Source organism: Vigna unguiculata, chromosome 2, assembly GCF_037176805.1.
Source record: "Vigna unguiculata cultivar grain cowpea cultivar isolate G323 ecotype 2 chromosome 2, ASM3717680v1, whole genome shotgun sequence".
Taxonomy (NCBI): domain Eukaryota; kingdom Viridiplantae; phylum Streptophyta; class Magnoliopsida; order Fabales; family Fabaceae; genus Vigna; species Vigna unguiculata.
In genome coordinates, this window is record NC_140793.1 from 9,029,476 (window position 1) to 9,101,564 (window position 72,089).

A 72,089-nucleotide genomic window follows, 5' to 3' on the forward strand; every position below is an offset into this window, starting at 1 on the left:
GGTAGGTTCGTATGTTCCGTTCTCAGGCTTGAGAGATGCCACGTGCGGGGAGGTACGAGGCCGATGGATCACATGTGTTGAACTACGGGCGGGTAGGTCCGTAGAGCAGGACTACAAGCGGGGAGGTTCGTAGAGCAGGACTACGAGCGGGGAGGTTCGTAGAGGCAGGACCACGAGTAGGCAGGTTCGTGTGAGCATCATATTCCCGAGTCCAAGGCTAACCATTTATGTGATTTGAAGACTGAGAAGTCTTGGGGTTAAGTTCTTGGCCAAGAACTAAGTAGATTGAATAAGATGGGTGTATGACTTATCTTGCATATTTTATATATGTTACTTTTATTTTCTCAGCTCACCCTTTTTGTTTGTGTATGGCGATGATCATGTGATTCGTTACGCGAGAGCAGATGTTGATACAGGTGATGCTGAGGACGCTTAGGTGACGGAGTGAGGGATAGCTTGGGAATTAGAGCTAGGAGATTTTCATATATATTTTGTTATGTTTTCGTTTATGAATAAGAATTTTGGAACCTGTAACAGTTTTGTTATTTATGTTATAAGTTTTGGCGCGTGTTTTCCTATTTTAAATTTTCCCGCGTTTGGGAATAATAATATTGCGACTTTTGATATTCATTTTTTCTTTTTAATTATTTATTTAATTAATATTCCTTAGGAATGTTACACAAGGAAAATGTCTATAATATTTTACCCTATGTCTGCATCTTAACATAAAAATAGAAATGTTAGTCGTAATAGAAGAGGTAGCAACGCGTATAGGGTGGCTAGAAGGGACTACGTTTTTAGCAGGAGAAAACATAGCCAAAATTAGAGAAGAAAAGGGGGTTTACAAACACTGTTTGAGGACACAACAAGAGCAGAGAGGAGGGGGTGAGACATCACAATGAGTTCACAACACACAACAAAGAAAAAAATCATAAGAAAAAGGGGAAACGCATACAACAACATAACAAGAGAGAAGAGAGCCCCCAACAAAGCACAAGGAAAGGTGCTACAAGCTAAGAAGAGCTCCAAGGGGTAAGCCTCATGACTCTGAATATACAAGTAAGCATGATGAATCAACTATGCATTGTATTTCATCTCAAGTTCTTGAATAACATGTCGTGGTATCTTGTGAGACTTCTACATTATCTTGAAACATGATTCAAATATTCCAATATGTTGTATGTCTCGAATGCAAGGACTAGAACATTGCTTAATATCACCTTCATCTTTCATGCACCCACCAGGGAAGACACACACCATCATCCATATTTCTCAACTTTAACACCCCTCCGACGCCCCACACAATGACACTTAGGTTAGTGATTGGGAACTTGAGATGATGTAAGCTACTCGATGAGCGACACTTCGGTTAGTGGCTGCGAAATGGAAATGATGTGAAGTACTCAACCAACAGTTAGGTTAGTGGCTAGGAACTTGAGATGATGTAAACTACTCGACTAGCCCACTTAGGTTAGTGGTTGGGAACTTAAAATGATATACAATACTTGACAATAACACTTAGATTAGTGGTTATGAACTTAAGATGAAGTAAACTACTCGACCAACGACACTTAGGTTAGTGGTTGGGAACTTGAGATGATGTAAGCTACTCGACCAACGACATTAAGTTAGTGGCTGGGAACTTGAGATGATGTAAACTACTCAACCAACCCACTTAGGTTAGTAGTTGTTGACTTAGAATGATATAAAGTACTTGACCAGCGACACTTAGATTAGTGGCTGGGAACTTGAAATTATTTAAACTACTCGACCAGAAGCACTTAGGTTAGTGGCTGGAAACTTGAGATGATGTAAACTACTCGACCAACGACATTAGGTTAGTGGCTAGGAACTTGAGATGATGTAAGCTACTCAACCAGCGACACTTAAGTTAGTGGTGGGAACTTGAGATGATGTAAGCTACCTGACCATGGACACTTAGGTTAGTGGCTGCAAACTTGAGAGTATGTAAGCTACTCGACCAGCGACACTTGGGTTAGTGGTTGGGAACTTGAGATGATGTAAACTACTCGACCAACCCACTTAAGTTAATGGCTGGGAACTTAGAATGATATAAAGTACTTGACCAGTGACACTTAGATTAGTGGTTGGGAACTTAAGATGATGTAAACTACTCAACCAACGACACTTAGGTTAGTGGTTGGGAACTTGGAATGATGTAAAGTACTCGACCAACGACACTTAGGTTAGTGATTGGGAACTTAAGAAGAAGCAAGTTCGGCTAGTACTAGGCCAAGAAGTTGAGGCTGAGATATTAAGGTTGAGATGCTTTGGTCAAGAAGCTAAGGTTGATTTGTCGAGGCTGACAAGCTGAGAATGAGATGTTGAGGCCGAGATGTTTTGGCCAAGAAGTTGATGCCGAGATGTAGAGGCTGACAAGTTGAGGCCAAGATATTGAGGCTAAGATGTTGAGGCCGAGATGCTTTGGTCAAGAAGCTAAGGTTGAGATATCGAGGCTGACAAGTTGGGGCCAACATATTGAGGCGAAGATGTTGAGAATGAGATGTTGATGCCGAGATGTTTTCTTTGAGAAGCTAAGGTCAAGATGTCGTGGTTGAAAAGTTGAGGCCAACATATTGAGGCAAAGATGTTGAGGCCGAGATGTTTTGTTTGAAAAGCTAAGGTCGAGATATTAAGGCTGACAAGTTGAGGCCAACATAGTGAGGTGAAGATGTTGAGGCTGAGATGTTGAGGCCGAGATGTGGGCGCCAATTGTTCTTACAGGACCAAGTTGTATTCTGTCAAGTTCCCAAAACTCTTCTAGTACCCAATCTTTAGGAAAATCACCCTTTGACTCCAACAGATCTCATCCAAAATGTGGGGGGAAGATACCTGCAAAAGGCACTTTGATGCTTAAGTTAGCACTGATGATATCAGGGAATAGTCAATGCGTAATGAATGTATAGAATAATGTGCTATTTATACCTTTTTATTTGTGGGTCATACCTGGAATGAGCCTTTGGGCCCAAAACACCTTTTTAATTGTTCCTAGATCCAATAGAAATGTATGAAATTACTATAACGACTCTTGATAGTTGTTGGTAGGTGGTTGTGGGTTGGCCAGGCCGGGTACTACATACTTTAGCGAAGGTTTAAAGCATTCGGTGCCCGATACGTGGCTATGTAGGATTGAGAAGTTAGGTACTTCGTGTTGGGTGAACAATTAAGTGAATAGGACTGGCTAGTGTATTAGGGTTTCATAGTATGCGGTAGGCTGTTTAGAAAAATGTTGGTGACTGCATACCGCTTACTGTGTACTAAGGGGTTCCTTAGTTCAAAGTAAGCGATCCAACAGGTGCTAGTAGTCATTTACCACTACTGTGAACTAAGGTGTATTAGGGGTTTCCTTAGTATATGATAGGCAACTTAGTAGGGGCTAGTGATCGTATATCACTTACTGTGTTCTGAGAGATTTGGTAGTACGTAGTTCATGGTGTGGTTGGGGCAAACAATTCATACATTATTGTGACCTAAAAACATTCACGGCCCAATTTAAATAGTACACTAAAGACATACCAACTTAATACATCAATTATACACTTAGACCATAATGTAATCGGAGAAAAACGTCCACTACCGTGAAATACCAATAATCATTTTTACATACCATAGAAATGATCTCATAAACATCCACAAACACCCATACATGAATACCATTGTCATCATGCCGCTTCAAAGAGAAAGATAGAGCAGAGAAATCACAAGAAAAAAAAAAATGTTAAGAGCTTTAATTTAAACAGTGATTCATGAAAAAGTTCTAATTAATTACAAAATGATAATCACACTTTTTTTTTTTGTCATGTTTCTCTAAGTCAACGTAAATATATACTTCCTTTTCAGATTGAATAGGACACGTAATTGGTGCATTTAACAATATTTATTTACACCGTGCTACATCTTATGAATAAAAAATTATCAAAAAACCTAAAATTTAAATCTCACGGTACACGAAAAATGCTCCCTACTTAATATTTACTCAATATTATGTAAGCGAATATTTGGTCCGAGAACCTTTCTGCATTTTGATATAGCTGTCTATAGATGTATCAATCAACTATTTTGACTTTTAATGTATCAATTTTATTAATCGTTAATTAAAGTAAAGATAACAATAAATATAAATATAATATTACTACTATATCCACTAAAGCTGTTCGGTCTGACCCGGCTCGACTCACCACGGGTTGATGATTTAGTGAACCAACCCAACTCGACTCACTTTTTAGCGAGCCAAAAAAATTCGAACCCAGTCTGATCCACCATGGGTTGGCAGGTTAAACGGGTTGGCTCACGGATTTACTTAATTAAAAAAAATATAATTTTTTTATTTTATTTTTAGTCAAAACTAAATTATAATTCTAATTAAAATCTAAATAAACTTTAATACAATCCAAATATAAACCAAAATAAAAAAAATACAAATTATTTATGTGTTGGATAAAAAAACAACCTAACATGACTCAAATGTAAAGTCCAACTTAATAAAAAAAATAAAAACACTTGTATGACCCTTTTATCTACGGGTCGGTGAGCCAATCGGCTCACCACGGGTTCAATCCGGATGAGCCGGGTTCTAAATGAACCAGATCAAAAATCAACCCATATTGAAATTTGTAAAAAAATTTCAACCCAACCCAGCTCAAACCCGTGGTGAGCCGAGTTGACTCGTGAGTTCCAACCCATCTCTAATATCCACCATAGTTTGAACGGTATTTTGAAGAAAGGTTTATGTTGTAAAAATTGAAGAGCAAGTAAGGATGCAATATCATATTAGAAGAAAACTAACATAACAAGATAACCGGAGTTGGTAAAATTATATAGTATTTTAATATGGCATGATAACATATTTATTATATAATAATTAATTTTGTATTACATGAGTTACAACGAAGAAAGAAAATAAACGACCAAAGAATATATATAATAATAATAAATTGAGTATTACATTATTTGACTATACATCAACCATCTAGATAGAGATGTACTCACCCTATATGTACCCAAACTTGAATGACAACATATCGATTAAAATGATACGTTGATACAAGATCATTAAAAATGATAAAAAGTAATTAATTAAAGGTAATATCTAAGGTATAATTATCATGTTACTTAGAGTTAATTAACTTAATTAATCACATGGACCAAAGTCCATCGAGGTGAGGTGAGGGTACACCTTCCCCCCCATTTGGTTTGGAAAGGACAAATACCTAGACATTTCAGCCCCTAATGAAGAGGAGAGAATACTTGAGGCGTATGTGAAGAGATAGTCTCACAAGAACATAAATCAAGATTAATATAAGATTAAAGGACTACACAATCAAACAAGATGAAATAAGAAAAATATTGCACAAGAATTTATACTAGTTAATACCATTTGATCCTATATTCGATATTAATTATTCGGCCTTAGAATATTATAACAATCAACATGCAATTGCAAACTCAACTATCCCAATCAACTCTTGATCACTTTCAAAAAATCTTAATAAGATATTGCTTTTATCGACTTTTGAACCCATAAGAATATATGCCTTATCAACTTTTAATCCAAAACCCCAAAAATAATACTGAAACATTTCAACAAAAATAAATAAAAAACCAAAAGATTCAACACATCAAAGCAATCGATATGATTTTGATCGCAACACAAACTTTTATTATGACATCTTGAAAGTATGAAAACAACTGAGGAAATGACAATTCATTTCGTTATTATTATTACAAATTAATGTTGAAGATTGAGAATCAATATCTAGTTCTAGAGTTTTCAAAACACTTATTTAAAAGGAAAATGATATTCTAACTCCCAAATTTTGACCCTTTCTCTTACTCCTTGACCTGGCAGCTGATGTGTATTTAATTTTTTAATTTGTGTTTTGTTTTGCAAAGACACTGTGGCAGCGGGTGAAAAGCGAAGGGAGAAAATGTTCGTCTATCCCGCAGACCACATCCAAACAATTAGGGTTTCTCTCTTCTGCAGAACACGAACAAAGGGTGGAGAAGACGAAATGTGACTTGAGAGGTTGAGGTCGACGTTGTGCACGGAGAACACGTACCTAGTTTGCGAGGGTGATCCCGTGAATGAAACTCTCCTCATAATCAGAGGTCACCTCGATTCTTACACCACCAATGAAGGCTGCACTGGTTTCTTCAACTCATGTCGAATCGGCATTGGTGATTTCTACAACAAGGAGCTGCTGACATAGGCTCTGGGCCCTAAATGAAAGACGAGATTTCCAAGTTTTGGTGTTATTCTTGAACCCTAAACGAAATCCCAGTTCGTTCCAAGATTTTTGTTGTCCTTGGAGTGGTGTTAGGATTTTTGTTGCTTTCCGTTAGTTTGATTCAGCTCGATGGTTGTGTGTGGTGGCAGGTTGAATTACTGGTGATCATTGACATATATGTAAACTTTGGATTGAATTATTGGTGACCACTGACATATTAACTAGTGACTTGCCCGATACTTTTTGCATAGTAGTATAATTACAACTCTCTTTTAAGGAAGTCCACATGTAAACCATTTTTAGTGTATTAGAAGACCTTAACAACATGTATGAAAGGTATATTTAATCCTAATAAAATTGCTCTAGGATAATTGGTCCATAACCCCACCTCACAAACATGATAATTGTGGATTCATTAACTGATGACCTTTATGTATTACATGGTGATCTGCCCATTACTTTTTGCACAACAATATGAATTGTGGTATGTCATTAGGACTGAACATGTAAACTAGTTACAAACATGACTCTCCTAACATGTGTGGAATGTATATTGAACATGATAAAAATTAGTGAGAGAATTGGTTCACAAAATTCAATTCACATATATGTAAACTCTAGATTGAAATACTAGTGACCAATGACATATTAACAGTGACATGCCCAATACTTTTTGAATAGTAGTATAACCACTGCTCTATTTTAAGAAAGTCCACATGTAAACCATTTATAGTAAATTAGAAGACCTTAACAACATGTATGAAAGGTATATTTAATCCTAATAAAAATTATTCTAGGATAATTAGTCCACAACACTCACCTCACAGACATGATAACTGTGGATTCATTAACTAGTGACCCCTGACGTATTACATGGTGACCTGCCCATTACGTTTTGCACAAAAATATTAACTGTGGATTCATTAACTAGTGACCCTGACGTATTACATGGTGACATGCCCATTAAGTTTTGATCAACAATATGAATTGTGGCATGTCATTAGGGATTGAACATGTAAACCAGTTATAGTGAATTACATGACCTTCCTAACATGTGTGGAAGGTATATTGAACATAATAAAAATTAGTGGATAGAATTGGTCCACAAAATTTTGTTCACATATATGTAAACTCGAGATTGAAATACTGGTGACCGCTGATATATTAACTGGTGACCTGCCCAATACTTTTTGAATAGTAGTATAACCACTGCTCTATTTTAAGAAAGTCCACATGTAAACCATGTATAGTGTATTAGAAGACCTTAACAACATGTATGAAAGGTATATTTAATCCTAATAAAATTTGTTCTAGGATAATTGGTCCACAACACTCACCTCACAGACATGATAACTGTGGATTCATTAACTACTGAGCACTGATGTATTACATGAAGACCTGCCCATTACGTTTTGCACAAAAATATGAATTGTGGCCTGTCGTTAGGGACTGAGCATGTAAACCAATTACAGTTACATGACCTTCCTAACATGTGTGGAAGGTATATTGAACATAAAAAAAATGGTGGGAGAGAATTGGTCCATAAAATTTAGTTCACATATATGTAAACTTTGGATTGAATTATTGGTGACAACTGACATATTAACTGGTGACCTGCCCATACTTTTTGAATAACAATATAACTATTGCTCTCTTTTAAGGAAGTTTAAATGTAAATCATTTTTAGTGTATTAAATGACCTTAGTAACATGTATGAAAGGTATATTGAACATAATAAAAATTGCTCTGACTTAAGTGGTCCACAATTCGCACTTCACAAATATCATATGAACTGGATTCATTAACTGCTCACCACTGACATATTAAATGGTGACCTATTTATTACATTTTGCACAACAATATGATCTATTGTAAGGGACTGATCCCCTAAACCAGTTTTACTGGATTGCTGACCACAAAAATATTCTGCAATGAATCTAATTAGTGACAAACAATTATAAAAAACAATTTCCTATATCCACCTCAATCTAGTTTCATAAACCAAAAACTATATCCCAAGAATAAAGAGAGAGTCAATAACAGTAACTACAATTGTCCGTAAATCAACGACAATTTCATAAGTTGTAATAAATAAAATTATTTTAAAACTAAGATATGTAGTGCACGAAGGTGATGGGCATGGAGTGGTCATTGATGACTTGGACACATTTGTCGGTCTTCATATCCCAAACCCTAATGCTCTCGTCCAATGACCCGGACACAATGTAGCTTGATTAGGGATTGAAATTCAAACAGAAGACCGCGACAGAGTGGTCGCAAAGGATCTTCATGAAATCGCCCCTGGTGGCGTCCCAGATGCAAATAGTGTAGTCTTCAGAGGCAGAACAAATATAGTGAGAGTCTGAGGACCAGGCCAATTCGGAGATGCCCTCAGAGTGGCCAACGAGGCGGTGGAGGAGGGAGAGCGTGGCAGATGACCAGATGATTAGGGTTTTTTTGAGGATAATAGTGTCCTGTTGTTCGAAAACTTCACACACGACACAACGTTTTCAAGGACGGTTAGGGTTTTCTAGTGACGGTACAATTTGTAGGTTTGGTTGTTGCCACTGCCGCCAGCACCACCGTCGATCGCAATCATCGCCATTGAGAAACTTGCTAAATTTTGAAAGCAATCTCGTACTTCAAAATCACTAACGAATACAACTCTTACCTAACATACCTTAATATCGAAAATGGAAGCACTTCAACTAAGTGATAGTGGGAAATGGGCATAATCAAATTTCGTCTTCTCCACCTTTGTTCCTGTTCTACAGAAGAGAGAACCCTAATTGCTTGTTTGGGTGTGGTCTGCAGGATAGAAGAACCCTTTCTCCCTTAGCTTTTCACATGTTGCCAAAGTGTTTTTATAAAACAAAACACAAATTAAAAAATTAAATACAAATCAGCTGCCATGTCAGGAAATAAGAGAAAGAGTCAAAAATTGGGAGTTAAAATATCATTTTCTTATTTAAAATTGATATCCACACGTTTTAATCTATTATTTTAAAATATTAAATGATTATTGTAACTTAATTTAAAAAATAATAATTACAATGTCTTATGCTACGTTCTAATTGATTGAATAATCTAAAGTTGAAAACATATTTTATTGATTATGAAAGATGGATTGATTATTTTTCTTAGAACTCTAGAAATACTTGAATTATTCTTTACTTTAATTGGTTAACAAAATCGATAATCGATTGTGCTGTTCTAAAATATCTTATGAACAATTTAATCAGTTACATGAAAATTTAAATGATTAATAAATCCATAAAACTTTTCACACATAATTAGCCCTATAAAAGCATTTCTTTTAATTGATTTTAGTATCTGATAAATTAAAAACTGTACTATATCTAGGCGGACCAAGGCAACCATACGACCAAGACCGCCTACACAAAACTCCACAAATAAAATTACTAAGTATATAACCAGTCAGCAGGACCACATAGCGGCCTAGGCCACCAGTCAAGTAGAAACACATAGCGGCCCAGGCCGCCTACTTCAAAGGATAATGCGTAATAGGTCAATAACACCAAACTTACAATATTGCAGACAAGGTCCTAAATACCAACAAACGCCAATACAGGGCCTGGGCCAATCCTAGGCCCATTCAGGGCCCTAATATCAGCCCAGCCCATAAGGGTGGCAAATATAATTAATAAACTCTATAAATGCAGGTGGACCCCAGCAATTAAGAGGTATGCTTTCATTAATTCCCTAATCCAATATTTGACTTTTTGGAGAGCCTTTTGTTGACTTGATCGTGAGAGTCCTCTCTGCAAATAATCTCTTAAGAGTCCAAGCCATGTACGCTAGCAGATGACATGTTCAAACCGAAAAGGAACCAGCTTGAGAGGTCAAGGACTGAGGTAAGACGTTATTTGTGTCTCTAATATCTCTTATTTGTTTTCACATAAAAAAAAAACCTTGTATGAAAGAGTTAAAAATATTCAAGAAAGTAAAAATACTTAAACACATCTTCGACATATTTTTTTCTTTAATCATGGTGATAATTTCGCTCTGACCCAATTGCCCTGCATCGTAATAACATATGCTTGATTCTATTATGTCACTAGTGCAAAATAAGCTTTTTATACCTACATTATTACACCTGTTCAAATCCATCAGGTATAAAACAAGAGACGAATGACAATTTTGTAAATAATGTGAGATCTTTTATGCCAATTATACTTTCAACTGGTATAAAAATTAACGCGATGACATTTTTAGCAATATTGAAAAATACTTTTTATATCGGTTATAGCTAAAATTGGTATAAATTATATATATATATATATATATATATTATTTTTTTAATTTTTAAAAAAGATATTATACTTGTTGACCTTTTGACCGGCATAGTATGTTTTTCATTTTCCATTTCTTTCGTTCATTTCCTTTCCTTAACATTTGTTTCAAACATAGTTCGTTGCTTCCCTTTCCTTATTCTTTGTTTCCAGCATACCTTAACACAATTCTTCGTTTCCAACATTTGTCGCTTCCACTTTCCAACAATCACCGTCACCGGTCGCCTACGAAGTAGCTTGCGAAGTCGCTTGCGAAGTGGACTGCGAAGTTGCCATCACCGTGCGGAGTCGCCTACGAAGTCGCCGTCACCATGTGAAGTCACCTCGTCACCCTCGCGTGTTGTTTATGTGCTCTTCGTTTGCTAGCATCATGTTGCTAACCGGTAATTACTATTAACTGATGGAACCCTAATTGTTCATCATGTTGCTAGCTTGAAGTAATATCACTAGCTTTAGTTAATTACTGCTAACTGATGGAACCCTAACTATTCATGTTGCTAGCCTGAATTAATATCAACTATATACTTAGTAAAGAAGAAACATAATGATGTTGATGATTGTCCACACAAGTTGTTGTTTCTATAGAATCTATGCTAAGATAATAGAATTCCCTTAATCAGTTTATTCAATATTTAATTTCTTCAATCACGCCATAGTTTTATCATGGTTCCTGAAGCAATATTGTTTTCTTCAATGCTTGATGGTTAGATGACAGTATATAAGAATGTATGTATTATTTTTTTAAAAGTCCAAATTCTCCTGATGGTTCCTGAAGCAATATTGTTTTCTTCAATGCTTGATGGTTAGATGACAGTATATAAGAATGTATGTATTATTTTTTTAAAAGTCCAAATTCTCCGAGTTTTTTTATTTTTTATTAATTGCTAACTTTTGTGGTTTTAGAAATTCAAGTCTTAAGGAGTGAAATCAATCAAGGAAGAAGCATTGAATAACTTGAAAGCCTTGGGGTCAGCTTCTGTAGGGGCTAAGCGTCCAATTTCACCTGTTCAGACATTGGTTGGGGGATATCTGCAGGAGTTGTGATGCCACTATCCTAGTGGTAGGTGTAAACTGGTAAAATTTTCATATAACTACTCTGTATATCTCTTGTCCCTGAATCTCTTTTCTTTTTTTTCTTCCTTTTGTGCAACAAGGTAGCTGAATATTTGAAATTAGATAAAAACTGGCTCATATTCACTAACATCAGCAACATAAAAAGTAGGAAGCATATACAAAATCTTGTCCCCTATGAGTCACTCTGCTTACATTATTAGTACTGTCACATTTATCCATTTGAATCTTCAGCAGTGATAGACCTTTCTGCAAATAAACATATCCTCTTATCACCTTCAATAATTCATGACCTTTCTGCAACTTTATAACTATAGTACATTCCTCTTCATAACATTTTATTCGCAGTCACCCTCACCCAGGTCTATTTGAAACCTGATAGAGCTATGTCTCTCTGTGATGAAATATACCAAGAATATAAAACTTAAAAATAACATGGGTAGCAAAACTTAAGAAATTAAAAATAAAGGACTAAACACCTAAAAGCAGAGAATAGTGGATGAGCCCTGAGGCATTCCCAAAAGCAAAATGCAGTCTCCCGCAACAGCCCTGAGGTTGAATAATACTAAGATACTCTGAATACAGTCTCTTCTTGCTCAACTTCACATCAATGGAGGAATACCAAGACTAGTTCAATTCTATTGGTTTAAACAATGAATAATAATAGAACATTTTATTAAAATTTATATATATGCATGCAAGTTGTTGTGAATGTGAATGTAGATGCAGTTTATATGAGAGAAGGAGAGAGGGGTGTGACTGTTTCAGTTTCATTGCATTGTCTGGGGAGAGTGATAGAAACAGTTTCGAAGTGGTAGCTACAGGGTACTTGTTGGAAGAGAGGCAAAAGGAAAAAAAAAGCTGAAAACGAACTAGTTAGTATATATGTATATGTGTATCCACTACTTTTCTGTATCGGATACAATGAGTATAGCTCACTCTCACGGGAATTGAGACTATAGAGACCAAGTCTTTTTAGAAGCAAAAGATTCATCATCCTACCTTTTTCTCGGTACATGATGAAAACTACAATTCAAAACAAAGTTGGGATAGATTGCAGCACAAACACAGATTCAGAGAAACACTGCTCGTTTTCCTGTTAGTTGAGTTCATCAAACAAACACCACCCCCAATAATACCCACTGTGCTTTCCAAAGAACCTGTATAGAGCCATGACAAGTTGTTGTGATTAACACTTGAGATTGAGACTTGAGGTAGCTTCCTATATGTATATATACTTTGAACTCAAGCGTAATATCTTGTTTCTCTGCCTCTGATTTTGTGACATTTTGCCAATAATCACTGTCACTGACATTTTACTTCTATGCCTTTATTTTAGTGAAACTAAAGCAAATTAAGTCTGGTACAGGAAATTTTTTACGGTTGAGGAAATTAATTAAATTAACTCAATGGGGTAAATAAGTAATTGAAAGAAGAAGAAAGTAAAAGGGTGGTCTAGCAGTAGTTATACATTACTATACACCACCCACTTATTTTAGGTCTTAATAAACAACACATGTTCATAATCATCACCTACATAGGAAAACACGCTACTATAATTTCTTACTGCAAATAAAATAAAAAGTTTCTAGAAATTTACTATTAGTAATGGTACAAAGTAATTGAAAAAATTAGAAAATATAAAAAATTCAATCTGTTTTTAAATTTATGGAAACCATCCGAGGGTGTGAGAAACTATAATGAAGTAAAACAATACTTATCATCAATAAAAAGAGTAAATAAATAATAAGTAAATTTCAACAATACTGAAGTGTTTAGCTGTTGCTTAAATATAGAAGTGTCAAATAAACTCACCTAACAATAACTTGCCAACTTGAGAGAGTTGGATGATTTTCAACTATACCTTAATATAAAAAATAGTTAAAAAAATTTGTATTAATCAACACCTTTAATTTAATTTTCTATTATTAATTATGAATTAATTTAATATGTAAAGACAATAATCTTTTTAATTTATCTTATTAAAAATATTAATTATAAATTGAAGTCTTATAATATATATATATATATATATATATATATATATATATATATATATATTAAGTAAAAAATAACAATTTTATTTTTTGAAATTTGGTTGCGAGTCAAAATTAAGTTCACATAATTGTAATAAGTCTATTTTCCCCATCTCACTTGTGATGGGTTAATAGTGAATTGAAAAGATCTGAAATGACATAATTTATCATCTTTAATTGAATTAATAAGAGAGTTACATTAAACAAAAATACTATACAGATCGAATCTAAATTTTTTGTAATACTCCCCTTTTATAAATATATTATTATATAGGTTTTATTATAACCATTATGATAAAAGATATATAGCAACAATAATAATAACAATTTTTGAAATTTATAATAATTCATATATCTTTTAAATAAAACAGAAAATAATTTAGATATTGATATATCATAGGAGTCAAATCAGTTACCTATAATTGGATTATTGACCCATAATTATGATGTCTACTATCAATAAAAATTGTAGTTGAACTGTTTGAGAGATTCTTTTGTTCTATCTTCATTAATGAGTTATATAACTTGTGCTCATAGAATTTTTGTTGCTTAGAATTCCTTTGTGTGAACTGTTCCAAAGTCAAATGAGTTGTTATGTTATATTAAATGGTGGTAGTGTTGAGTTCACAGATTGGACTACGTGTTTGGCTGTTTCTGAGCTCTAACCAAAAGCAGTGGTGTTAATTTATACACACAACAATGGATCGGAGTTGGATAAATTTTTTACGCACAACAAATGAATATGAGAACGGAGTGGAAGAATTTCTTGAATTTGCAAATATGAATGTTCTGGATAATAATGGAAAATTCTACTGCCCGTGTGTTAATTGTTTGAATGAGAGAAAACTACCAACTGACATTATTCGGGAGCATGTTCTTTGTGATGGTTTCTTAAAGAGCTACACAAAGTGGATATGGCATGGTGAATTAATAGACATGCCAAGTGTAGATGTGTCTGAAGCAGAAGAAGTTGATTTAGAGATGGATGATCGAATTGAGGAAATGATTCGTGATATTGGACATGATTCCTTTCAACGTGCGAATGTGTATGACAATTTGTGCAATGACGCAGAAAAACCTCTGTACGCAGAATGCACTAAGTATACTCGATTGTCAGCGGTATTAAAATTGTTCAATGTGAAGGCAAGAAATGGGTGGACTGATAAAAGCTTCACAGAATTACTTGAGTTGTTGAGTGACATGCTTCCTAAAGGTAACACGTTGCCAACACGCAATTATGATGCGAAGAAGATATTGTGTCCGATGGGTATGGAGTATCAAAAAATTCATGCATGCCCAAACGATTGTGTCTTGTACAGGAAGGAGTTAGCCATGTTACATCAATGTCCACGATGTGGGGTGTCAAGATACAAACAGAAACATAGTGAGTTTGAATCTGATAGTAAGGGTCCTCCAGCAAAAGTTTTGTGGTATCTTCCTGTAGTTCCACGGTTGAAACGTTTATTCAGCAATGCAAATGATGCAAAACTCATGAGATGGCATGCAGATGGACGTACAACAGATGGCCATTTGAGACATCCGGCAGATGGTTTGCAATGGAAGAAAATTGATTCCATGTTCCCAAATTTCTCCAATGATTCAAGGAACATTAGATTTGGACTTGCTACAGATGGAATGAATCCATATGGTAACTTGAGCAGTAAACATAGTTCATGGCCTGTTCTATTAGTGATTTATAATTTACCTCCTTGGTTGTGCATGAAACGCAAATATGTTATGTTATCCTTGATGATCTCGGGTCCAAGACAACCAGGAAACGACATTGATATTTATTTAACCCCATTAGTTGAAGATTTGAAGATGTTATGGGAGGAGGGTGTTGATATGTTTGATGGGTACACTAGTGATTCATTCAAGTTGCATGCCATGTTATTTTGTACAATCAACGACTTTCCAGCATATGGTAATTTAAGTGGATATAGCATTAAGGGTCACAAAGCATGCCCTATATGTGAAGAAGGCACATGTCACCATCAACTACAACATGGAAGGAAAACAGTATACCTTGGACATCGGAGATTTCTTAGTACAAACCATCCATATCGTAAATTGAAGAAAGCATTTAATGGGTGTCAAGAAAATGAATTAGCTCCAATGGTTTTAAGTGGGTCACAAGTGTATGAGCGTGTGAAAGACATTGGGGATGTGTTTGGAAAGATGAAAAATAAAGGCACTTCAAGCAACATATGGAAGAAAAGGTCAATTTTCTTTGATCTCCCATATTGGAGGGTGCTTGATGTCAGACATTGTATAGATGTTATGCATGTAGAGAAAAATGTGTGTGATAGTATTATCGGAACACTCCTCAATATTCAAGGCAAGACGAAAGATGGTCTAAATGCTCGTTTGGACTTAGTTGAAATGGGTATAAGAGAACAATTAGCTCCACAATCACATGGTAAGCGAACATACTTGCCTCCAGCATGTCACACATTGTCTAAACAAGAGAAGAGAAGTTTTTGTGAGATTTTACAAGGTGTGAAAGTTCCACTAGGTTACTCTTCCAATTTTAAAAGACTTGTATCCATGAAAGATCTAAAATTACTTGGGTTAAAATCTCATGATTGTCATGTATTGATGCAACAACTTCTACCAGTGGCTATTCGAGGCATATTGCCTAAGAATGTTAGATATACCTTAACAAGATTGTGCTTCTTTTTTAATGCAATATGTAGTAAGGTTATCGATATTGAGAAGTTGGATCAGTTAGAAAATGAGGCTGTACTCATATTGTGTCAGTTGGAGATGTACTTTCCTCCATCATTCTTTGATATTATGGTCCATCTGATTATTCATTTAGTCCGAGAAGTTAGAATTTGTGGTCCAGTATTCTTACGATGGATGTACCCTATTGAACGATACATGAAGATATTGAAAGGGTATGTAAAGAACCAATATCGTCCAGAAGCATCAATTGTTGAAAGATATATTGCAGAGGAAGCTATTGAGTTCTGTACAGACTACTTATCACAAGTTGAAGCTATAGGGGTACCGAAGTCTCGTTACCATGAAAGAGGTGCTGGTAAGGGTACTCGAAGTGCAAAAGTTAGAACTCTGAGTAGAGATGAAGTTCTCCAAGCACATTTATATATATTGAATAACACTAAAGAAGTCATCCCTTATTTAAGTGCTCATAAAGATATTGTGAAGAGAAATAATCCACGAATGTCTCAAAAGTGGGTCATTAATGAGCACAACAAAACTTTTTTGAAGTGGTTCAAACAACAGGTTCAAAATGACAACACAACTTCTGATACATTAAATTGGCTAGCAAGTGAGCCAAACTATGATGTCTTATGCTAGAGTGGGTATGATATAAACAATTATACATTTCATACAAAAGACGAAGATGAAAAAAGCACCACACAGAATAGTGGAGTAATGGTTGTAGCTGAATCAATGCATTTCTCAAGTTCAAAGGATAAATATCCGATTATGGCCTCAATGTGCTACTTTGGTGTAATTGAAGATATTTAGGTAATAGATTACACAAGTTTCAGAGTACCTATTTTTAAATGTAAGTGGGTTGATGGTAATACTGGCGTGAAGACTGATGATCTAGGTTTTACCTTGGTTGACCTAGAAAAGGAAGGTTATACTAAAGAGCCATTCATCATGGCATCTCAAGCAAAACAAGTGTTTTATGTCACTGATCCCGCTAACAAAAGATGGTCAGTGGTTCTCCAAGGCAGAACCCTACATTATACTGATTACAATGATGAATTGATACTTGATATTAGCAAAACTCCATCCTTCTCATCAAATATGCCGACCTTGAATGTCGATAATGAAGTAGATGATGTTCATGCCGTACGTGATGACCACAATGAAGGGTTATGGGAGAACATTCTAACTTGACCCATTTATTTATGTGCTCATAAACTTGTGTGTGGCTTTTCTTCACGCTCTTCATCTTTCTCAGTTCAAGTTAATTGGTACATTTTATCCCTTCTTGTTCATTGTTTTAAAAACTACGATTCATGTGGTTCACTTCATCTTTATTTCTTTCATATTCTTCATAGGTGGGTAGGTTCAAAGTTTTGATCTGAAGCCATTACAAACAAGATAACCTAATATCCATTGCTTTCAGGTAACTTTTATATTCTACTTTTTTTATATGATTACGTGAATATTCTTTAAAACCTTAAAGTTGCATATCAATTTTTTATGTGAATATATAGATAGCAGATAGATAAATAGGAAGGTAGGTAGGTAGATAATATGAGTTCAACTAAGATTATGTGGTTTAGCCTTAAGATATATATATATATATATATATATATATATATATATATATATATATATATATATATATATGCTCTAGCTAGTTGATGAAATCAGAGGTTTATAATTTCTGAGGAACACATATTCTGGGAGACAAATTTCCCAACACAGATAGTTTGGCAAAACATGGGATGTCATGTTTCTCATATTTTCTTTCATGGCTGATGATGATGCAATCATCTTTTTTTATTCACCAGTTAACTCTTTTCTTGTTTCCCAGCAGTTTTGTCTTTTATACATAAAAAATAAATTACAATCTGGTGATAATATTTTGTAAAAAAATTATAATATGATCAAAGATTTTTTGTAATATATAGAAACTGTTACATCTAAGTACGTGTACTACCTTTTAACATAAAATATGTATATTAATTTAATATACCTAAGTTGAATATAGAAACAAAGTTAAGTCCATTAGTTTCAGATTACATGCAACTATGAAAACATTAATTCATAATAATGTAATAGGAAATTTAAATCTGAAGAGAAAGAAGGAAGAGAGATAAGGTGATGATGGTGTCCGTGAGGCTTAACTTGTTGGGAATGGGAATGGGAGCCCACAACACAAAACCATTATGTGTGAGAGATAGAGTGATGAATCTGAATATGAATTTTTGTGTCTATGGCTTAAAAGTTGAAACATGGTGGGCTAGCCAACATGAGACAATGATAAAGGATAAAAGTTTTCAATTTTTAATGAGAAAATTATACTTTCACAACTTTATTTTATGATCTAAGTTATTATTTTTTAATATTTTTTAAGTAATTTTTCATTTTTTCTATATTCCAAACTTACTTTTAAAATATATCAATTCAGAAAATTATCAAAATTTAGGTATTATAATATTATTGTTCTTTTTGTTGTTACAACATGAAGTAAACTTTTAAAATTATAATAATAACGACAATAATAATTATCCACGCACTTCTTTATTTCTACAGCCTCTCTAAAATATCAATATTTCAATATACTAATCATGCCAGTTGCAGTGTTTTTAATTGCAAACATCATCATAAGGTGCTAAGACTGCAAAAAGTCACCGGCAAAGTTCTTTTAAAATTTGAACGAATGTCCTATGGCCTCATTCAGAATGGATTTTAGTTTTTCAGCACTGTTTTCAGTTGTAAGTCTCGAAACAAAGACAATATTAGTAGTAGAGATGATGATTGTTTTGGCAGAAATAGCGATAGTAGTAGTAGCAATAATGATGATAGTGTATGTGTTTCAAAATTAAGTGAAAAATTATTCCAGCTCCATTTTGGCTAAATGCATTTTGTTTTGAAAATTGCAGTTGAACTGAAAACTCACAATCACCCAAAACAGGGCTTAAGATGTTTCAATGTCTAGACTAAAATTTTCACCAGGTTGAGTACGGAAGAAGACCGAAGAGCACAATCATGCTCTAACTCACCATTACTGTTTTTACTAAGCTTCTCATGATTAAGTTTTGCCATGCATTTGTATCATTGTATGCATGCTTATCAAAATTGAGAGTACGAGTTAAAACAAAAATAAACACTCTCACACCCTCTAACATATCCTTATTTGTTTCTCTTATTCTCTTTTCGATTCTCTTGCAGATGGTTTTTCTTTTGCTGATAATTGAAATGTACTTTTATCTTCGTTTATTAAATTATTTTCATTGAAGTTTCCAGAATCCATCCAAATAAAGACTTCTCATCTCTTAAGCACATTAGATCCCAGTTGATAGTAAGTACACAACTCTAATCATTTTTCTTGTCTTGATTCCTCTGTTACATCCAATGTAAATTTTGAAATTGATATTATAAGTCTATTGTTCATTATGTATCCTTTTGTCATTCAATTTCATCTATTTATTTCTCAAAATAAAATTTTCAACGACATCATGATCTACACCTGTGCATGATGACAATTACCAATGTGTTTCTAGCCTTGGACTTGTGTACAAATCACTTCAATAGCAAAATTTTTATCCTTTGCTAACAGTTCAAAACCTGTTCATTTACTTATGCTTATATGTTCTAGTTTTAAACTTTTTTACTTGCCTTCCTACATCTTCCCCTAACAAAATGTTCTAGTAACATTTTTATAAATGTCTAAATTGATACGTAAAAATGTTAGCAGTACTTCTTTATAATTCATTTTGAAGAATCATCTGTCATGCTTATTTGTCACTTACTTTTTGACCTACATAGTCACAACTCTCCCCGATTACTGAATAGTTTTTTGCTAATGCAGCTACAATCTGGCACAGAGATTAAGTTTAGTTTGTGAAATTGAAAAGAAAAGTTATTGACTTGATTTATTATCAGTTTGAGGGAATACCCCGAGTTTCATTACTTTTGTTGATGATTCACTGTATTGAGTTTGTGGATGACTTAGCTGGAGACTAATTGATGCATGTAAATGTTAAATAGAAATTATTTATTAATTTTCACTAACAATTATTTATTTGAATAGGGAAATGTCCGGTGATACACCATTTGGTGACCTTCCACCTTCATAAGGTGGGGACAAGATTCATACATGTACCAAAAAAAATGGTAGGCGTGGAACTAGGTTGAGGGAGTTAACAGTCAGTCGTAGTGCGGATCAAAGATTGCCTATCCAATTTGATATGCAAACTGGTAAAGCTTTGGGAGATAATAGCACAAAATTCACCAGCTATGTGGCCTTGCTTGGTAGGAACAAGTCATCCATTCTTATAGATGATTGGGACCATGTTCCAGAGACAGTAAAGAATCAGATTTGGCTAAGTGTCCAAGTATGAAATCTTAACTTATATAATTTATTACGTACATATAACTGATATTTAACATATGTAATCCATTCTTATTATACAGGTCACATATGATGTCCCAAATAGTAATCTGTTGAGGACGAAATGGATTTCATTTGCTGGGGAACGATGGAAGGGTTTTAAGACGGACCTTATAAGTCGTTATATCTGTGGTCCCTTAAGTGATAAAAACCCTTGTGAGAAGTATCCGTTCCTTGATGAAGACACATGGCAGGCTTTTAAGGAAAGGCGATTAAATCCTGTCTTTCAGGTAAATTCATATTATATGTAGGTTTAACTATTTAATTGAACATATTGCTAAAATAAATCATTCTTTATACTTTGGTGCTCATAGGCTAAGAGGAAAGCTGCACAAGAGATAGCAAGAAAGAATGTCCACCCCCATAGATTGTCTCGTGGGGGTTATGATAAATTGGAGCAGAAGATGATGAAAGAGGCATCTGCCTCTAATTCCAGTGGGACTATTGTTACTCATCCTCCTCGCCATGATAAATGGAAAAGAGCTCGTCAAAAACCAACAGGGGATTACATATCTGCAGAAACAGAAAGCGTAGCTAGGCGTATTGTAAGTAACTCAAACTAATTTATTTTTAGATGTGTATTAATATATTTTTTTTAATCTTAACTTAAAGTTTTTGTGTTGTAGGATGAACTGGTCGAGCAAAGCACACAAGGATCATTCATTCCACAGGGGCGTGAGGACATATTGGCAGTTGCCATTGGTCGTCCAGAGCATCCTGGACGTGTTCGTGGTGTTGGAAAATTTGTAGGCATCCGTCAATTCTTTGGTCCTCCATCAGCTAATCATAATAAAGTAAATATCAATGAGGAAGTTATCATGTCCATCAAAGAAGAAATGAGAGAACAAATGAGGGAGGAAATTAGGGAGGAGATTAAGAAGGAGATGAAGAAAGAGTACTTTGATATGAAGGCACAATTGTTATCAGACATGAGAGCAGAGTTAGCCTCTCCCTCAGCCCAGCCTTGTAATCCTCATCAACAACCTTCTATTATTTGTGTAAGCACAAAGGGGAGTTGTGATGTTCCTCTTGAAGAGGCTTCTCTCATTGGTGATACAGATTACGAGTTGTTCATTGATGATCTCCTGCAGTCCTTGGTGGCTTTAGGTAATTTGTCTAATTATATTGTTTTGCATGTATTTGTTTTAGCCTAACTATATTGTCTTATTTATTTTACAAATATTATTTGGTTACCTTAGGTAAAATATATGCATTGGGGTCAACCATACACCATGCAACCATTGCAGATGATATGATGAGAGTAGTGGTTGTAGATGTTCGAGATGCTACTGCTCCAGTCCCAGTGCCCACTCAAGAGGTTAAGACAGTGGGGCAGGCCCCTGGAAATTTTATCCTTTGGCCAGTTAGATTAGCAAAAGTAATTGCAAAGGAGGTAATTGTCCTTACTTGTTTTAATTATGCATTTATTTACATCGGTGTATACTAATGTTATTTAATACTTTAAATATGTATAGCAGATTAGAGTACAAGAAAAGGAAGATGTGAATGAATCATTACCACAACAGACAATTCTAGAACGACTTGGTGCAATGGCAGCGACTATCGCCTTGCAACCTATACAATTAGAAATGTCTCCCCAAGCCACAAATAGGACCTTCAACACCCCTTTTTTTATATGTCAAAAGGATATTTTTGAAGTTCTCTCTGGCACTGATATGTTATGTATATCAGTAATACAACTTTGGTTGTTGTAAGTAAACTTTTATTACTTTTATGAAGTTTGAATATATTCAATATGTTATTCTTATATTATTTATTTTCAATGTTTAAGGTATTTACATCGTAGATGCACTGAGAAGAAGAATGATCACATATATGGATTTATTGATCCTATTGCCATTCAAGGTGTTGGGAATAAAAGTGAAGAGGTTCAAAAGTACCTATTAGAGGCATTTGATGTTGGGAAAAAAGAAGTGTACTTAGCGCCTTATTTGCAGCAGTAAGAATGTCTTTTATACATTAAATTATATTTATGTAGAACTTAATTGTATATAATGGTATTTGAATCTGTAGGGGTCATTGGCAGTTGTTGGTAATTCTTCCTCAGAAGTTTGTTGTGGTTCTTTTGTGTTCATTACACAAGAAGCCTAACACTCTGAAAATTAAAAGTACTTTACAAGCGTAAGTTTTTTTTATTAACTTATTTTTTGTGTTATATAACTCAATTTTACTAAGTTCCATATTAGGCAAAATTTCAATATACATTAAATTTTACAGAGCGGTTGAGGCTCATTCTAGGTTGCAGGGACAACAAATCACTTCTAGAAAGAAGTTGCAGTTCATTGCGCCAACTGTAAGTAGTTAATCTTCAAACTGTTGAAATACAATTATCAAATTTATGATATTATATGAATTTAACTTGTAGTGCTCACGTCAACCGGGAAGCTATGAGTGTGGATATTATACCATGAGGCACATGCATAGAATCATATCCGCAAACATTGTTGACTCATGTGGATATGGTAATATGTACAATTTATAAATCACATCTTAAGTATTTATCACTAAAAGATTGTTGACTCAACTATTCATTGTGTAGATTTTCAATGACACATCTCCAATGGATCAAGGAGTCTTGAAGGAAGTTCGTGAGCAGTGGGCTTCGTTTCTTTTAAGTGTTTATATAAGATGATGTTAGGTGTTTTATGACTTATATAGTAATTTGTTTTGGAGTAGTATTATATTTTATATAAACATTAAATTCTATTTCATGTAAATATTAGATTGAATGAGATTTGTTTTCTGGATGTTTTGGGTTATTACATACAGTATATAAGATGATGTTAGGTGTTTTATGACTTATATTCGTTTTGGAGTAGTATTATATTTCATATAAACATTAGATTCTATTTCAAGTAAATATTAGATTGAATGAGATTTGTTTTCTGGATGTTTTGGGTAATTATATACAGGTTTGGTATGTGGTAAGAAGCATAAACGAATTTTTCATAAAAAAATAATAAATCACTTTTTATACCGGTTGAGGTCATACTTGGTGTAAAATGTGTAATGTTTTATACCGGTTGGAACTATAATCGGTATAATAAGTCATTTTTTCTTACATGACTTTCCATTTCCAAGAGGACTTTCTATACCGGTTTTAGAAATGGTATAAAATATAATTTTTTATACCTGTCATGGAACCGATGTAGAAAAGATCAAACTTTCTATACCACCTGCATCTATACCTATGCTAGAACCGGTATAAAAAGCCTTTTTTAACTGGTATAAAAAGCCTATTTTACACTAGTGTGTATTCATTAAAACAATCTATGGTTGAGAATCAAAATTAAGGTACATATGTGTGTAAGTCTGATTTAATTGTCTTTCTGCATTATTAACTTCAAACAAAGATCATGATGTATAGCTTAGGATCGTTGTGGGTCTAAGTTTTACTTTATTTTACGTATTTGGTAATAGTTAAAATACTCTATTTAAATAAATAGAAAAATTAAAATTCATTAAATTTAAATTTCAGTATCTAAACAAAATATTTAAATAATTAAATAATTAAGAATAAAACTAATTAAAATTCAATATGTTAAATCTTTTCATTATAACTTTAATCATTTATCATGTCAAATTTCTTTATTTGTTTAGGTTTATTCCGTATAAAAGTCACGCGAGTGTGATCGAAATTTCTAATGGTTACCATCCAATTGTTGGCTCAGTCATGCCTAGGAGCTACATAGCCATGCATCTGCTACATCTTATATATACATAAATCTGCGGCTTAAAGTTAGGAAAAGAAAAACTAAAAATTTATAGCTCACGATACACGAAAAACATTTTCTAATCAAATTTTGCAGATTTCGATTTAGCTGTCTATAAATGTTTCAATCAGCTATTTTGACTTTTTATATATCAATTTTATTAATCGTTATGAGTTCCAAGATGTTGAGGAATTATAAGTAAGAATAATTTAATATTACAGATATATCTCCACCATAATTTAAAACTATTTTTATTTATCAATTTGTTCACGTAAAACAATAATAGTTATTAAAATTATTGTTGAGTATAGGAAGCACGCAAGCTAAAACCCGAGAGTTGAATCAATAATTGATTTTAGTCAAAAACAGAACATTCTATTTAAGCAAACTGCATTCCTTCCTTAAAAGTAAACTGAATCATTGTTTGTGTTTTTGTGTCTGGATTTTGTGAGAGTGAAGATGGGTCTAAGTGGGAAAGTAGAGGCTGAAGTAGAGATCAAAGCATCTGCAGAAAAGTTCTTCCATGTCTTTCGAAAGCAACTTCAGCATCTTCCTAATATCTCCTCCCAAAGGATACATTCAGCTGTTGTTCATGAAGGTGACTGGGAAAATGTTGATGCTGTAAAACACTGGGAGTTTACCGTAGGTAAGCTTCTTGTTACGTTTCATGTTCTGCTTCAAATAACTCAACCAATTAAAGTCAATTCAACTACTTTTGTTGAAAATTTTGTTTATCGGAACAGAAAAATAGAAAAATTTACTACTTCTGATAAATGGTTCATACATATAAGAAATCTATATAACTAAACTTTAAGACTAAATATTTATACGTTTTGTTTTTGTTATATATCATTTAAACTTTTTTTATCTTTATTGAATGTTGAAATTTCAATTCTTACTTGGATTCCTAGCTTTTTAAAATCTATTACAAGACATTAGTCATGTTTTCTACATCTAATATTCTTAGATAACATAGTTGATAATAAGGATAAGTTAAATATACTTTTCTCTTTTTAATCCTTAATAGTCGACGGCGATTACAATTTAAATATATCCTTCTTCTTTAACCCTTAATAATTAAGAATAAGGACAATTTTAATATGTGTTTTCTCATAACCATTTAAAATTTCTTATAAAGACAAAATGATGACTGATTTAAATGTAGATAGTTTTGAATTTGGTAGTTGACCTTAACAATACTATTACAATCAACTTTGGATCAAACTCATTTTTATATTTAAATATGTAAAAGAATAATCCAATTTTAGATTACGATGAGATATTTGTATGGATTTTTAAAAATCTAAACTTTATGTTGACTCTAAGATTTTGACAGAAAAATCTTTCTATTAGTTTTCGTGGGAGTATTAAGTTATCATTCACCTAAGCACACCTAAGAATATTTTGACTCAATTTTTTGTCAGTCCTAATTGAGACATGATATCTTGACTTGGTTAGAGAGTGTTCGACTTATTTGGTCTTTGTACATTTGAAGTTTATTATAACAATCTTAGTCTAGTTAATTAATGGAAAAACGAGTAATATATATACTTTGCACTACTATTTATATCGATGGCTTTTATGTACATGTATATAACTTCATGCCCATTTTTGGGAAAAATAAAATTCTGAAAACATATGTAGAAGGAAAGAAGACAAGTGCTAAGGAGAAAATAGAAGTTGTAGACGATGCTAACAAGACAATAATATTCAGCATCTTTGATGGGGAAATCGGTGAGAGCTACAAGAGTTTAAGGGCCACCCTGCAAACAATTGATAAGGAGAATGGGGGGATTGTGAAATGGACCTATGAATATGAAAAACTATCTGAGAATATTACTGCTCCATCTCCTCAATCATTCTTGGACTTTGTTATTTTGGTCACTAAAGATATTGATGATCATCTTGTCAAGCCATAAAAACAGAAAGAAGAAGCCACATGTGGTGATGAAGTGGATTTGGCTAATGCTTATGAACTATTACTAAGTTTGATATGTAATAATGCTATATATATATATATATATATATATATATATATATATATATATATATATATGCTTCTTAGTGTCCCATGCTTGTGTGATAATGGATGCTTGCACTATTTACTGCATGTCAACTTAACGATTGTATATGCATAGTTCATTTGTAGTAGTTTTAGGTTTTGGTGGGTGTGCTTGTAAAAGACATATTTTAAATATAAATATGAGAAGGAATTGAGTGAAGATATTGAACATGTTGTACTTATATTTTAATTTGAACCGAAGTAAAGATTATTTAAATAATATGATTCACACGGAGAGATATTATTTGAGTTAATCAACCTATACTAATATGACACTAAAATAAATATAAAAGTTTAAACTATTATAAAACAAATGCACTTTAACAATCAAGAAACTTGGTAACTAAAAAATAAATATCGGTCACAAACACTCTCAATGACCTAATTTGAGACCAAAATTATACAATAACGAAAAAATTCTAATTGTAAAACAATTAGAATTCAATTTCAAATTTAGTAACTAAATAATCATCAAATTTTCGATCACTGCAAATTTGACCACATTCATATTTAGGAGACCGATTTATCGCAAGAGTAAAACTATATAGAAACTCATTTTTCGATTGCTAATGAAGGCAAATTTGTATTATATTAAAAAAATTAGTTATTAATTTGATCACAATTTTCAGTCACTAATGAATTCATTTTTAACTTAATTAAATTAGTTTTCGATGCTAAATTGGTGGCAAAAATATATATATATTTAACTACCGATATCTTTTGGTGGTTAAATAAGCAATTTTATAATTTTTTATAAATACTCTAATATATAATATAATATATAATATAGTAAATAGTATAAAATTTAAAAATATCCATATTCCATCGTCATAAAATTAGAATGGAAATAGTTTCAAGATTGGAGCTCAAGGGAGATAGTGGAAATGTAAAATGCAGTCATATCATATCATATCTTTGGAGCCATAACCATAAGCACCAGTTGCAAGGCCTGATCCTGCCCAATAAGTTGTTGAGAAGTGCTCCGTAGCCTTAGCATCAACCACCAACAATTTTGCAGTTTCACCTATAAACAACTTCGCCTAGTGGTGAAAGTTGAAGGGAGGCTGAGAGAGGTTCTATGTCCAACTCTCAACTAACAATTAAATAGATAAAAATCAATTTAAATAAATGCCACATATATTAAATATTTAGAGAGTGCGGAAGGAAGGGGTATGGCGTACACAGTACCCCAACATATCCATAACAAAAGAGGGTGGCTCAACACTGCCTAAACCCCAAAATAACATGAAACACAACAAGTCAAGTACTAGTACAAAGAGATAAATCTAGACAATAACTTCTTCAGTTGAGGGCTCCATAGTGAGCCCAAACCCGCCCATGACCATCACGTTGTAGCATCTCCGTCGCTATTACCACTGCCTCGGTTTCTCACATCTGCTCACATCAATAGTATTGATTATCATTGCAAAGGGGGAGACCACACACATAACCATACAAACAAGTAAAAGGGTAAGCTAGTGTACAAGATTCATACATTACAATAATTATCATTCAATCATCGAATCGAGCATAAATGACGGGAACCCACACATCATATATCAAACCCCCTTTCAAAACTATAAGACATGACTATCCGAATCCATATCTGAGGCACCACCACATAGCAGTGGAATTATGCCCTACAAATGAGGCGTCACCGCGAGGCCTTCAGGAAATTAAACCCTTACAGGAGGCACCACCACGTGGCCTTCGTGGAATTACGCCCTGGCCCTGAGGCATCACCACGACCCCCGTGGAATTACGTCCGTTTACCGAGGCACAACCAGGGACTCCCTTAAGGGGGATCCATGAAATTACGTCCAACCGATGAGGCGCCACCAATATCTCTCATTATAAGAGACATGGAATTATGCCCTACCCACTCTTTAAACATGTTCCACCCACCAACCAATAATTTCTCATAACAATAATATCATGTAAAATTAACAGTTCATACAACCCGTGCTTTTCAATCCATACCAACTCAACTAACATGCCATTTCCATTTCAAGGGGAACAATATTAATCATGCCCTCATCACACAACCCATCTTGTAAAGCATATGGGATTAGATAATAAATCACACATCAGCGAAACACTCAACAACAACATCAAAACATGCCCGCTGCCTCGCCCAAGCTAGCAGGGCTCGCTCATGCGAGGGGGACCTTCTCGCTCAAGCGGATCCCATCTCGCCTAGGCGAGAGCGCGACAATGAACAAGGGGCTCTGCGGGGTCTCGCTCAGGCGAGCCCCTTCTCGCCTAGGCGAGAGCACCCCTCGCTCAAAAAGATCGCAAGTCGCCTAGGCGACAATTCGAGTGACAAGGAGCCTATGTGAGCCTCTAATAATCTCGCCTAGGCGAGACTAGCTCGCTTGGGCGAGAAAACCAGCACCCACCACTATTTTCGCATACAGTAGTCAAAACCTCAAACCAAAACATGCTTAAACTCGAACCAAAACGGACACAACACCTAACAATCCATACAGACACGAAAAGACGTCCAAAACAGCAGAAAAGCACAGATAACAGAAGGTCCTAGCTTCCCTTACCCGAAAAAGACTAGCACGAGACCTCGATCTTAAATAGTGGTGAACGGCAAAACCAGGAGCGACTCAAGATGCTGGAAAAAGATGAGAGACATAGGAAAAGGGTTATCCAGCGAAACAGTAGCAGAACCACGAGCAAGGTTGGAAGGAGACTTATGCAGAATATGGAAACGGAGTTGAGCGCTGTTCGAACGGGAAGACGTAACCCTAGCAAAGCTCCTTACGGCAGCGGAGTGTGACGGCACAACTTTAGGTCTGTTTCTGAAAATGAGAATATGTGGGTTAGGACAACACGAATTTGGTATTTATCCAATGGGCCAGCCTCTAGGCCCAACTGCTATAGGGCAGCCCTTCTCTTTAGGGCAGAAAGAGGGAACCAGAAATTAATGGGCCTTACAGTTAAATAAGAAATTTTATAATCTTTTTATAAATACTCTAATATATAATATAGTAAATAGTATAAAATTTAAAAATATCCATATTCCATCATCATAAAATTAGAATGGAAATAGTTTTAAGATTGGAGCTCAAGGGAGATAGTGGAAATGTAAAATGCAGTCATATCATATCATATCTTTGGAGCCATAACCATAAGCACCAGTTGCAAGGCCTGATCCTGCCCAATAAGTTGTTGAGAAGTGCTCCGTAGCCTTAGCATCAACCACCAACAATTTTGCAGTTTCACCTATAAACAACTTCGCCTAGTGGTGAAAGTTGAAGGGAGGTTGAGAGAGGTTCTATGTCCAACTTTCAACTAACAATTAATATTTGTTGATTGAAAAAGGTCTTTTATGGATTGTAAGTAGGATTAATATGTTGGGGAATTTGATTATTGAGCTTTAATTTTCTAAATGCGTTGCATTGATTTGCTTTTTTTTTTATCTATGTATATTTTTTAATTTTTTCGTCCTATTTTTTTTCCTATATGTGCGACGTACTTTTATCATGGGTATGGTGTGGTCTCTCCATATTTTTCTGTGTTGGGAAAAAACCCTGAGAATTATCCTATTAACAAAGGAAAAAAAATAGACACAATGGTACACAAAGATATAACGTGGAAACCCCAAAATCGGAAAATACCACAACCGTCGTGTTAGTGAAAAACCAACACGACAAGTGCATCAGTCACACATAGCAAGTAATAAGTATTTTATCGTTCTCTCCCAAGGAACTTGTGTAACGCATGACAACTCTCGCAATTCATGACTCAATTAGACATCAAGTTCACAAAAATACTAAGAAACTTTTTTTATTTTATCAAACAGTTGGTGTGGAACAAGAAATTAACATAGTGTATTTACAATTTGTCAAGATTAGACGTCAACCACTTCATTCTCATGCATTCTAAATTATCTCAATTCCATATTCTTGTTAAAATCAATTCACAAGACTACTTAAATCTTATTCCTAGAGCCTTTGAGCCTATGATCACTTATCAAGCTTCAATTCCTTAAATCCTCAACAAGTGAAATCATGCATTAGTTTCAAGAATCTAAGATTACTAATGAACCAAGTTATATTCCTAGATATAACCATCCATTAGGTATTAAATTTCAATTCTTTCTAAAGATGTGTCCCAACACCTCAAGAATCACAAATCAAGCCTGGGAACAATCTACATCAAGCATTAAGCATGGAAATCAAATATTAACTTGAATTGGAAAAACATATATATATATATATATATATATATATATATATATATATATATATTAACGACATAGTTTTACATAAGAATTCAATGTTTTACATCTAATCTCAACAAATAGAAATTGCTCTTCATGGTGGAGAACCTAGGGTTTTACAAAATTGAAGAATAGGGAAGAAATTGGAACCATAAAGTAGAAACAATCCCTCTCCCAAGATTCTTGAATACTGCTCCATGCTCCAATTGCGCCTCCCATTTGCATCTTCATCTCTAATTTCGTAGCCCATCATTCTCTCCAACCCAAATGGGGTAAAACCTCCATGGATGAAAAAGGAAACCCAATAAGGAGAAAGGATAGTTTCCCAACACCCTTAATAGCCTCCAAGAGCCTCTCCCAAGCACCCAAGGTGTTTCTATTTTTGAAAATGAGGAATCCCCCAAAACTCTCGTAGAAACATGATAAAATAACCATTTTTCGCGTATTGTGGTCGATATTCTCGCCCAGTGGCTTCATTCTCGCCTAGCGAGGCCTAAAATCGACGCTCTCAGACATGTAACTTACTTGGCGAGCCATATTTCTGTCCAACGAGTCAGCCTAGCACCCAATGGTCATTTTTGGCCTTTCGAGGGTGGTCCAAGGCAGTATATACCTATAGATGAGTCCTTTCTCCATGTTTGTAGTGTTGGGCTTGATTTCGATGTCTCCCGACATGGGTATTTTGTCAGGTTTTATAGAAGGGATTTCACTGGGGAGAACAACACCAATGAGATCTGAGCCTAACCACATAAGACACTGACACCACTCTCAACCCAAAACCTTAAGGCGATGGGTTTATGGGCCTTGATCCTTATATGGTGCTCTACTTTCTCAATTCTGGTCAATTTGGGACTTAGACTCACACTTGGATTCCTAACAATCTCCCCCTCAAGGGTGAGTCCCTTCAACCACATTGGTACATTCCCCCTCTAGCGGAAGCTGCCCAACCACGAGTACTAATTTTTTGTCCTTTTCTGTACCGTCGTTCTTCTTAACGGGACACGCTTTACCTGACCAACACTGTCAGGAAGACTTTCGATACTAGGACCATACTGCACTCTTCTGAGCCGGTATTAACCATCGGCTCTGATACCACTTGTCAGGTTTTATAGAGGGGGTTTCACTGGGGAGAACAACACCAATGAGATCTGAGCCTAACCACATAAGACACTGACACCACTCTCAACCCAAAACCTTAAGGCGATGGGTTTATGGGCCTTGATCCTTATATGGTGCTCTACTTTCTCAATTCTGGTCAATGTGGGACTTAGACTCACACTTGGATTCCTAACAAGGTATTTATCTAAAACTCAATATTTCTTGTCCAATCATGTTTCCTTGAGTTTCAACTTGTTGTCCTCCACCATAATTGTTTCCTATTGTTTTATTTCACACACGCATAATAGAGATTAGAAGTAAAAAAGCATAAAACAACCAAAATACAAAACAATGCAAAACAACATAAACTTGAGGATTAAACAAGATAAAAACCATGAAGAAGTTGATTTTATTCATGAAACTTAACACCAATTAAAGGTAGAAAACAACATTATCACGTTGTTAAAGCCAACTAGAGAATAACACTATGTGAAAATTTGTACAACACATGGGCCACTCTCTCATGCCCTTTGACCCCAATTATACCCACACTCTCCAAAGCAATAATTTAACCTAAATCTCACAACGCTTTATTACAAGAGTATAAGAAATAAGAATAAGAAGAGTCAAGTACAAGCTTAAAGTGTTTTTGACTAGGGCAAGGAATATCATTGACTTAGAGCCCATTATATAGTCACTAACATTCACTCCCTAACTTATCCTAGGTGATGTGGGACTTTTCAAGACGTATTATTTTCATGAAGCTAATATTCTCCACCTTGAGTAAAATAAACACATCTTCATTGCTTATACTAGCAATCATACTCCATCATAAAAAGTATACTCATTTGCAATTATCCCATCCCAAGAATCTGACCAATCAAGACTTGCCACATCACCATCTTTTTCAACCTTCATCTTTCACTAGCCAAAACCAAAACCACCATGTACCACCGCTAGCCATCATCAGCGTTCACCGCAAAACCAAACCAACAGTCATGCCAATGATGTTGGAAAAAGCAGCAATAAAACTTTTGGCCATGCCAACATTAGTTTCTACCAAATCTATGCAGAAGATTTGAGACAAACCATCTTAATTAAAATCGGTGTGGTCATTGATGTTAGAAGGCACGCGGCAATTTTCTAATCTTGGTAAATGAAATTGGTAAATTCAGGATTTACAATGTTGGATGTTTCTTCGGGTTAAGGAATTTGGGGGGAAGGGGGTGGGGCGGGGGGATAAAGAACCATCAAGAAATGAGATAAGTGTAAACCTAGTAATAGTCACTAGAACTTGCTAATTGCCATAAGAGAAAATTTTCATCATCGAGTTTCAAGGAGATGGGAGTATGAAAGGTGTGGGGAAGAGCATTTGAGATGGATGGGGAAACAATTTCACATGTAGCAAAGGAAGACGAGGACATGGTAGTAGCTTTGGATACCATGTAAAAAAGGAGATAGGGTAAAGGAGAGAGAACATAGAGGAGAGAAAAGAAAGAGTTTATTCAAGGAAAACTAATACTAAAACTTATTACTATGCATGAGATATAGCAACATATATATACACTACAAGAAAATTCTCAATTAGAAACAAAAAAATAGTTAGTAATTATAGTGACCAATTTAGATATCAATTTACAAAATTAAAAATTATTGATTACTAAAATAGACACTAGTATAATTTTTTTTTAAGAAAATCATTTTAGCAATTAGCTAATTCAGACCCTAAGTCTGATGATAGAATTGTTACAGTTTTACCTTTAGAAGACACATCAGAAGATGGAAGAAGAAAAGAATATTTAAACCACCTTAGACCTTAACTTCTAAATGATGATGTGGGACTATTGAGTATGGTAGGAACAATGTGTGATACGTAATGAATAGTGTTTATACAAAGTCTACCCAACCTTTTATACATATATAATAGGGTTAAATACGTTTTTGATCTCTTAACTTTTAGTGAAAATTGGAATTAGTCTATCTTCGAAACTTTAGACCAATTTAGTCTCTCATCTTTAATAAATGGGTGAATTTAGTCATTTTAATCAAATTTTGTTAAATTTATTTGATGTTTTAAAAGCGTTTCTAAGTAAACATTGAAGCAAAAATGAATTAAACGATGTAAACAACTCAAATACTATCATGAAATGCGTTTAAAACATCAAATAAACTTAAAAATTTTGGTTAAAAAGACTAAATATACGTATTTTCAAAGTTGAGGAACTAAATTAATCTAAAATTTCGATGAGAGACTATTTTTCAATTTCCACCTAAAGATAAAAAAACCAAAAAAATATTTAATCCTATATAATATTACTCACCTTTTATTTAAAAGAGAGTGTGTTTTAGCGGTTGTGTTTCTCTACAATTGTTCGCCGGATATGGGTACTGTTCTCAGTCACCCAACTTTTATCTTCTATACACGTGTGCGTGTAACGACTGAAGACCAGTGAGCTGGGCTTAGGTACAAAACCTGTCAAAATCAAATAGTCCGCTCCGGTTTATTAACACTGGTTGTCATCGTTAAAACTCCGTCCTAAACCAGGCCTCGAACTTACTTAAGGGTGAGAGCATAAATTCTTTTTTCTAGAAATAAAAAATATAAATTAGTATACGTTTGCCAATTATTAAGATTATGACTCTTTAAATAATTGTGTACAATTATATGTATGGCAAATCACTATATACGTAAATCCCTGACAATAAAAATCGTATAAATTTAGTGTATGAAACTTTAGGGTTCGTTAAAGTTTAGGAATATTTTGTATCTTTTTTATACTAAATCAAATTTTTTCGTTTTTCCTAAAACTAAACTGTTACTGTTTTACCATTTCCAAACATATGGCCATTTAATAAAAACAAAATACAAATGCAAAGCGTAGCAGAAACTCAGAAACTAATTTCATAGTGATTATTGCTATTAATTATATTGTACAGATTGGGATCAGAAATTAAAGGAAGAACTGGGGAACATTAATTTGAAACAATGAAATTATTTGAGTACAAAACTCTCCTCCTTATTACCTTTCGTGAGACCTTGGACTAATCCATGAACGCTTCTCGTACACATGTGAATGGTCTGAATTAATTTCTTGACAAGCTAATCACCAAAAGAACATCATGCTCAACACGACAACCACCGAAAGTGGCAAGAACACAGCCAAATTTTGGTGGCGGCTTGGACTGGCTCCACTGAAATTCTCATCCACCGGGTACAAGTTCCCCGGTGGACCCGTCATGTACAGGTACGCTGATGACGGTGGTGGAGGGCAATACGATGATGGTGGTTTCTTGGGTGACGGTGGTGGTGGTGATGAATACAAGTACGGTGGCGGCGGTGACGGCGGTGGTGGTGAGGGATAGATTATCGGTGGTGGTGGTGGTGGTGATAAATACTCTATTATCGGTGGTGATGGGGTGGAACCACCTTCACACGGTGAGCACTTCACATTACCATTTGTGGTCTCATCAAGCTTCCTTGATTCCTCACCCTTGATGGGATTGATGACACAAATAAGCAGAAGGATCAAAGTGAAGATCTTTGATGGTTTAGTTGGATGAGTTTTTGTTGGCATGGTGGAGGGTTGGTTTTGATTGGAGATGGAATTGGTGGTGGTAGGGAATTACTATGTGGCTTGAGTTGAGTGAGTTAGATTGTGATAGGGATTGGATTTTTGAAGAGAGGATTAGTTGAAGATAGGGAAAGGATTTGTTACACTAGGGATAGATAGTGCATGGAAAATGTAAAACTATGGGTAAAGGGTCCTTTTAGGTTATGGGCATGATAATTAATTTGGTTTTCTAAGGAGGAAAAAGTGGGGATGACATTTGCTATTGTGGTCCTTTCTAGTAAGAGCAACTCTATCATGTGGAATCTAATCTTCCACTAGCATGTGGCAATTAGTGTGGACCGTGGGTTCCACCATACATACAAATCCATAAAGACCTCAATAATTAACATTAATCTAAGCCACTTTAGGTGGTTCAGTTTTCGCACATGACTTCAGTTTAATCTTTATTATTTGATTAATTAATTTATCTTTTCAATTTTATTCAAAAATAGTATAATTTAATAATTTTATTATTTGCCCTCGCTTACCTATTATTATTGGGTTAATCTTAAGTTAACACATCTCGTCACATTAAGAATATCGTGCATTCACACGGAAAATGTTTAAGATGAAAATTGAGAATTAAGATAAATAATGGGTAGAACGACAGACTTAAAACTTTAATTGTGAATGTCTATTAATATAGTAAAATTAAGTTTAACTCGATATCACGTAACAAAATGTTTACCTCCATTTATAATATTTAGTTTATCTGGAATTTTCAGTATAGATTTATAATTTTATCTGAAAAGAAAATATTTATATCAAAATGAAGCAATAAAACAACCGCGGATATATTATACTAGAAAAAAAATGAATGCAAAATAAAAAAAAAAAATGAGCATATTAAATATTATAACAATGTTTTTGCACACCAAAGTGTATCTAGTTGCAAACTTGTGAATGGAAGTAGACACCGACACCGTTGTAGCGAGTGGCACAGCAAAAGGTACGCCAAAGTGTGAGGCTTCAGAAGATGATAAAGTGAGTTATTTTTCTTTGGAAATCGGAATTTTTGGAAGCTTTTATGTGTATTCTATTTTGTGAAGCTTCTTTAGCTTCACATGACAAATCTTCTTTGGTAGGTATTCAATCTGCATGTGGCCACATGATTTTTGGATCAAATGATATTATCCTATCATTGACCATGGAATATTATATATAACATTCAACAACTTTCCATTTCATTCCAAAATTCGTTGCATATATAACTTTTTTTTTTCTAGTATTCAATGTTATAGTATAAGTTGGCACTATTGATTATTCAAGTTACATTCTGAACATTCAAAAATTGTAGAAATAAAAAACATAAGGAAATTTCAAAAAATTTATAATTTAATATGATGTATTATTGTTCGAAGTGGTAATAATTATGTTAAAATAATTGAGTTTTGTTCCAATTATAAAAATGTAACCTTTATGATGTTTGGTTTATGATCATGGGAAAGTCTTTTGATCTTAACTTCTTTTAAGATAATATTGTGAAAATAGATAATATTTTAAATATCATGATTAACCTTAATTAATAATATTATATTAGTAAAATTTACTTGAATGGTATAATTGACCTTAGTTAACAATATTATGTTGGTGAACTTTAAGTAAGAAGAAAAGATAAACATATAAATACAAAAATAATTTAAATTTTAAAAATTTGAAAATTTTTGTCATTAGAGGTTTTATGTAAAAAGATTACTCGAGTCAACTTGATCAAAGATGGACCTAACTATATACGACTTGATGTGGGTCTATCACGACTAAAATGGACATTGGTTTCACTCAAGTTAACTCGACTCGGCCTAACACAAACCCAACTTACCTCAGTCTAAGGTGAGTTTGACTTGACTGGGCTTGAGGTGTGCCCAACTCAATTGAGTCAAGGGTGAGTCTGACTCAATTGAGTTTGACTGACTCAATGGAGCTTGAGGTGTTCCTAACTCAATTGAGTGCGAGGTAGGCTAGAATCGACTAAAGATAGGCCTGACTTAACAAAGCCTAAGGTGGGCCCAACTTGACTCAACCTGATATGGGTCAAATGTGGGCTTAACTTGAATTGATCTAACATGGGTCTAACTCTACATGACCTGATGTTAATGCAACTTGATTAGGTCCAACTTGACTTAAGTTAACTTAATTGGACTCAAATGGGTCCTAATTAACTCTCTCTAAGGTGAGTTCAACTTACCTTGCCCTTGCGTGCACCCAACTCGACTTGATCCCTACGTGAGTCCAACTTGATTGAATCTTTTGTGGCCCAACTTGACTCAACCAGACATGAGTCTGACTCGACTATGTCTAATGTGAATTTGATTTAATTTAATAAGTTGTAAATTCTATCAACATTGGTTTGACCTGGACGTAGTCTAACCTTGATACAACATGAACAACATACTTGACTTGGACCTAATCCAAACTCTTTGTATCTTGATCTAAGATTGACTCAGACATACCAACTCATGGCTTGGTCCTAGTCCATGGAACTTTTTTTGCTATATTGATCTTATTAGACTTTTTAATCCAATGAACTTTTTCGGTCTTAACCAGTATAAGTCTGGCCAAACCCAATAAATTGGACTAAAGCATATATATATATATATATATATATAGTTTCAAGATATAAGAAAAAATTACCTTGAATAAGATCTCTTATTCAATCATATGAATAAATGAAAAGTAGTTAAAAGAAAAGAAAAAGTAAGGTTAAATTATGTCTTTGGTCCCTATTTTCACAACAAAATATTGATTTGGTCCTTCTATTCTTTTTTATCTCAATTTGGTCCCTATTTTGGAAATTTTGATGCAATCAAGCCCTTTCCGTTAGTAGTGCAATAACAACGTTAAAGGGGTGCTACATGTCAGTTCCTGGATTTTTTGAATTTTTTTAAATTTTTTATTATGTTTTATTATTTTTTTTAAAAAATTAAAAATTTGCCACGTATCAAGCTGACATCGTGCCATGTGACAGTGACAGTGTGATGTGGCAATAACAGTGTCACGTGTCACTATTATGCTAGGTGTCATTTCTTCATTCTCAATTTGGTCCTTGTATTTTTATTTGTATCTCAATTTAGTCCTAATTTTTGTAAAAATTGTGCAATTTCGTCCCTCACCAAATTGAAACAAAAATAATTTTTTATATAAATGTTATACAAATATTTTTATTAAATTTGATATTTTTATTATATATTTTAGCAAAACTAAGTTTATTTAAATTTGTGTTTGACATTCAACTTTACTTAAAATTGTTTTAAAATTTTAAATTAAATTTATTTTTGATTGTTACATAAACTAGTTAAAATTATTTTTAAAATTTATATAATTGTTATTTTTACACCAACTCAAACATTTGTATAGAAATGATTGAACTTTACACATTTTAAAAATATACAATTATTTGAAATATATATTCAAATAAAAAAAACAATATTAAAGTATAATGTAATAAAATATTAATATAATTTGTGAATTTTTTTCTATTAGCATTATTTTTTATTAACAACTTTAAAATAATTTTAAATAAAGTTTAATGCAAAATATAAATTTAAATAAATTTAATCTTGTTAAAAATAATTAATAGAAATATCAATTTTAATAGAAATATTTGTGTACACTTATATGAAAATGAAATTTGGTTTCAATTTGGAGAGGGACCAAATTGCTCATTTTTTACAAAAATTGAAACTAAATCAAGACAAAAATATAAATACAAGAATCAAATTGAGAATAAGGGAGTGACACCTGACATAATAGTGACACATGCCACTGTCACTGTCACATCACACCATTAATTACTATCACGTGGCATGACGTCAACTACACGTGGTAAGTTTTTTAAATTTTTTATAAAATTTTAAAAAATAAATAAATAATTCAAAAAAACTTTAAAAATTGATGGACACGTGACATCCGTTAACGTTGTTAGTATACCATTAAAAAAAAATTTGATTGCATGAAATTGTCCAAAATAAAGATAAATTAAGATAAAAAATAGAAGGACTATTTTATTACAAAAATAACCATCAAACATAATTTAGCAAAAAAGTAAACTTTACTAATTGTTCTATCAAATGTTTTAATCAAGGTTAAGTTATATATACTTCCGTATCAATAATATTAAAGAAGTTTGTACTTGAATTAAAGATAATAAAATGTGATGTTATAACTTTTAGCTAGGATTAGTTTTTAGCAAACACGTCATATGTGTCCACATGCATGCATTTGGCTCATGTCGACATAATTGACCTTATTATTGTTAATATATTTGAACAAGCAGACCTTGAGCACACTCATTGTAGGACTCTTCCCTTTCTAGAGGTTCGTTTTTCTTACCTCAATCAATGAGCTCATTCTGTCATTATCTACTCTTGAAGCTTTTGAGTCATCAAACTCCACTTGCGTATTGCGTTTTCCAATTCTTATCTTTACTACTTCACGGAATCTATTTATAATCATATTATACATGAAATTTTATAGTATAGTATAGTATTTTATTAATTTGTAATATTTTTTTTGCTGTTATTTAGTTTATGACATCCATCACTATTATTTTTTTAATATTATTTTAAGATCATTATCGGAGTTTGAGAACATGGAAGCAGAGGAATATGCTTGACACAGAAGCAAACACAAGTGAACAAATTTGATGCACACCACCGTCCCATTTTCCATAGCATCTTTATGGAATCGACTTTTGTCTCATCTTGTGGTACAAACTTTAATAAGAAATAGCAATTGGAAGGTTCATTTGATTTTGCTAAGGATCATGCTCCTTCTACGATCCTAAAAGTTAACACTAAAACTCATAAAATAATATTACCTAAATATTAATTTATATTTTTTGGGGAAAGTATAGTTAAAGAACTTTATTGTATAGTAGACTTCGTTCCTTACATAATTAGACCGAGACCTTTTTTCAGTATAAGGCCCCTTTTTTTCGTTTTTCCATATTTTGATTAGGAACTAAATTTTAATTTATTATTTAAATATAAAATCTCAATTTGTTTAGATAATATTTTTTTAATGAACTTTGAAATTTTCAATAAAATATATGCATTGTTATTGAAAAACTATATTTATGTCTTAAGTTTTACAATTTTAAAAATTGTTATTGAAAAAATTTATTGTGAATTGCTAAAAACACTTTTACGGATGTTCATGTATGCTACCCATTTCTTAGCAACTCTTTTCTTCGGTGATGGTTATTTTGAAATTAGAGTTTTCAGTTTGACTTTGAAAGAAATAGATCCCAAGATGCGTAATAAAGCTCATGCAACTTTGATTTCAACGTTTTTCAAGTGCTTCGCTACTGAGTTCAAGATACATAAGATAAATTTTAAATTTGATGATTTAAAAACCTTTAGTTGCTGATTTGAATTTGATTGCTTTATTTAAATACATGGTTTTTTAATATGTGTTTTTACATTTTTGGAAGTAATTATTTTATCAATTGTGGAGTGCAAATGCTAGATGAAGATTAAAATACTAATTTATTCTCTATTTTTGTTTGATTTTTTTAATTCAGTTTTAATTTTTTTTATTTTAATAAAGTCTTAATATTGGTCAATTTTTTTCAATTTAGTCATTTTTCTATTGCGGTTTAAATATAACAGACAATGAACATTGTATACCACATATCAGTTCATAATTTTTTTATTTTATTTCTTAACTAAAAAAATGTTCACATGTCAAGCTAGCATCATGCCATGTGACAATAGCAGTGCAACGTGTAGTAGCAGTGACATGTGTTAGTGTAGGTATCACGTGTCAATGTCAATGACACGTGTCAATGTCTTATATTCAATTTGGTCTCTACATTCATTATTTTTGTTAAATTAAGTCCCAATTTTTTTGAAAATTGATCAATTTTGTCTTCCCAATATAGGGTTAGATTTGGTTTATAATTAGAATGAAATTTTTGGAAATTAGGACTAACATCATTGGTTTAAATTTTAAGAGGTTAAAAATCACATAAACTATTTAATACTTTATGTGCTTTTTAGGTTAAAAGTCAATTGAACTATTTAATACTTTGTGATTTTTAGGTTAAAAATCAATTAAATAGTCTAACTTAAAAAATCAATATAACATTATATAAAAATTAAATTTGGTCTCAATTTGGAAAGAGATAAGATATTATTAGATAAATCAAATATCATATAATTTCTTTGGAATTAAAATAATATATAAAGTTTCCAAGCGCGGAAAAATTTAAAATTTATATCGATGAAGTTCCAATACACTAAATCCTCCTTATTACAAATCCCTAATAAAGAAAAACATCATAAAAACTTATTACAAAATGTTTGGAAATAAAAAACTTATTTTGCCCACCCCGTCTCTAGGCGTCAACGTCTTCACCTAGATTCACATGTGCTCCCCGTGATAAGTCACACGATCATCGCCAAACACAAACAAAAAGAGTGAGTTGAGAAAGAAAAATAATACAATCAATAAATAATAAGAATTCATCTTCACCCAATCTATCTTAGCCAATTTTATAGTTTATTGAATTCTTTATAATGTTCCACCCCAATCTCATAACCTATATGAGAAATATCCATTCACAACCTTGGTCCTTAGGGATTATCATGCTTCCACGAACCTACCTGTTTGTAGTCCATCTCTACAGACCTCCCCGCCCGTAGTCCAACTCTACGAACCTGCTCGCTCGTAGTCCAACATGCGTGAACACCTATTATGGACCTCCTCGCTCATAGCAGCCTCAAGTGTGAGCACGGAACATACGAACCTCCCCGCTCGTATCATCACACAAGAGTACAAAAGATACAAAACCTCCCCGTCCGCATCAATCACACATCTCCAATCTCCGTTACGAACCTCCCCGCTCTTAGCTAATCCAGCATATCCCTGACCAAGCCATCAAGCTTATCCATGAAAATTTATCTGCAATGAACCCCTGCCCCTACACTATCGCTTGGCGCTGCCTAAGAGCCGCCATGCAAAGTTGCAACGCAGATCGTCTGGCGGAAACCTCTCGATGCCAAGCACCAGACACTTCCAAACCCACTGGTTTGTGACTATCGCCTGTATCTTATTTTAATTTAAAGTATATTCAATTATCCAATTACGTGAATCTCACTTCATTTCAAAAGGTAACACTCCTGGATACCAATTATATTATTTTACTTTTCTTATATATACATATATTAAATATTTTAATTGTTCCACTATCAAAACATCACAAGAAAATAACAACCTAAATACCCAATTACATGCGGCAAATACATAATAATTATCAAAACCACACTTTCATATTAGTCCCCTAAATTATATATTTATGAGATAAAAATATAATGTTAATATATATATATATATATATATATATATAATAATAATAATAATAATAATAAAGATAAATTTAACTAATATCTTTACTAATACATACTCACATAAATTATTAAGAATCAAATAATATTATTTAATATTATATTATACTATTATAATATTACCGACCAATATTTTCAACATAAATACAATTCACCATAACCCCTTAACACCAAAGTTGTAATAACGTGACGGGAAAGTTTCCTCCCATGGCCCCACCATAGAAGATGCCATTGATTTAATACTGAAAAATAGAATAAAAGAAAACGACCTACCATAATGCAACGTACTATCAATGCTATAGGTATTTTAACATTATAAGAAAAGGTTATTGCGTCAAGGATGTCTTTACACTGCAACTTAAAATAGGAGCAAAAAGAGAAACCAATTTATCTGTTCATAAATCATACTTTTTATATAGAATTCTCGGGTGGCTATAATGTGTTTATACCTCTAGGTATATATGCTTTGTAACTGTTATACACTTAAAGGATTAATTAACATTTAAATTAAAACAAACTTGATTAGTTATAATGCAATACTATTCAAAACGATTGTGATGTGACTGGTTCGGCCGAAAGAATATAGGAAAATGATGGAATGACTACCAAAATTTGACTACTTTGTTACTCCCTGACGTGGCTTTTTAATTTTTAATTTTTTTTTTCTTTTGGAACAATCTAAACTCAGCTTGTTATTTAGTTTCTTCATAAGGATACAATGGAGCAAGTCGGCAGTGAAAAAATGCTCCAACCTTCGAAAGTTCCTCGACGCCTTTTGCCCGTAACTTCTTCCCAATCGTTCATCTCATTCTCCCCAACCTGCAAGCTTGGAAAGGAGAGAACGACGTTGGTTCAAATGTAGCCTAGATTTCTTTTTTCTTCTTCTTGGTGTCTTTGTGCTTCTTTTTGGTTTAACCAGCTCCTGCTATTCATTTTTCAGGGACAATGGGCACTCCCAGCTTTGCCTTTCGAGCATAAACGAGCTATTCAACAAGTCTTGCCAAATTTACGAAATATAATGCTGGCCTGTGCTTTAAAATGCCAAGTTCCAGTGCTTCAATAATTTTGTAAGTAAATCAAGTGTTTTTAATGGTCAAATGTCAAATCAGTACTTGGAATGCATATTTGCAAAGCCAAGTATTTATGGTTGGAATCTTTAGTTATTTGTAAAATGAAAATGGGATGTTCTTTCTATAACAATTTTCAGTTTTTTCTTTTTCAGGAGGATAGTGTTACCAAAAAAAAGTTCCAAAACGTTGGTTCTCTTGAATTTATTACTCGTTGAAGCTTAGTGGTAATTAATTGGCTTAACTGGTCTCCAAAACAAATAACATAAAATCTGTCAAACACATATGGTGATCCAAGTACAAATAAGTGAGGAACTATGAAAGACTTTTTGTACAAGTCTAACAAAACTTGCAAAATTAATCTTTTTTGTATATATCAAGTTACATGTACTTGTTATAGATCAACAATGTAATTACAAATTACAATTAGCTACTTATGAATCCAAACTAATTAACTGGCCTGACTGGTCTCCAAATAAAATGACACAAAACCTGTCAAAACATATATGGTGACCCAAGTGCAAATAAATGACGAGCTAAAAAAACTTTTTGTAGAAGTCTACCAAAATTTGTAAAATTAACTGTTTCTTTAACACCAACTTACATGTATTTCTTATGGACCACCAATGTAATTACAATTAAATAGTTATGAACTCAAACTAATTAACTGGCTTCACTGATATCCAATAAAAATGACACAAAACATATCAAACATATATGGTGACCCAAGTGCAAATAGGTGAGGAGCTAAAAATGACTTTTTGTACAAGTCTACCAAAATTTGTAAACTTAATCTTTTTTGTACACACCAGCTTACATGTATTTGTTATAGACAATCAATGTAATTACAATAAATTTTTTATGAACCCAAACTAATTAATTAGTTTGTCTTGTCTCCTAAAAAATGACACAAAATCTGTCAAACATATCTAGTTACCCAAGTACAAATAAGTGAGGAGTTGAAAAGAACTTTTTACACAAGTCTACCAAAACTTGTAAAATTAATTTTTTCTGTGCACAACTCACATGTACTTGTTATGGTCCACAAATGTTATTACATTTAACTGGTTATAAACCCAAATAATTAATTGGCTTCATTGGTCTCCAAAAAACATGACACAATACCTATCAAACATATTTGGTGATCCAAGTGCAAATAAACATATCTGATGACCCAAGTGCAAATAAGTGAAGAGTTGGAAATGACATTTTGTACAAGTTTACCAAAACTTGAAAAATTAATATTTTTTGTATACACCAACTTACATGTACTTGTTATAAACCACCCATGTAATTACACTTAACAATTTATGAACCCAAACTAATTAACTAACTTGACTGGTTTTCAAAAAAATGACACAAAACTTGTCAAACATATTTGATGACTTAAAAACAAATAAGTGAGGAATTGAAGAAGACTTTTTGTACAAGTCTACCTAAGCTGACACATGGATTTTTTTCATGATTATCCAATTACGTGTTAATTTATATATAAAATTTATTAATTTTTAACTTTTACTAAAAGAAATCCATGTTTAATTGATAAAATACATTATTTTCTATTTCCACAAAAACATATTAACTAAAAAAATGTTAATAAAGTGTATTTTGTTTCTATTCTTGTATGTGTTTGATGAGATAACACAATACATTAATAATACTAATAATACATACAAAAGTCATGGAAAATTGGATATTCTTGAAATTGTGCAAATTTAGATTTAGCTATTCTTCTTCTCTTTTTGCTCTTAGAGGTCTTCATCATGTTGCCGCTATTGGAGGTTCGTCTTCTCTCAAGCTTAAAAGAACTCCAAAACTATATATGTCACTCCTTATCCTTAGGTCACCTTCACAATATACACAATTGAAAAAATATCAGTGGTTATAACACAACTGAAAAAATGTTAATGGTTATAATATAAAGGATATTTTTTCCTTAAACTGTTTATGAAGTAATTTTTCAAACAACACACACCCATTTTTGAAAAGCTTAATACCTGTGGCAATATAATCAAGAGCAACGTAGCCAAAGGTGCCCATCACCCTTGTACAAACATGACTCTTGTCACCTTCTAGTCCATTTTTTGTCAACCCATTATCAGAGAGTTTTGGATCATAATTCTGTCATTCACAAAAACAAATTTTAGAAACCCAAGACTAACAGAAATTTTGAGGTCCTGAATACTACATCTACTTCATTAGTGAAGAAATGTATGAATACTACATCTACTTCATTAGTGAAGAAATGTAAGGCCCTTGGCAGCATGAGCAATATTCACAATAAATATCTAAACAGAAATGTGAATGCTGAATTTAAATTTGTCTAACAGAAATTAAATGACAGTAACTATATAATGTGACATGATTTGCTTATTGTAGAAAATTGGTTCATGCAAATCAGAGAAAGAGAAGATTATCTTCTCTATTACATCTTTGACATCACTTCCTTTAATAGATTATGAGAAATCAATTTTTCATGCAACCATTTAAGTATGAGAAATCACATAACATTGTAGCCAACTTTAAAGAAGAACAAAAAGAGGCTTAGTACATAATTTTACTTCTATCTATTTAAGAAAGGATGAAATCTAAAATATGACCTATGAACCTAAGAGACTAGCTAAAACCAATAAAAACAGAACTTAAAACTACATAGGCTTAAAACAACTATGACAAACTATTTACTAATTCATGCAAACTTAAAAATAGCAAAAGATTAATGGAAATAAAAATAACTACTAAAAATTATGCAAATATTTAAAATTTTCCTTTGCACCACTTGATAAACTACTCTAAAAGACTACTAAAATGAGTATTTAAAACTAAAACAGGATTAATACCATTAGAATTAACTAGAAACAGTAACTACAAAATATCAATTTCAACTGCTAAAAAACTATTGCAGGTATTTATAAAATTAAAATTGTAATAAAAAAATTCATTGTATGCTTAGAGTGTACTTCTTTAATCATCCGCTCCACCTCCTCATCACTTAATTTCTCACCAAGAATTATCATAACATGTATCAAGTACATTTAAAGCCCCAAGTTCAAAGAATAATGAAGACACTAATTACATCATTGAAGACTATACAAATTTCAAACTATTTTTTTAAATCACAACTAACATGCCGCTTATGCTGATGATTCCAATCCCTTAGCTTTTCACAAACTAATTTTAAGTCACAAGTAACATTAAACAAGTCTTCTGCATCAGGATGGAACTCATGAAAAATATTTTTTCACTAATTCCCAACTTTATATATCTGCAACAAATTTTAATTATAGGCTCAAAGCTAATTTTAGGATATTAAATCAATTTATTTACTGGTATAAATGAGAAACTCCTTTCAGGATTATCATGATAATCCACTTCATTTCTTGTGCATTTGTCTCGAAGTTCATTCAATTTTTTTTCTCAAAATTTTCCCACTATCAGAACTTATACAACCTCGCATAGCACCTACAACAATCACATGCGAAACTTCAATGTAAACAACAACAAACAAACCTGTTTTCACCGGAAGCCAATCGGTAAAGCAATTCATTCAACTCCCTTATCGTCAACCCTCCTGAAGCGGTCCCTTGCCTGTTGTGCAGCACCTGGATCAAAACCAACAACATTTCACTTTTCACCTCATCACAACATAACAGAACCCTAAAACAGACAAAACGACGTCGTGCACTAACCTCAATGGCGACGAGGCCGAAATTTCCGACTGTAGCGTTGGTGGCGGTGCCACCTTTACGCCAATTGATGAGTCGGAGGGCATCGAGGGAGTAACGGGAGATGCCAAGGGCGTCGATGAGGGAGGTGGCGAGGACGAATTCCTTGAGGCCGTAAGAGTCGCGCTCGCGAGGTTGGGGAGTATGAGGCGAATGGCTGGGAAGAAGTTACGGTCAATGAAGAAGGCGTCGAGGAACTTTCGGAACTTGGAACCCTTCTTCACTGCCGACCTGCTCCACTGCATCACGTGAAGAGGCTGGACAAGAGTTTGGATTGTTTCAAAAGGAAAAGAAATCAGAAATTAAAAAGCCATGTTAGGGAGTAACAAAGTAGTCAAATTTTAGTAGTCATTTTATCATTTTCCAAGAATATATTAGCATGCAATGAGAGATGCAAGAATAAAAAAGGAATTATTATGAGATTTGTGTTTGAATCACACAAAGACTCTATTTTAGAAACTGTCATCACTGAAGCTTTCAAGATAAAATCAAACTAATTATATTTATTTCCTTTGAAATATAACCTTAAATTATATATGTCTTATCCAAACTATGTATAAACACATATATCATCCTAATTTAACAAAAAAAATTTATATTCATAGGTGGTATAAAGAAAAGCAATGTCGGCTATTACATCGAGATGAATCGAAAGCAGTTCCATTTTGGCAGTCTCCTTTCCATTTCGTTGGAACAGGCTCCATCTTTTCATCACTGAAGCTCAGTGAGTCTGGCCACATACCTGCAAGTAGAATCACAATCAACACAGACATATAAACATATATATCATCATGCAGGCACGCACATACTAATTAACACATTGCTCACTAGTTTGGTTTGATGCTACTGATCAATTATATAATTACATAATACATTATTTAGATAAATAGAGTAAAATGAGAACAGCCACACCGATAATTACAGTAATGTTATATTACCTTCATAAGGAAAGGAAAGAAAATTATGAAATCAGATATATTCAAAATATGATGATAAGAGATAGAAAGAAAAGAAACATTGTGGAAAAATGTTGTAAACTAGTATTTTAAAATTAAAAATTATAGTATATTTATTAAATTAATTTGAAATTATAAAAGTATAATTAAATTTAATATAAATTTTATTTTATAAAATTCAATAATAATATTTTAATTGATTTTATAATAAAAATGTATTTAAGTTATTTATATATATTTTTAATAAAATGTATTATATATAACTATTTTAAATAATATATTAAGATTTAGATAATTAAAATTAAGAAATCAAATTTAATTTTGAATGAAATATTGAGTAAAAAATGTAGAAAAATATAATAGTTGTTTCTCTAATAATTAAAATGATGGACGATATAGAAATTGTTGAGTAGACTTAATAAAGATAGAAACATTAGACGATACAAAAAAATGTGAAGAGTAAACGATATAAAGCTACAAATGATAGATCGTGCATATAAATGTAATGTTTAATTAGTCAGATAGTACTCACTCTCTTCAGATGTCTCAGTTTGGTACTCACTTTTAAAAATGTGTCAATCGAATCCCAACTTTTGAAAAAATGTCTCAATTAGGTTCCTTTCACTCTTGTAAGTCATTTTAAATATCGATACCATTAATGGTGTTAATATTTTTTTCTCAAAGGGACCTGATTGAGACATCTTTTTCAAAGTTAGGACCCAATTGACACCTTTGTAAAAGTGGGTATGAAACTGACATATCCAAACAAAAGTGAGTATTATCCGACTAATTACACCTAAATATAAATAGTAGATTCTTTAAAGATACAAATGTTAGACTGCAAACAAAATATAAATAGTAAACAATCAAAACATACAAAATGTAGACTATGTAGACAAATATAAATAGTACACTATGCAAAAATACAAAGGTTAGACGTTGATAGACTCTTCTATTGGAGTCCATTTTTTACAATTTTTTTGGATTTTGAATTTCAAATTTTAACTTTGCTCCCATATTTCATAGCTTTTAAAATTTAGAATTTAAATTCAAACTTTATTACTATATATTTTGAATTTCAAATTTGACAATACATATCCTAATTTAGAAAAAAAAATATTGAAATCGAGATTATTAGTGATTTTTATATCTTTAAAAATTTTAAGAATGTATAATTTTAACTTGTAATGATATACCAATGTCTATGTTATAAAAATTATTTTTTAAATTATTGTTTAAGTTTGTGTAAAATGTCAAAAAATATGTGAAAAATATTTAAAAATTCATATTTAAATTTTACAATTATTTATTTATTATTTTACACCATATTTTAATTATTTTTACTATTATTATTATATTAGGACTAATATGTTAATATATTATTATATTATTAAGAACCATAGATCTTTTGTTCCTAAATATTATATTACTTGTTTATTTTCTATATCATATTTTTAACTTTTATTGTTTTTAATTGTGAATATTAATGTATTTTCATTAAATTTTTTTAATTTATCATTTTTCAGATTTTGATAATATATAAAATACGAACCTTTCTTATAAGTTAAAAATATTTGAAAGTTGTTTAGAGACATTATAAGAATCTATTGAAAAACCTACACTATTTTACAATTTTTTTTAATGTTAAAATTTAAATTTTATTGGTATATTTTTTGTTTAATTAGTCAAATAGTACCACTTTCATTCTAAAGTTTCAGTTTGGTAATTGCTTTTAGAGAAGATGTTACTGTATATACTTCTTCGAATTCCAATTTTCACAATATATGAATTTTAATCTTGCAATAATATTGAAATTGAAATAGTTAATTATTTCCATATCTTTAAAAGTTTAAAAATTTTATAATTTTTATTTTTTACCTTATATTTTAATTATATTAATATTATTATATTTTATATTTACATTGTTACATATTATTATATTTTATAATATATTATTATATCATTATGGGTCATCAAATTTTTTGAATATTTGAATTTATATATTTTTCTCAGAAATATTAAAGTATTTATTACAAAAATTAACTTTTTGTATATATTTTTCATTTTAAATGTTAAATTTAATTTTTTTTATCACATTCTCTTTCTTTTACTGTCTGTTACGATTTCAAATTTGAATCAAAAATTTATTAATATTATTATATGTATTATGATTAATTTTTCACAACTTAAAAATGATATTATTTTCAATGAATTAATTTTGAAATTTATTCTAAAAACACACGGAAGGAATATATTACCTAATATTATCTACTGCTTGATGTTTACAAAAATCAACTATAAGAAAAGTTCAGTTTCGAAGGACATTAAATGAAAAAAAATAGTTTCTAATGTAAATTCAATGTAATGTAATATTATATAAAAATATAAAATGATAATATTACATTAATCCTACATAAATATAAATTTATTCTTAAATTAATATTTAAATTTAATCATAAATTGATATAAAGTTAAGAATGATTTTGGTTTCCAATGCAATATTTTAAAACCATAATTGATATAAAGTTAAGAATACAACCATAATAAGTAATATTAGATCAATCGGTTTTCAAGCACATTAATAGAAGAAGATTTTGCATTTTGTCTTAATCATTAGCGATAAATAAAGAAGCATATAACATCTCAAAAAACAACATGATGATATAAAATTTTTATATTTTTTATATACTTAAAATTGATAAATAATATTTTTCGTGAATGTCTTAAACTCTATTTATGTGTTTGATTGATACTTCATGATTCATTGAGTCCCACAAATCACGATTGTTGTTGTTCATAATAAATAGTCATAATTCAAAATGCAAAATTCTTGGAAGACGAAAAAGTTTTCAATTTATTCTTTATATTTGTGACATTTATATTGAAAGACGTAAGTATTGATTTATAAAGTTTATTCAATAAGCTACGTTGAAATTTACGAAGATTTTTGAAAACTGTATAAAGCTCTCTTAAAAAGGTAGGTAGATTTTTAAAATATTTTCCATTTAAAATTTTAATACAATAAATTCAAATATAACATTGTATTGAGACACTAAAAAAGTTGTTGGTTTCTTCATAATTATTGCTAATTGATTATAAAGATGTGTTGGAAGAGACAAATTTTTATCTTGAAAGTAGTGTTGAAAGAAACTGAAAAGTTGTTTTTATTCTCCTCAACATCTTTTAATTTCTGGAAGATGAAAAATATTTTTTGAAAAGTATTAAAAGCATATCTAGCAAGTCAAGTGAAAAAAAAGTTTTAATTTTTAATTTGGTAAATAAATGTATTTAAAGTAAATAATTTTATTTGCATTTTTTATTAATAAGAAATTATTAATTAATCAGATTCAAAAAAGTGTAATATGTAATATTATTTTTAAAACAAAAATTAAAAAAATAACTAATTTTGTCTATAAAAAAGGAGAAACTATTAATATTTATATAAAAATATTTGGTAGTTATCATTATGTATTCTTTTAATTTTAAATTATAAATATTTTTTGTACTCTGAAATTTTTAAGACGTGGGACTGAAATGAGGAAGCAAACAAATATATTTCATTCATGGATTTAACTTATTAAACTTTAATAAAGTCTTATTGAAGCATGAGCTTTATTTCAATTTTGTTTGTTGAAAAATTTAGAAAATTTAGATTTTACCTCAATTTGCATTTATTTTAAAAATAAATTGTAACTTATGATTTCCATTTACTTCAGTATTATAATTCTTAAACAGTAAATATTATTGTATCAAAATAACATGAAAATTATATTTGAAAGTATTCACTCTCAAAACTACGAAATATTTCAGTAAATATCGTGTAATATTTTGTAAATTCCACACCAAATCCTAATTAATTTATTGTATTACCATTTTTAGTTTAATTGTTTTTAAAAACAATAGTTACTTTCTCTAAAAAACTTTGTAAAGGTTCCTAAAATGTCATCTTATGATACTTACGGCTCCAAAACATTAATTATGAAGACCACCAATTATGTTTTTTTGGGACATGACACTCTCTTACTATAATAAATGAATGTTGTATATTCCAATACATGTCTGGAAATTTGATCTACACAAATGAACCCATATGAGTACCTTGAAAGAAGATAAGTTGTAAACTGTAGACGTAGCAGCTTTTTTTGAGTGTGAAGAGAGTTACCGGTAATCAAAACGTGTTAGTGATAATAATATTACGTAGAGCAATCATGATTATCGTCTTGAGAAGTGTTGATAACTCTGGACAGTGCAATTAATTTTATCTTGAGAAGTGAAAACCATAATGAAGAGAAATTTAAAAAAATGAAACGTTTCTTGGTTGGCGATTTAGTATTTAATATTTAATATTGGAATATGAAAACATTTAATAATTAAAACGTGTAGCAGATGATAGAGCAGTTTAGTCATCATTATCCCGAGCAGTGCGAAATTTAATGCATTTGAATACTGATTCACAAGTTGATTTGGAGATAATTCGAACCACTTTTTGAAGGCGTTTACAAAAAGTTTTTTAAACGGACATTTTAAATTTATTTTTCCATAAAAATTGATCTTAAATTCTTCTGAGTATGAAAATGGTGAAAAATATTTTAATTATTTTATAACTTATATTATTTTAATAATAATAATTAATAAGTAATAGTTATTGTATTTCACTGACGTTTAAATTTCCAATTTATATGGAGTGGTAATTAATGTTAATTAATTCAATTCTAATTAAAAATAATTTATATTGACTAAAATGAAGTCGAACAAAATCTAATACAAAAAAGGAAAATACATATAATAAAAGAGAATAAAATATAACTTTTATATTGAGATATATAATAAGAGTCCAATTGAAATCTTCTTATATATTAAGAAGTTCAAACAAAATTACATACAAAATTTTCAACTTTAATACCAAAAAAAATAGATAAAGAACTTTGATATCTCTGCTTGTTCTTTCACTTTAAACTTCAAAAAACAATTCAGGGTGATCCTCTGCAGAGAGTTGATGATCTCCATAGAAAGATCTTAGTTGGTTCCAGCCTTGGGTAATCATTGGAGTGTGAATATCCATGTTGTAAGTAACATGGTGAACATTACTTTGGTAATCAACAACAGTCCATTTAATAGCAAGGTCCTTCCAATAGCGTATTATGAACACTCGGTTGACGTGTCCAAAGTCCTTAAAAGACTAACAAGTTAAGAATAAAGAAATAAATAAATATAAATAACAAAAATAAATGAGTTTGAATCAAAAAATATACATGGTCTTTCAAAAACATAGAAATGAATCCGCCAACCATTTCTGAAGAAAGTATGGATTGTGGTGTGGGCATGGATTCCATTGTAGGAGAATAGGTTGGTGATGAAGTAAAATTGTAAGAGAAGAAAATGGGTAACAGTAGAAAAATCAGATGTCTGACTTTGAATTGGTAAACATAGGGAATATATATATAAAAAGAATAGGAGAAGTCATAACTGTTGGAAGTATCCGTACATATTGGACAGTCTGAACCGGTAAAAGTACAGATTAATAAATACGAATTAAAAAATAATACGTTAAAAAAAAAAGAATTATGAAGCGTCGTAAAAGTATAAGAAGAATTATTTAATGTAATTTATTAATGATTTTTTTCAGGATGGGGTATTTAATATTGGAATAGAATAAAGTTTAATAATTATAACGTGTGGTAGATGATGGAGCAGTTTATTCATCATTATCTCGAGCAGTGCGAAATTTAATGCGTTTGAATATTGATTGACAGGTTGATTTGGAAAAAATTCGAAGCAGTATTTGAAGGGGTTGGAATACAAAACGTTTTGTAAATGAAATGGTTTTGATGGAGTAAACGGTGATTGAAAAAATGTGAAGAACTCTTTGAAAAATGTCCAAATAAAAACAAAAATTGGGTAAAAATAAAGAGATTTGGTGATACAATGCATTATTAAAAAATACCATTAACGATAAAAATGGAGATAAATTGGTAAAGAAAAAGGTATTTTGATATAAATTACTTACCAGTTAAGTTATACAGCGAAAAAGACTCGTGCATGACTTTGAAATCTTGATTTGAAGCCTGTATCCAGAAGAAAAACAGTTAGATCAAAGTAGATAAACGGAAAAATAGTTAGATTAACTCTTTTTGGTGTAGAACTTTGAAAAAATATAGTGTATGATGAACTCTTTGAAAAATGTCCAAATAAAAACGTAAATCGGGTAACAATAAAGAGATCTGCTGATAGAATGCATTATTAAAAAATACCATGAACGAAAAAAAATGACACCAAGAGAGTTGAAGGTAGAAAAATGAAGAAGATGAACGGGTTGCTTGTAAAAGGTGGAAAAATACAGATAAATTGGTAAATAAAAAGGTAGATTTTGATACAAATTACTTACCAGTTAAGTTGTACAACGAAAAAGACTCTTGAATCAGTTTGAAATCTTGATTTGAAGCCTGTATCCAGAAGAAAAACAGTTAGATCAAAGTAGATAAACGGAAAAATAGTTAGATTAACTCTTTTTGGTGTAGAACTTTGAAAAAATATAGTGTATGATGAACTCTTTGAAAAATGTCCAAATAAAAACGTAAATCGGGTAACAATAAAGAGATCTGCTGATAGAATGCATTATTAAAAAATACCATGAACGAAAAAAAATGACACCAAGAGAGTTGAAGGTAGAAAAATGAAGAAGATGAACGGGTTGCTTGTAAAAGGTGGAAAAATACAGATAAATTGGTAAATAAAAAGGTAGATTTTGATACAAATTACTTACCAGTTAAGTTGTACAACGAAAAAGACTCTTGAATCAGTTTGAAATCTTGATTTGAAGCCTGTAAACAGAAGAAAAATATAAGAAACAGTTAGATTAAAGTACATAAATGCCAAAAATAGTTAGATAAAAAGTTTTTATAAACCTGATGTTAAATTTGTCGCAGTGAACCATATTAGACATGTAGCAACCCTAGAAAATACCATCATCGGAAAAAAATAGTTAGATCTGAGAAAATAAAAGAAGAATATGAGTTGTTCGCTTGAGAAAGGTCAAAATGAAAACGAAATCTGCGTAATAAAACCATATGTCGCAGTGAACCATATTAGTCCTGTACAAAAACGAAACAAATAGTTAGATCTAACAAAATATAAGAAGAAAATGAGTTGTTCGGTTGAGAAAACTCAAAATAAAATCGACTTCTGAGTTTAAACCTGTAAAAAAATGCATGAAAAAGTTAGATCTGACAAAATATAAGAAGAAAAATAGATGTTCGCTTGAGAAAACTCAAAATAAAAACGACTTTTGGGTTTAAACCTGTAAAAAAACGCATGAAAAAGTTAAATCTGACAAAATATAAGAAGAAAATGAGTTGTTCGCTTGAAAAACTTAGAATAAAATCGACTTTTGGGTTCTTACCTGTTAAAAAACACATGAAAAAGTTAGATTTGACAAAATATAAGAAGAAAATGAGATGCTTGCTCAAGAAAGGTGATAACACTTGCGAAAAAAGAGATACAACATCTTCAGATCTGCTTAAAAAAATGATATATTCAGATCTTCTCATTTGAAAAAGTGGAAAAGAGGAAGATGAAGAGGTGTTGTTTGCGCGTGAGAAAAACAAAGAAAAGAGGAAGGTTGAGAAGAAGCTAAAGATTTGGTGTTCGCCATGGTGTTGTGTGTGAGTGATCCAGAAACAGAGGAAGAAGCTGAAGAGGTTTGAGAAAGAGAGAGAAGAAGCTCTGAAGAGGTTTGAGAAAGAGAGAGAGAGAGAGAAGACAATGAAAATGTTTGAGGAAGATAGAGAAGAAGTTAAAGAGGTTTGAGAAAGAGAGAGAGGTTTGAGAAAGAGAGAGAAGTTTGAAAGAGATGATATTCTCTGTGGGATACGAAGAGTGAAAACAAAATGTGTGAAATTGTTTTGTTTTTGATTTATTTTTTTATCTTGAAGATTCTGAGAAGATGACACGTAGTCATTTTTTCCTATTGTAGAAAGAAAAATTTGAATGCAAATGATTCAGAAAGATTAAAATATTGAAAAAGTTACCCTTTGTTAGTTCACAATTGTATATAATATTAGATAACAATCTTTTATTTAATTATTTTCAAGATTAAAGCATAGACATATAAGGAAGATAAAAATTACCACTATCAATCATTTCTACTATGATATCTTTCCCATATTGTGCTCTGCTTAGCAAGTCTCCATTTTTCTGATCTGAGTTTTCTTTCCAAGTAGGTGGTGTAATTCATTCTTTTTACCGGAGAAAGTAGATGATGGGGAAGTCTCAACTATTTGACCTTTTTCATTCTTTTGCTTTCCAGAGAAATTGAGATGGCCTTTCCTGGTTATAGCCATCCTAGCTGCAGTTGTTGGTAGTCAAGCCATTATCACTAGAACATTCTCAATCATCAAGCAGTGCTCTCCATTAAGTTGCTTTCCAAGAGTTAAAGTCATTCACACATCATCAAAAATTCATGGGCAAATATATATCCCTGAGATCAATTGACTATTGATGATATTGTGTTTGGTAGTAACTATATTGGGCAATGCCTCAGGTATGACACTAATTGCTATTTATCTATACATTAATTTTGCAGCAATATAATATGGAACTAGAAGTATAAAAAATATTCATTTCTAAGATGGAATTGTAAGAAGTTAGCTTTGGTAGCAAGCAGACATTTAGTTCTATGCTTGAGTTGAAATAATAAATAGGAGGGGGAGAGGTGTGTTAACAGCATGTGTTTTTTTTTACAAGAATATGACACACTTTACTTTGCACAACAGGTTTGGCAGTTATCACAGTGATGTTGGTGACCACCTGTTTGATGTCACTGGTTATTGTGCTATGCTGGCACCAAAATGTCCTCCTTGCACTCGGATTTGTTTTCATATTTGGAACCATTGAGGCTCTCTTCTTCTCTACTTCTCTTATCAAGTTACAGCAAGGAGCATGGGTGCCTGTAGCGTTGGCTCTAATACTTCTGACTTTCATGTATGTTTGGCACTATGGCACACTCAAAAAGTATGAATATGATGTTCACAACAAGGTTTCCATCAACTGGCTCCTTGGCCTAGGTCCCAGCATAGGTATAGTCCGAGTGCGTGGGGTTGGCCTGATACACACTGAGCTAGTTTCTGGAATTCCAGTAATCTTCTCCCACTTTGTAACCAACCTCCCAGCCTTCCATGCAGTCCTAGTTTTCCTCTGCATCAAACACGTGCCAGTTCCACATGTCAGACCTGATGAACAATTTCTGGTTCGTAGTATTGGCCCGAGAGAGTTCATTAATTATTGAATCACTCAAAATTAAAGTCTAAAATTAGTTCTGAATGTCATCAATCAAGATCAATCAAGATAATGTGATAAGGTGTAAAAATAAATACACTACACACAACCATTCAAATACATCTCTATACTTCTAGCCCACGAAAATCCCATATATTTAATCTTCAGTAACAAAGAGCAAGTATATAAAGTAGTGTGAGAATTAAGGTATGCATACCTCGTGCGAAATGTAGTTCCTCGATTCAGACAACCTTTAGCCAATATTTCAGTAACAGTCAAGGTTTCCTCCATGCTAGCTCCGGATGCAATCACAACACAGACAAAATTTCAGTTCTAGGTGTAGAGTATGAGCGACACACATTGCATTTCTAACCATAAACCCATACTTAGTCGTCATTAGGGTTTTAGTGACAAAATTTCTCACCGTAACCCATGCTTAATCGTGATTAGATTATTAGTTGCAAAATGAGAGAAATCAATAGAATTAAAAATTACAAACCATGAAACTAAATCAAAGAGTTCACTAGAATAGAAAACTACCATTCTTTCACGAAAACATCAATCAAATAAGTCACTGTCAACACCCAATTTCGTCCGGATTGCATTTTTTTTTATTTTATTACCATATTATTATTATTATTATTATTATCTTATTTTACTTCAATTTTATCATGTCTCTTTATCTTTCTTTTTTTATTTTCCCTTGTTTTCAATTTTATTCCTTTTTTTATTTATTTATTATTTATAAAAAATAAAGGAAAAGGGAAAACAGATTAAAAAAGAGAAAAGAAAAGAAAAAATAGATTTGAAAAAAAAAAAGAGGAGGCTAGCCCGTTCCTCATTTGTTACCCTGAAACGTCCCACTACTGCTGCTCAACACACAAAAAAGGAAACTGCATGGTGACTGAAGGAAGATGAATGGATTGATTGAAGAGGGAAAATAGACTCTGTTGCATACAGAACAGGCGAAGAAGCAACTGCCACTTCACCTTTTGTACATCTCTCAGACCAAAGGAGGATCTCATAAGTAAAATGGAAAAAATATAGGGAACGGGGGATAAATTCACAGCAGGAAGAGAGAAAAAAAAATACAATTGATATCTAATTCATATTCAGATTCATATTCAGAGCAACAAAGGAAAAAGGTAGACAATTCATATCCAAAGCAACAAGAGCAACAAAATAGAGGGGAAGCAACGAGAACAAAGAGTTTCAGAGAGAACAAAGAGTTTCAAAGGGAACGAGGAGCTTCAAGAAGTATGGTGTGTTGGATTTGTTGTGTTTTGTTCTCAAACGTATTTGTGCGCATATGTCCCGCATTATCTCGCTATTTATTTCTTTCATGATCCAAACTTGTTATGCATTGTTGCTCAAGTATCGCTGTTACAAACACATTTAAGCATCGCCTCATCCTACTCCCCCTTCATGGTCTCATGATCACCATAACCCCAAAACCAGTTCACCGTGATCAACTCAAATCAACTTAAAGCTCAACGCACGCCAACATTTCTAGCATTTCCATTCGCAAAACCATTCGTTCTCGCCATTCTCCATAACCAATGGAATACTCAAAGTTGTAAACATTCCCACCGAACCTATTTTCACCATTATCTCATCCTCCTTCAACATCAAGACTCCATTCCAACATGTAAACAAAACACACAAACAACAAACCAGAATCACATTCATTCATCATCACTGTCACACACTCAAATTCACCATCACAACCCAGCACAAATCAAAAACAGAAAACAGTGAGAAGCAACGCCACCGGCGAGTCGGAGTTTCGCCGATGCGGATCATGTGCGAATTAGTGCTAGGGTTCAGCCATGTTGATGTGAAGAAAGAGAGAGCCGAACTTGTATCTCCAGCAGTGTCCCCGGTGGTCTGAGAGAAAACTAGGGAGGCGATCAATGTTGTCGACGGAGGTCCTGGACGCTACGGCGGAGGCCGCTCGAGCCACGCCTGAGAAGAGAGGGAGCAAAGGTCGAGCATTCTTGGTTCTCGACGTCGACGTCCCTAGTGGAAGTTGGTGTCGCCGGTGATGTCTCCGACGGCAGGAACGCGGCGTAGTAGCCACGAGTGTGGCGGTTCTTAAGGAGCAGATGCATGACGGCGGCTCCTAGAGCAGGCGTCGATCTCGCGAGAGAGAAGGAGAGAAGGGGTGGCTTCCGGCGTCGACGGTGACGGCTCCGAGGCTGGAGCGGCATGATGTACGACGACGGAGCTCCGGGATCCGGCCTATCTCGCGCGCGGGAGAAAAAAGAGAAGGGGAACGATTCGGGGAGTTGGATTCTTGCCGGCGATGCTTCCGGTGGTGGCTGGCGTCGACGGCGGCATGTCTCGCCGGCCGTGGGACTTGCGGCAGCGGCACCTGCGGCGGGAGTCTTGGTGGCTCCTTGGCTCGAGGCATGGGAGAAGGGGCTGCCATGGTGAGGGGAAGAAGCATTTGGTTTTCTTAGGGTTTTCTGAAAAAAAGGAAAAAAAAAGGCTGCAGGCCTTGAACCCTTCGTTACCACACGTGCCCCTTTTTTTTTTACTTCATTCACCCTCATATGCTACGTTATGTTTCTCCTTTCTTTCTTCTCGTGTACACCCCATTTTTAATCCCTGCACCTCCATTTTGTGTTTGCTTAGCACACCCCTTTATTTACTGCACGCACCCCACCTATTTCTTAATACACCTCCCACATATGATACGCATGCACCCCATATATTTGTTTATTGTTTTTGGGCTTATTGTTGTGCACCCCCACTAATCATGTACCTCCATATTTTTGTTTTCCACACTCATCCTTCTTAATTAATTTGTTTCTTTTTATTTATTTACTCTTTTTTCATTTATTTTCGTTTTTTTTATTATTTCTAAAAAAAAAAGAAAAACCAAATATTTGAAAATTATTAAAAATTACAAAAAAGTAGACAAAATCTAAAAAAACAAAAATAGTTTTCTTTTTCTTTTAGTGTCTGTCTGACCGTTCGCGTCGTGTGACACGTATTTTCAAGAAATTCAAAAACAAATACAAAAAAATATATAAAATTTCAAAAATATAAAAATCAATATTTTCAAACAAACAAGTTTTTTTAAGAACAACGTGATCCTTGATTCCCGACTGTGAGATACGTAGGAGCAAGGCCAGTCCTTGTTAGGTTCACCTCCCAAAAATCAAATTATTTTCTCAATTGTTTTCTAAATATCTTTCAAAGAACTACGTAACCTTGATTTCTCATTTTGAATGAGAATACATAGGACCAAGGTCAATCCTTGTCAGGCCCAAAAAATAAAAAAATATTTTTGTTTCTTTTTAACATCTTTGTTTTATTATTTTTGGGGAAAATTAACATTTTGAAAATCACATGGTCTTTGCATTTTTTTAATTAAGGTACCGCCCTCAGGCGGGCGCTGTAGGGTGCTAACACCTTCCCTACGCGTAATCGACTCCCGGATCCAAAATCTGGTTTTTTTGCAGACTTGTCTTATCTTTATGGTTTTCCATAGTTTTCCAGAATAACTATGGTGGCGACTCCAAATCTCTTTTTTAATCCCGTTTTCTTTTTTGGTTCGCCGTCCCGTCGCGATTCCAGTTGCGACAGATGGCGACTCCACTGGGGACGCTAGAGAGTCAAGCCATTTAATTAAATATGCAAACTTGATGTGATTTTCCTAATGTTTTCATTCCCCCTCTCTTTTATTTGTGTATTCTTGTCTTTATATGTGTTTGTACATATTTGCTTCTTGGATTAATTGTGTGTGGATTACTTTGTTTATTTCGATGTATATTTTGGAATTGCACTATATTTGCCTGGGAAGTTTTCTGGTTGTTTTGCAGGTGGGGGTTTGGGTATGCATCATTCTCCCTTCACACACACACACATTGCGCATTACATGAGTGGGGCCTTATACCCGGGTCTGTCTAACTTAGAATTAGAGGGGATTGTGTAGCAGTGCCACAGTGGATGAACTTCCCAAGTGGTCATTGTGAAAACCCCAAGTAGAGTTTGTTTGCTCCTTTGGTACTCTCACCTCTTGTTGACTACCAACTGTTGTGAGAAATGCCATGGAGTGGGCCATAGCTCTAATGACCTCGACCATTAAGTACTAGGAAACCATCCTTGTGAGTGCATGTACTTCGCCTTAGATCTTAAGCATCGAACCTTCGCTAAGGCACAAAGGGAGATGTGTGCAGTTTATAACTCTAATTTGTATCTTCAGCTTTTGTCTATGCATCTTGTACATATCACCCTATCATCTCGTACATCTTTTTTTTATTTTATTTTCTCATTCTTTTCTTTTTTTCTCCATACTTTTTCATGGTCTTGTCGCATTTTGTTGGTTCTAGGTAGCAAATTATAAAGTTGTGATTAAGTCCTCAAAAGAAAATGGAAACTAACATGGGATTTGGAGACGGGGAGCATTCAAGTGCAGACACTTTGAAGAAAAGGATATCAATCAAAGCAAAGGAAGGTAATCTGAGTGGCCTCCAAGAACTAGTGAAGAGAATGAAGTCGACCCAGAGGGATGCATTCAGGGGAAAATATGGGAATTTGTTGAACCTGTTAGAGGTGGAGGTCCAAACATCAGCGATTACTACTTTAGCTCAGTACTATGACCCACCCCTAAGATGTTTTACTTATCAAGACTTTCAGTTGACGCCAACAATTGAGGAATTTGAGCAGATCTTAGATATGCCTCTCGAGGGCAATGCTCCAAATAACAACCTCGGACAATATACCCCTGTCTTGATGTTGTCTGAAATAATGAAGATACACCCTATGAAGTTGGAAAGCAAACTCACAATTAAGGGCAAAGCAAGGGGCATTCCTCAAGAATACCTCAAGTGGTACTTGCACCAGTTAGCTGCGGGGGAAAAATGGGAAACATTTATGGATGTACTGGCCTTAATCCTCTATGGCGTCATGCTTTTTCCTAATGTCGAGAATTTTGTTGACTGTGTTGCCATGAATGCATTTGTGGGATACAAAAGTCGTTCTGAAAATCCTGTCCCTGCCATTCTAGCTGAGGTGTATGGGACTTTGAATCAATGTCATGAGCTTAAGAGAAGGAAGATGTTATGTTGTTTACCGGTGTTGTATGTATGGTTCATCTCTCGTGTGAGTAAGGGCACTTTGAATGCTACATGTCCTGTGGAGGAGCTACTACAATGTAAACCAGAGATAAAAGGGGTCAATGAATGGGCACAACTCTATGCAAGCTTAAGTGAGGAGAAGATTAGATGGTGTGCTTCTTGGCAGTAAAGATCGTATATCATATACCATTGTGGCAATTACTCTAATGTGCCCCTCATGGGTATCCGGTGTTGTATTAATTACAATCCTTTGCTAGCACAAAGACAATTTGGGTATCCTATGAGAGGATCGCCAACACCTGCATCCCTCGCCACATTGCGAATTTATTACGAGGAAGGGACTTTTGCTGAAGTGTTTCACCAAATTAGAGACGCTTGGGGCAATATTGTTTGTGCAGAGGGGGACCCAAGATCATGGACTATTGATGAAAGAATTCCTTACAACCAATGGCTCGCAACAAGGGTTAAGGCAGTCAAGTTGCCATTCAAGTTGATTTCTCCAGACTCGAATGTTGAAAAGAGGTTGTTGAATGTTGAGGTTCAACAAGCGAAGTTGCTGAGGGCAGAACTAGAGAAGACGAAACAGGAAAATATCACGTTGACCAATGACCTTCAAAACCTGTAACAAAATTATGCAAACCTCAAACATGATAAGATGGAAAGCGAGTGGGCGCATGAAGAGTTGATAAGAAAGCAGAAACAAGACCTAACATCAGTTAATGTTGAGCTGAGGTGGAAATCCCTAGAGTGCGGTATAACAGAGATATCAAAGCGTGTTAGAAAAGACTTGTGTGATGAATTCAAGAGGGACAAGCAAGAAGCACTGGAAAAGTTACAGGACATACAGATTAAACTTAATGATGCCGAGCAGCAGGTGGAAGAAGCAGTGGCGAAACTAGAGAAGGAACGTTTGCATCATGCAGAATCAGAAAAAAGACATCGAGAATTGATGGTTCAAATGAATGAATATGTCGTGGAACAAGGACGAATTACAGAGCACTGGAAGACATGTTTCTCACAGCTAGCCTCCCTAGCTAATGGAGCCATCGAAAATGTCCCTAAGTTACTAGTCGATGATGAGTCTGCAATGTCGATTTTTAACCCACCTAAGGGGATTGAAGCTTTCCTCAACCACTACAAGAAACTAATGGAGGAAATGAAGAATGTGATGGTCAGGGCCCAAGATAATTAATCATGACTTCCTGTGTTTCAAACATTGTGGACTTAAATGCTATGGATGTTTTATTGTATGGATCACATTGTTGATTCTGTTTTGTGCTAGTTTCCATTATGCTTGTGACGGTGTTTTCACAACTTTATAATTTCTAACTAGAATTGGTTGCATTATGTCATCTTTTCTCTTTCTTTCCATTTCCTTTTTATTCTTTCTTTATCCATTGCACTCAATAAAATTCAACTAAAATGAAAGTAAAATACGACTTTAAATCTCCAAGACACCCTATAGGACGCGACCCTATCGCAAAATCATGGAAAACCAAGGAGAAACCTAAGAAATGATGAAGGCCGATATCCAACAATTGAAGAGTCAGATGAGTCAAATCTTGGAGGCCTTGAATGCCATGGAAAACCCTGGAGAGACGTGCACACCACAACAACAACACAGGGTTCAGGAAAACCAAAACTGTCCTCCATCTAGCCTCCCCTCGAATTACATTTCACCCCTTGGAGTGGACTCGAGGAAAGTTTACGTTCAAAATGTTGAAAACAATGCGGTTGAAGAAGAAAATAAGCTTGAATCTGCTACTTTCACGTGCTCTGGGGAAACCACTCATCCAGATATCGTGAACATAATAGAGGCAAAGCAACACAAGGTGAAGTCTGTCACTGCACCTAGGGACGTTATGGACGAAGAGAGTAAATTAGAAATGCTTGAGAAGAGGTTGAAAGCCATAGAAGGGGAAAGAAATTTTGCATTCAGTGATGTTGCTGGACTGTGCTTAGTCCAAGACATGGTGATACCCCCAAAGTTCAAGTTGCCAGAGTTTGAGAAGTATCGAGGGAACACTTGTCCAAAGAACCATATAATCATGTTTTGTCGAAAAATGACTGCTTATGCTCATGATGAAAAGCTACTAATTCACTTCTTCCAAGAAAGCTTAACTGGCATCGCTCTGAATTGGTATACGCTTTTGGAACTAACTCACATTCGTTCATGGAAAGATCTGGCTGACGCATTCTTGAGGCAATATGGATACAATAGTGATACAACGCCTAGTAGGTTGCATTTGCAAAATATGGCGAAGAAGGAGTTTGAGGCGTTCAAAGAGTACGCTCGAAGATGGAGAGAGATTGTTGCTCAAGTAGTGCCACCTTTGCCTGATAAAGAGATGGCAACTATGTTTATAGACACTCTGGAATCACCCTTCTGTGAGCGTATGGTGAGTAATGTTTCCTCAAGCTTTGCAGACTTGGTGATAATTGGAGAAAAAATTGAAATTGGTGGGAAGACAGGGAAGATCGCATATGTTTCTACCATGATAGCGAGTGTGAACAAGTCCAGCTCTAAACCTAGGAAGAGGAGAGATGGTAAAGCTCAATCACGTCCCACTGCTCAAATACCCTTGACCTACCCTCATTTCGGAGCCTTTCCAGGACAAAATAGGAGACTCGACCCTGACTCAACTTCCCGCCGAACCGTTGTACATGGAAATGTTGATCAAGACAATAGGATTGTGAGTTTCACTCCTATCCCTATGACCTATGCAACATTGCTCCCAAGTCTTCTCCAAAGAGGTTTGGCCTCTATTTGTCCGATGAAGCCTGTCAAGCCCCCGTACCCCAAAACTTATGACGCAGAAGCAAGATGTGATTATCATGGAGGGGCTATTGGTCATTCAACCGAAAATTGTTGGGGACTCAAGCGTAAAGTGCAATCCCTGATTGATTCAGGACAATTAAAGTTTGAATGAAATCAACTCACCACTGAGGCAAGGTATGGCAACGCTTTTGCAAATGCTATTGAGAAATGAAGTGGGCTCTAGGACCACATAAGAAGCCATAATTCATTGTAACAGTGAAATTGATGTTGTTTTGTATGCTTGCTATGAGGACTTTGCTCATTAATGACACGATTTCATCCATGAACTTCACTGCGTTTAGTCATCACGGGGTTTCTCCTAGTTTTACTTGAAAACAAGTCCTAAAAGGGTGTCACGGAAAAGAATGAAAGATGAAATTAATGAAGAAAAGTAAAGACAAAAAACTGGAGGTCAAAAGCAACGCGTTCTGAGTCATTTGGTTTTCTTGCAAATCTTCAAATTCATGTCTTTTTTTAAAAAAAAAAAAATAGGAAAATGAATAATCAAAAAGAAGAAAAGAATAATGGGGTATCATGCTTTTGGAAGTCAAATGTTTTAATCAGGAACTACTTGGTGTTTTCTTTTGAAATATTCGTGCACATATTGCTTGAAATCCTTTACCCTTCGCTTCCCCAAAATAAAAGGATATGCCATAATATCATTTGTACCGCCTACATTAATAAACTCAAACCTTCACATTGGGGCAAATTTGCCAAGGTTATCCTCGCTTGTGCTACTAGGGTGATCTCTTAATCCATTGGGACAAATCAAATAATTTTGCTAGATTGAAAACCCAAGAGGGCAGTTTGAGCAAAAAATAAAAACAAAAAAAAGAAATAAAAAAACACAAACAAAAAACAACAAAAAAGGGCAATTTGTGTTAAGGTCATCGAGTTTTGTCGTAGAGTTAATCTTTTGAAAATAAAGCAATTTGAGTTTGAAATGATGTGTGGCCATCTTTCTATATTCATAAAAGTAAAAATTATCCCTTGCTACCCCCATTGAGCCAAAAATAAGTCTATTCAAAAATGTCCTCAAACAAGGGTTATCATTATAGTAAAGGTTAGCTTAAAACACGCGTACAAAGCACTCAGTAATCAAATGAAGGAGTCATCAAGGAAAAAAAAGAAGAAAGAAGAAATCACAAGTGATGACAAATGAAAAATGGAGATAAAATCTGAGAAAAGTGTAGCGTTCAAAAAGTGGACAAATAAGTCATACAATACCTATATGATAACCCGAGTTTCAAAAGTGATAACTGATAAACACTCATTTGGGCCTTTATGACCTTTCTTTCAAAACCTTTCAACCCACAATCATGTTACAAGCCAAATAAAGTCCACACTGATTAAAAAATGATTGCTCTAATTTTCTGAAAGCTTAATTCTCTGATAAGGCGACATGGTTGACAATGTAGTCGTTAAAATTGAGCGAATGAAAAAATGCAATAAAAAAAATGTGAAAAAATGATGATGTCTCAGGAAGAAGAGAACTCCTTATCATCTAGTCAAAAGCAAGCAAAGGGAAAACAAACCAACTGAGGCAATCCTTTTCAGTCAATCATTTCCATTTCCACTACCTCTTTTGAAACAACACCCTTATTCATCCAATTTCTCCTCCATACACAAAAACTGGGGCAATTTTGTGAGTCTCACGTAAATTTCTCACCCCAACGCTCATGAATCCCTATATTCGGAAACAAAACCCCTTGTTCAATCAAAATTCTTCTATGAATACCAAACCTGGGGCAGCTTTCCGTGTTTCACGTGGATATCTCACCATAACACTCATTGATCCATATCCTCACATCCCTTTCCCATATACCAAAATGGGGCAATTTTTGGGTTTCTTGTGTTTTTCACCCTAACATTCACAAATTATATCTCCTTTTAGGAGTGTAAGAGAAATGATGTGCCCACATGGTTATCCCAGTCTCCTTAAAATCCTCCCAAACATCCCTCACTTTTCAATGAACCCGAGCAAGCGTGCACGGTTTTTTAGAAAGAGAAAGTCAAGTTAACATTTTGAGCATTACACCTCGATAAGTATGACATTCCTCAATTTCATAAAACATTGAAAATAAACATGAATTTGATGATTAAATGAAACAATTGACTCAGACATGCGTAAAAAGAAAAAAGGCAAGACATATTCAACTTTTTCACCAGGCATTAGTCTTTTCATATCAGGGTTTTGACACCCTCATTGTAGCATCAAGGTTTTGACACCTAGTGGCAAGAAATTGAAAAATCTTTTTTCATAACATGTGTTGACATCAATCCATCAAGACAAAATCATCAGATTGTAGCCTTCTTCATTCATATGAATGGTTATCAAATTCTCCCCTTTCAAAAATGCAAAAAGATCAACATACATTCAAGTTTGGTCCTTCAGATACAAAGTTCTTATCAATCAAGTTTCTCTTGCATATCGGGGTTACGACACCTTGATCCCTGCACCAAGGTTTTGACACCTTGTTTCTCCTGCATATCGGGGTTACGACACCCTTATCCCTGCACCAAGGTTTTGACACCTTGTTTCTCCTGCATATCGGGGTTACGACACCCTGATCCCTGCACCAAGGTTATGACACCTTGTTTCTCTTGCATATCGGGGTTACGACACCCTGATCCTTGCACCAAGGTTTTGACACCTTGTTTCTCCTGCATATCGGGGTTACGACACCCTTATCCCTGCACCAAGGTTTTGACACCTTGTTTCTCCTGCATATTGGGGTTACGACACCCTGATCCCTGCACCAAGGTTATGACACCTTGTTTCTCTTGCATATCAGGGTTACGACACCCTGATCCCTGCACCAAGGTTACGACATCTTGTTTCTCTTGCATATCGGGGTTACGACACCTTGATCCCTGCACCAAGGTTCTGACACCTTGTTTCTCCTGCATATCGGGGTTACGACACCCTGATCCCTGCACCAAGGTTACGACACCTTGTTTCTCTTGCATATCGGGGTTACGACACCCTAATCCCTACACCAAGGTTACGACACCTTGTTTCTCATGCATATTGAGGTTACGACACCCTGGCAAGGTTATTACACCTTATCCCTATCCTCCTTTCTTCATAACCTTCTCCTTTGGAATGGTCTCATTCACCTATAAAAAAAATCTCAAGAAGAAGCAAAATCTAAAAAATATTTTCAAAAATATAACAAAAAAAAAAGAAGCAAAATCTAAAAAATATTTTCAAAAAAAAAAGAAAAAAAAAAGCAAAATCTAAAAAAAAAGGGGAATTTCAAAATTCAAAATAAATAAATAAATAAATAAAAATTCAAAGTTTGTCTAACATCACAACCCTCCCAAATAGATGGTTAGTGATTTCTCTCTCCCCTTTTGGATAAGACCTTTTTCTTAGGAATGGTTGTGTCCATTTCACTTTCAGATCCTGACCCTTTTCTTAGAATTGGTCATCGCATCCCTTTAATTCTTTTCTATTCACCCTCTTCCCTGTCAAAATCCGAACGAAATTAGTGTTTCTATCTTTACTCATTTTTTACTATGATACTACGAAAAGTCAATTTTCATATTATCGGTAAAATCTAAGTAAAGAGGGACAGCTGTCAACACCCAATTTCGTCCGGATTGCATTTTCTTTTTTATTTTATTACCTTATTATTATTATTATTATTATCATCATCATCTTATTTTACTTCAATTTTATCATGTCTCTATATCTTTCTTTTTTTATTTTCCCTTGTTTTCAATTTTATTCCTTTTTTTTATTTATTATTTATAAAAAAAAAGAAAAAAAAGAAGGAAAAGGGAAAACAGATTAAAAAAGATAAAAGAAAAGAAAAAAATATATTTGAAAACAAAAAGAAAAAAAAAGGGATGTGCAGCATTAAATTTTCTGCGCAGAGGAGGCTAGCCTGTTCCTCATTTGTTACCCTGAAACGTCCCACTACTGCTGCTCATCACACAAAAAAGGAAACTGCATGGTGACTAAAAGGAAGATGAATGGATTGATTGAAGAGGGAAAATAGACTTTGTTGCATACAGAATAGGCGAAGAAGCAACCGCCACTTCACCTTTTGTACATCTCTCAGACCAAAGGAGGATCTCATAAGTATAACGGAAAAAATATGGGGAACGGGGGATAAATTCACAACAGGAAGAGAGAGAAAAAAACAATTGATATCCAATTCATATTCAGAGCAACAAAGGAAAAAGGTAGACAATTCATATCCAAAGCAACAAGAGAAACAAAATAGAGGGGAAGCAACGAGAACAAGGAGTTTCAGAGAGAACAAAGAGTTTCAAAGGGAACGAGGAGCTTCAAGAGGTATGGTGTGTTGGATTTGTTGTGTTTTGTTCTCAAACGTATTTGTGCGCATCTGTCCCGCATTATCTCACTATTTATTTCTTTCATGATCCAAACTTGTTATGCATTGTTGCTCAAGTATCACTGTTACAAACACGTTTAAGCATCGCCTCATCCTACTCCCCCTTCATGGTCTCATGATCACCATAACCCCAAAACCAGTTCACCGTGATCAACTCAAATCCACTTAAAGCTCAATGCACGCCAACATTTCTAGCATTTCCATTCGCAAAACCATTCGTTCTCGCCATTCTCCATAACCAATGGAATACTCAAAGCTGTAAACATTCCCACCCGAACCTATTTTCACCATTATCTCATCCTCCTTCAACATCAAGACTCCATTCCAACCTGCAAACAAAACACACAAACAACAAACCAGAATCACATTCATTCATCCCGCAGTGTCCCCGGTTCGAAGCGGCGACGGTACGATGGCAGTCTTGGTCGCGGTGGTCTGAGAGAAAACTAGGGAGGCGATCAATGTTGTCGACGGAGGTCCTGGACGCTACGGTGGAGGCCGCTCGAGCCACGCCTGAGAAGAAAGGGAGCAAAGGTCGAGCATTCTTGCTTCTCGATGTCGACGTCCCTAGTGGAAGTTGGTGTCGCCGGTGATGTCTCCGACGGCAGGAACGCGGCGCAGTGGCCACGGGTGTGGCGGTTCTTAAGGAGCAGACGCATGACGGCGGCTCCTAGAGCAGGCGTCGATCTCGCGAGATAGAAGGAGAGAATGGATGGCTTCCGGCGTTCATAGTGACGGCTCCGAGGCTGGAGCGGCATGGTGTACGATGGCGGAGCTCCGGGATCCGGCCTATCTCGCGCGCGGGAGAAAAACGAGAAGGGGAACGATTCGGGAAGTTGGATTCTTGCCGGCGATGCTTCCGGTGGTGGATGGCATCGACGGCGGCATGTCTCGCCGGCCGTGGGACTTGCGGCAGCGACACCTGCGGTGGGAGTCTTGGTGGCTCGTTGGCTCGAGGCATGGGAGAAGGGGCTGCCATGGTGAGGGGAAGAAGCATTTGGTTTTGTTAGGGTTTTCTGAAAAAAGGAAAAAAAGGCTGCAGGCCTTGAACCCTCCGTTACCACACGTGCCCCTTTTTTTTTTACTTCATTCACCCCCATATGCTACGTTATGTGTCTCCTTTCTTTCTTCTCGTGTACACCCCATTTTTAATCCCTGCACCTCCATTTTGTGTTTGCTTAGCACACCCCTTTATTTACTGCACGCACCCCACTTATTTCTTAATACCCCACCCACATGTGATACTCATGCACCCCCATATATTTGTTTATTGTTTTTGGGCTTATTGTTGTGCACCCCCACTAATCATGTACCTCCATATTTTTGTTTTCCACTCTCATCCTTCTTAATTAATTTGTTTCTTTTTATTTATTTACTCTTTTTTCATTTATTTTCGTTTTTTTTATTATTTCTAAAAAAAAAGAAAAACCAAATATTTGAAAATTATTAAAAATTACAAAAAAGTAGACAAAATCTAAAAAAACAAAAATAGTTTTCTTTTTCTTTTAGTGTTTGTCCGACCGCCCGCGTCGTGTGACACGTATTTTCAAGAATTCAAAAACAAATACAAAAGAAAAATATAAAATTTCAAAAATATAAAAATCAATATTTTCAAACAAACAAGTTTTTTTTAAGAACTACGTGATCCTTGATTCTCCACTGTGAGATACGTAGGAGCAAGGCCAGTCCTTGTCAGGGTCACCTCCCAAAAATCAAATCATTTTCTCAATTGTTTTCTAAATATCTTTCAAAGAACTACGTAACCTTAATTTCTCATTTTGAATGAGAATACATAGGACCAAGGTCAATCCTTGTGGGGCCCAAAAAATAAAAAAATATTTTTGTTTCTTTTTAGCATCTTTGTCTTATTATTTTTGGTGAAAATTAACATTTTGAAAAACACATCGTCTTTGCATTTTTTTTAATTAAAGGTAC

General features: G+C 33.7%; 3 protein-coding genes and 3 long non-coding RNA genes across 22 annotated transcripts; 2 read left to right on the forward strand and 4 right to left on the reverse strand.

Annotated features, from left to right (window-relative positions):
• The first annotated feature begins 10,639 nt into the window (after positions 1-10,639).
• On the forward strand, positions 10,640-23,599 carry LOC114173286 (uncharacterized). Of its 13 annotated transcripts, none has more exons than XM_085669817.1 (16): positions 10,668-10,944; positions 11,465-11,635; positions 17,712-17,779; positions 19,266-19,338; positions 19,630-19,684; positions 20,417-20,720; positions 20,800-21,006; positions 21,091-21,321; positions 21,403-21,883; positions 21,976-22,169; positions 22,252-22,487; positions 22,569-22,736; positions 22,811-22,918; positions 23,015-23,090; positions 23,163-23,259; positions 23,337-23,599. In XM_085669817.1, exons 6-16 carry the CDS (start codon positions 20,574-20,576, stop codon positions 23,345-23,347), a joined length of 1,956 nt encoding a protein of 651 aa, XP_085525943.1. In that variant the 5' UTR covers positions 10,668-10,944; positions 11,465-11,635; positions 17,712-17,779; positions 19,266-19,338; positions 19,630-19,684; positions 20,417-20,573; the 3' UTR covers positions 23,348-23,599. The 13 variants fall into 13 exon arrangements, 12 of the variants coding, with proteins under 12 accessions (XP_085525951.1, XP_085525943.1, XP_085525947.1 ...); XM_085669821.1 differs by having other exon boundaries at positions 11,465-11,621; XM_085669816.1 differs by lacking the exon at positions 19,266-19,338 and having other exon boundaries at positions 19,555-19,684.
• Positions 23,600-24,859: 1,260 nt separating this feature from the next.
• Positions 24,860-26,732, forward strand: LOC114173006 (MLP-like protein 43). Its single transcript, XM_028057188.2, has 2 exons — positions 24,860-25,156; positions 26,155-26,732. The coding sequence occupies exons 1-2, from the start codon at positions 24,970-24,972 to the stop codon at positions 26,427-26,429; spliced, it is 462 nt and encodes a 153-aa protein (XP_027912989.1). The 5' UTR covers positions 24,860-24,969; the 3' UTR covers positions 26,430-26,732.
• Positions 26,733-27,691: 959 nt separating this feature from the next.
• On the reverse strand, positions 27,692-35,692 carry LOC114173897 (uncharacterized). 5 transcript variants are annotated; one of them, XM_085669787.1, is made up of 4 exons: positions 34,929-35,692; positions 34,226-34,377; positions 29,125-29,382; positions 27,692-27,967 (listed from the first exon to the last, which is right to left on the reverse strand). In XM_085669787.1, the coding sequence occupies exon 1, from the start codon at positions 35,477-35,479 to the stop codon at positions 35,009-35,011; it is 471 nt and encodes a 156-aa protein (XP_085525913.1). In that variant the 5' UTR covers positions 35,480-35,692; the 3' UTR covers positions 27,692-27,967; positions 29,125-29,382; positions 34,226-34,377; positions 34,929-35,008. The 5 variants fall into 5 exon arrangements, with proteins under 5 accessions (XP_085525913.1, XP_085525912.1, XP_085525915.1 ...); XM_085669786.1 differs by lacking the exon at positions 29,125-29,382; XM_085669789.1 differs by lacking the exon at positions 29,125-29,382 and having other exon boundaries at positions 34,226-34,490.
• Positions 35,693-45,520: 9,828 nt separating this feature from the next.
• On the reverse strand, positions 45,521-48,075 carry LOC114174249 (uncharacterized). Its single transcript, XR_003602672.2, has 4 exons — positions 47,618-48,075; positions 47,439-47,530; positions 45,926-46,049; positions 45,521-45,775 (listed from the first exon to the last, which is right to left on the reverse strand). It is a non-coding gene; the product is annotated as an uncharacterized LOC114174249 (long non-coding RNA).
• Positions 48,076-53,480: 5,405 nt separating this feature from the next.
• On the reverse strand, positions 53,481-55,734 carry LOC146888311 (uncharacterized). The gene is made up of 4 exons (XR_014988731.1): positions 55,515-55,734; positions 55,373-55,430; positions 54,617-54,674; positions 53,481-53,788 (listed from the first exon to the last, which is right to left on the reverse strand). It is a non-coding gene; the product is annotated as an uncharacterized LOC146888311 (long non-coding RNA).
• Positions 55,735-57,206: 1,472 nt separating this feature from the next.
• On the reverse strand, positions 57,207-60,387 carry LOC114174293 (uncharacterized). The gene is made up of 2 exons (XR_003602675.2): positions 58,100-60,387; positions 57,207-57,801 (listed from the first exon to the last, which is right to left on the reverse strand). It is a non-coding gene; the product is annotated as an uncharacterized LOC114174293 (long non-coding RNA).
• Between the last annotated feature and the right edge of the window lie 11,702 nt (positions 60,388-72,089).

Excerpts from the sequence above, each read along its gene's own strand:
- LOC114173006 (XM_028057188.2), top strand. The coding sequence starts at position 24,970 with ATGGGTCTAAGTGGGAAAGTAGAGGCTGAAGTAGAGATCAAAGCATCT. Across the intron at positions 25,157-26,154 it reads ACACTGGGAGTTTACCGTAG|AAGGAAAGAAGACAAGTGCT; the intron begins GTAAGCTTCTTG and ends AAACATATGTAG.
- LOC114173286 (XM_085669817.1), top strand. The coding sequence starts at position 20,574 with ATGCAAACTGGTAAAGCTTTGGGAGATAATAGCACAAAATTCACCAGC. Across the intron at positions 21,322-21,402 it reads AAAGCGTAGCTAGGCGTATT|GATGAACTGGTCGAGCAAAG; the intron begins GTAAGTAACTCA and ends TTTGTGTTGTAG. Across the intron at positions 22,170-22,251 it reads CAAAAGTAATTGCAAAGGAG|CAGATTAGAGTACAAGAAAA; the intron begins GTAATTGTCCTT and ends AAATATGTATAG.
- LOC114173897 (XM_028058564.2), bottom strand. The coding sequence starts at position 35,479 with ATGCCAACAAAAACTCATCCAACTAAACCATCAAAGATCTTCACTTTG.